Source organism: Thamnophis elegans, chromosome 1, assembly GCF_009769535.1.
Source record: "Thamnophis elegans isolate rThaEle1 chromosome 1, rThaEle1.pri, whole genome shotgun sequence".
Classification (NCBI taxonomy): domain Eukaryota; kingdom Metazoa; phylum Chordata; class Lepidosauria; order Squamata; family Colubridae; genus Thamnophis; species Thamnophis elegans.
The window spans coordinates 176,045,449-176,111,749 of record NC_045541.1 but is presented as its reverse complement, the minus strand read 5'-3'; the positions used below and the strand labels follow the sequence as shown (position 1 = coordinate 176,111,749).

The following is a 66,301-nucleotide window of genomic DNA, read 5'->3' as shown; positions in this document are numbered from 1 at the left end:
TTTCCCTCTACACCTCACTTCGGTGTATTTCTAGTATTAATCGGTCTATTTGTTTTGTACTAAAACAAACGAAAAATAAAAGGGAAAGAACGAAGAAAAGAAAAAAAAAGGGAAAAAAAGCAACAGTATCCAAGTGCATTCATTGTTCTGAAAATTGAGTCTATATTTCCACCCTCCCCCCCCACCCACCCCCTGAACCCCCCTACCTGACCCCCTTCCGACTTCCCAGGTCCCATTCCCGGCATCGTTCTTTATCAAGCAAAGTCTGGAGTATATTGAAACCAAATAGATTAGAAGTTACAAAATAAAAAAAAAATAAAAAAAATAAAGAACAAAAAAGAAAAGAATAATAAAAGGAAAAAAAGGGGGGGGAAACCCCCCCCAAGAAAGAGAAGTCAATATACTCTCTAACATTAACCTCAGCTTCTCATTATTTTTAAAATCTTAAACAATATCTTTACCTGCTTCCGCATATAAATTCTATACCTCCCATCCTGCCTTTACCCGTGTCCACATATATATTTTATCCTCATCCATTGCTCCTCCCATATTTAGTCCACCCTCATGTAGACTCTCCGGATAATCTTTCTTAACCTTGTATTCAAATAACAATTTATACAAAAATCAGCTTACATTCTGGATCAAGGTAATCTAATTGAACTTTCACTACCCTTCCATCTACCCCACGCCACTCGACTCCATTCATCCCAAACCACAATCCAAAAAAAAAACTACGATCTCCGCTCTCCTCGCCCCAAAGAATAGATCATGCACAGTTTAAATTAAGATTCAAACAAGTCTTATATAAGTCCCATACAATATATGTCCAAATTCAGCACCGCTTCTTTCAGTCTCAATATCTCTTCATCGGTATACAGCTTTGTCATTTTATACCAGACAGGAGTCCTGAAATTTTATTCAAATTAAAAATTTAAGAAGTATTTTAAAGGCATAGCTGGATCTTTATTCTTTACTCTTCTGCCCTTCCGGAAGGGGAAAACAACACCCTCCGCCTTGTAGCCACATGTCCCGCTACTTATCTTCTCCTTCTCCTTGTCTTTCTCCAAGTCCGGGTAAGTCAGGAAGTCCCGCCTTCAGAGTTTTGTTGTAAAAATCTCGGGCTTCGCAAACAGAATTGAGACGATATTTTTGGTTCTCAAATGTGACTGTGATACCAGATGGCACTTCCCATTTATATTGTATCTGAGAATCTCTGAGTTTTTCAGTTAAGAAAGTGTAGTCTCTCCTTGCTCTTAATATTTGAGATGGTATTTCTTTAAAAACAATCAAGTCCTGTCCATCGATTCGCAGCCTGTTATTGTAGAACTTCTGTATTATCGCATTTCTGGATTCTCTTGTGGTGAAATATATAATTATGTCCCTCGGAAGCTGTCGTTGTTTTGCTACACACGAGTTCTGGCGATAAATTTTTTGAATCTGCCAATCAAAGTTAAATCCCGGACTTCCCACCGAACGTCTGAAAGCCTCAAAAAAGGTCTGTTTCAAGTTCTCCTGTTCCTTTTCACGCAATCCTCTGACTCTTATTGCAAACGCAGTCTTATTGTAATTTATCATAACGAGTTGTTTTTGAGCATTTTCAACTTCCTGTTGTAACGTTTGAATTTTAGATGTCAAATTAGAATTAGTTTTTTCCAAAAGTTCCAATTTGTCCTCCATTTCAGAAACATAATCTGTCATAACAGTCATAACTCTGATTGTATCTTCCCTTGTTTGAGCAATCTTGGCGTCCAGTTTATCATATAAGTCCGATAAAAGTTGTTTAATTTCCTGTCTGAACTCTTTAAGGGTTTCAAAAAGAAATTCTTGCATTAAGAGATCTCCAGTAGAGGGCGTGGGAGGCAAGGGCAGCGATTTTGTAACAATTTCTTGAGATGTATTATTAGGGAGACGCTTAGACTGCTTCGATTTGGGAGCCATTATAAAAAAACGCACAAACAAACAAAGTCTCTGCTCCCCTCGGTTTTAAATGGGATACTATTTATAGACTTTTAACAGTTAATAAGGAGAAGTCTTCAGGAGAATAGAGCTGATTGAGTGTGTCATATATCAAACGCAGAAGCTATAAAATCGACATCTTGTAACGCAGCTGGATAAGAAAGCCTTTTACAAAATTGAAGCTGGTATTTTGAATAGTAATAAGAAAAAAATTTACAACTTCAAGTTAATATTTGGTTTTAAAGCCATTTCAAAATTTATCTGCCTGCAGTTAATAAAACTCTATTGCCTGAATATGCAGCTTTAAGTAAAGAGGCTTTTATTTTGAAGTTTAAGGCTTGGCAGAACTTTCAGTGAGTAAACATTGTAACAAGACCGTTCAGCAGATTCATCACCATTTAACTTCCAGATAAGCAAAGTTAATGAAGGAGTAGAAATGAAACTAATTAAAAAGCTTCTCCTGGCCTATTGTGAAACCAAAACATATGATAAGCAATCTCTTTTGTTTTGAATTCTTGTGAATTCTTGTGAGGATTAACAAAAAGTGTTCATTATTACCGGAGAAACCAGCCTGCTCGGCGCCATTTTAAAAGCCTCTAAGTAAATAATTTTTCGGAGGAGAAAAAGAAAAGAAGCTAAAATGTTGATAAACAATTATTGTCCACGGAAATGGATTCAGCTCGTGATAAGATTAAATCAAACAAAACTTGGAACTGAGTGGGGGAGACCTACTTTGTCCTGCACAAGGCAGTTTGAAATTCCCAGCACGGACAGCCGTTCTGCCTTGGGCTAGCCCCCCTTTCCCTGCAAGCACAAGCTGCAAAAATCGAAGAGCATTTGCCAGCAAAACAATTTCTTCTTTCCTTCTTGCCTGAAGGATAAGAAAACCTGATAAGACGTCAGATGGAAGATCCTCTAAACAGGTACGTAGCCAGGAATTCGGAGGCAGCTGATTTTTTTGCTGCCACCACCAGCAAGCTCCTCCCAGGAAGTCTGAATCTGAATTGCCTTTTGCAATCGACTGATTTCGTTTATGCCAGTGTTCAAATAATGCTCCAGTTTGGGACTGCACCCAAAGAACCTGGTACTGCCACTGCTTCCATTTGCCACAGGCGTTCTATTATTTTTTCCTCCCATTCTACAAATCCTTTCTAGTCAAAAATTGGGATTCAAGGAAATGGTTGTCCAGAAATACCATTTAGGCTTCGGAAAGGCTGTCCTAAATACCGAACATTTTCTACCGTTACCAGCTAAATGCCACAGCACCGGTAGCCCTTAATTGTCTTTGAAATAGTCCTCAACTTAGGACCACAATCAAGCCCCAAATTTAAATTGCTAAGCGAGACATTTGTGAAGTGAAATCTGGCCCGTTTTACAACTTTTCTTGCCACAATTGTTAAGTGAATTATTGTAATTGTTAAGTCAGTAACAAAATTATTGGCTTCCCCATTGATTTTGCTGAAAAGTCCCAAAAGCTGATCACATGACTCCAGGACACTGCAACCGTTATAAATATGAACCAGCTGCCAATACTAAGTCCCCCCCCCCACAAAACCCTGTGGCACCCTCCCCTTCTGCTTCTTCCACTTTCCACTTAACAATCCACATCTCCTGGGTTACAATGACAACTGGGATTCCCTGGATTGCTGCCACTAAGCAATACAATCACACGACATATGCTTTCGGACTGCATTGCTCAGTGACAGCAATCCAGATCTCAATTGCAATCGTAACTCGAGGACTGTGTATTACATGTCAGCATTTTTGCTCTTTGGCACGGCATTCAACAATTGGAACTGTTTCCTTCAAAAGGGATAGCATAATAGTTGAGCTGGTTTCTTTGCTTATTTATGCATTTACTGAAGCATTTTTTGCTTTCTAGAGTTGCAGGCAGTTTGGCACATTTTGCATACCAGCCATTGCGTAGAAAGACTAGGGGAGACAGGATAGAAGTCTTCCCATATCTCAGGGGTTGCCACAAAGAAGAGGGAGTCCAGCTATTCTCCAAAGCATCTGAGGGTAGAACAAGAAGCAATGGGTGGAAACTAATCAAGGAGAGAAGCAACTTAGAACTGAGGAGAAATTTCAGGGGAACAACTTGCCTCCAGAGGTTGTGAATGCCCCAACACTGGAAGTCTTTAAGAAGATGTTCAATAACCATTTGTCTGAAGTGGTGTAGGGTTTCCTGCCTAAGCAGGGGGTTGGACTAGAAGACCTCCAAGGTCCCTTCCAACTCTGTTATTCTATTCTATTCTGTTCTGTTCTATTCTGTTCTGTTTTGTTAGTCCTGTAAGCCAGGGCTTATACCTTGTGTGAATCCAGCTATTTTGACTGATACAGTAAATCTTGCCACGTACCGTATTTTTCGGAGTATAAGACACACCAGAGTATAAGACACACCAAGATTTTGAAGAGGCAAATTTTTCTTTAAAAGTTTTTGCACTCTGCAAACCTCCCAAAAACGGGAAGTTTTTTGTGAAAAAGGGCCTGTTTTTGTTTTTTTTAAGGCACGAATAGCCCTTAGGAGGCTTGTAGAGTGTCTGGGGGGGGGGGCACAAAACCGAGCAAAAAAGGGCCCGTTTTTTGTCCCAAAAAGGGCATTAGGAAGTTGATAGAGTGCTCCTTGGGGCGGGGGGGGGGCAAAATTGAGCAAAAAACAGCCCATTTTTTCCTCATTTCTGCCCTCCCCAGCCCCCAGAAAGCCACCTACAAGCTACGCATGGCCATTTTGGTGAATGGGGCGGGGTTTCGGGAGGCCAAAAATGCTGGGGCCAGCCAGAGGTGGTTTTTGCCGGTTCTCCGAACTACTCAAAATTTCCACTACCAGTTCTCCAGAGCCTGTTGAATACCACCTCTGGCCGCCACCATCTCCGATGGACTCCTCCTTCCAAACACCCCAAACTTTTCTCTTTTCAGAAGAGAATTAAATTGAATTGGGATATTGTCTGTTTGTTACTCCTGATTTTAATACTATGTTTACTTGTGGTTTGTAAGTAACACATTAAAAATACATGTACTGGCTTAGGATAAAGGATTATATATAATGCAGTAGTGTTGATTTTTCTTTTGGCTTGTGGTCGCTCACCATCATGATGCTAAAAGAGAATAATTTTGTTCCTGGTCCAACAGAAGTTATAAAAAGGAGTTGGGTGGACAATCTGTATTTTGGGGGGAGTGCCGCAGTATGCAACTTTGAATCAGTCTCAACTCCTGGCAATTGACAGCACATCCCTCCAATTTTCTTGGCAAGATTTGAGAACAGGTTTGTGATTGCTTGTTTCTAGGACTGAGAGAAAGGGACTGGCCCAAAATCATCCATTTCAGCGGTCACCAACTGGTGGCCCACGAGAAAATTTTGGTGGTCTGCAGAAAAATGATTTGCATTTTTATACTGCACTAAATCAGGGGTCCTCAAACTACGGCCGATGGGACGGATACATGCAATGAATGTTTGTGTTGCTGCAGAGAGTCTCGCCCTTCGGGGTCTTTTTGTGTGCATCGGAGGGGGGCAAAAATTCCAAGTTGGGGTCTGCTTCAGCCTCCTGGTGGGGGGCTTTTGGCAAAGGCTGGAGGGAAGCACCCTTAGTGGCGAAGAGCCGGTGGTCCTCGTTCCAGTGGGACCGCATCATGGCCTGGAACTGGCTGACCATCTCAGCCCACTGAGCCTCTATAGCAATAGCAATAGCAGTTAGACTTATATACCGCTTCATAGGGCTTTCAGCCCTCTCTAAGCGGTTTACAGAGTCGGCATATCGCCCCCACAGTCTGGGTCCTCATTTCACCCACCTCAGAAGGATGGAAGGCTGAGTCAACCTTGAGCCGGTGAGATTAGAACCGCTGAACTGCAGATAACAGCCAGCTGAAGTGGCCTACAGTACTGCACCCTAACCACTGCACCACCTCGGCTCCTTATGTTGATTCCTGGCAACTGCTTAGAATAGTCTCTGCAGTTTTCCTGCAAGTTTTTCTTTCACAAGTGGTTTGCCATTGCTTGCTTTTTAGGATTGAGAGAAAGTGACTGGCCTTAGGCCGCCCAGTTTGTTTCGTGCCTAAGGCAGGACTAGAATTCACATTCCCATGGCATGGTACAAAAAGCCCTCAACTTACAACCATAACTGAGTCCCAAATTTCTGTTGCTAAGGAAAGCAACAGAAGTGAGTTTTGCCTCATTTTACAACCTTTTTCTTGCCACACTCGTTAAGTGAATCATGGCAGCTACTAAAGATAGTAGCGCAGTTGTTAAGTACATCTGGCTTCTCCATTCAATTTGCTTCTCAGTTGGTTGGAAAAGCGGATCAAGACAGACTGCAACTGTCATAAATATGAGTCAGTTGCCAAGCATCTGAGTTTTGATCATGTGACCATGGGGACGTTCCAATGGTCATAAATGTGAAAAATAGCCATTTTCGGTGCCATTGGAACTTCAAACTGTCATTAAACAAATAGTTGTAAGTCAAGGACTACCACTTCTTTAACCACTATACCAAACTGGCTCTTAACCAGGGGTGAAATGCTACTGGTTTGGACCTGTTCGCCCAAACTGGTAGTAAAAAATGCTACCGAAGCAGTAATATTAAAAAATGCTACCGGTTCGCCCAAAGCAATAGCATAAAAATGCTACTGGTTCGCCCAAAGCAGTAGTAGAAAAAATGCTACCAGTTCGCCCGAAAGCAGTAGTAAAAAAAAATGTTACAAGGTTCGCCCAAAGCAGTTGTATAAAAAATGCTACCAGTTCACCCGAAGTAGTAGTAGAAAAAATGCTACCGGTTCACCCAAAGCAGTAGTTTAAAAATGCTACCGGTTCGCCTGAAGCAATAGTAAAAGATTCTACTGGTTTGCCTGAAGCAGTAGTAAAAAAAAATGCTACTGCTTAGCCCGAAGCAATAGTAAAAAGAATGCTACTGGCAAACCGGTATTTCTGATTATCAGCTGTGACACACAATTAATATTAGCTAGAAAACAGAATTCCCTGCTTGCTAGCTAATCTAAATTGCGTGGCACAGCAGATTCCCCTCCCCCCATTTGCTGTTCTACTTAGCTTTGCAGGCGCACTTGGTATCAGGCTCCACCCACCTACCCAGACGTCTTCATTCCCTGTTTTTGATGTTCTGCGCATGCATGGAAGGTCCTGCGCATGCGCGGAGGCGAATTCTCACATTTGCGGTAGCGAAGGTAAGTAGATTTCATCCCTGCTCTTAACTGTGATTTACAATGTTTAAATGGTTTGTCATGAAAGCAAACTTCTTTGTGGAATTGCTTCCCAAAATTATAATACCCCTTTATTGGTCCCAAGTAGTTTGTTTTTCTAGTGCGTGAGATGTCCTCTGTGGCACTTTCTAACGAGAGGAAGTCTCGGTGGGTTTTTCAAGCTCCAAGACAACTTGACAAACACATCTAGAAGAATCACTTTGTCAGTGTTCCAAATAGCATCCAGAAGTAAATCAGAATCCAAGGCAAAGTATTGCTCAAAGTTCCAATTTATTAAGAGAGCCATGTTGGCACTTCTGGGAAAACCCAAATCTGAAAGCTTCCCGGTTTTCCCCACACAGTTGAAAGCTCAAGATCTTTCCCCCACACCCACAAGTCCATCACATAGTCCAATCTCCCACTGCCATGCTGGCAGGTCCACCCATCCAGTTCTGGTCAGGTGCAAAGACAACAGATGACCTTGGCTTTCTAGAAAGAATGTTGTTATGGCTACATATCATCTAACTCCGTACAATCCCCCCTTCCATTTTCCCACAATAGAAAATGCATGGCAGAATAATAGAAAGTGTGGCAGGCCAAAGACCCAAGAGAAAAGATGGCTGCAGGCCTGACACACTGCTCAGCTCTTCACGCATATGAGAACCAGCGTACCCTGGCAGTGTGTGGAAAGCCCCAAAACCGCAGAGGGCCGGTAGCTTGAACGGATTTCTTTTCAATCAACGTGAACAACTCTTTACTTTTCCAATCGTGCTGAACTTGTTCTTCGGCACGGTGTCCGTGATGAACCAAATGCGGTGGATAAATTGAAAGTTATCTCCAGCTTCCCTTTAAAGCAAAGCTTTCCCCAGGTGATGCACAAAAGGCAATTTGCTTCGTGAACAGAGTGGAATAATTTAGCTTAGAGATACATCAAGTAATCCATGGCCTGCCAGCTGCCCCCAGAGTATCCTGTGGCTTGAGCTGCTGAAATTTGGCAGGGCAGCTTTTATTTCCATTGCTCCCGAGTCAATTAAGAGAGGCCCATATAGTGGAGCTGTTGAGTAATCCTGAATTTTCCCAAGGTCTCGGGGAGGTACAGATCAGGGGTGGGTTTCAACCGGTTCGCGGCGGCCCCTGCGATCCAGTTGGTCGCCGAACCCGGAAGTAAGTAACTTCCGGGAACGGCAAAGGGCCCCCCCTGCGCCCGCGCACCCGCGCGCGCTCCTTACCCGGTTTTGCCGAATTCTGCGCTTCCACGCATGCGCAGGACGCATACAGCACCTGCACGATCCTCCAGGAGCAGCTGGAGCATCGCACAGACGCTAGTACACATGTACACGGCGCGCGTGTGCGAGGGCGCCGCCGGCCCCGTTCCAACCGAACCGGTTGGAATGGGGCGAGAAACCCACCCCTGGTACAGATCATCTGCTGTCGGAGCCGTATATATAAAGGCAGGCTGTAATCTTCTGCGGTCAAACCAACTGGTTAAGTGCTGTCTCCGGTGGTCAGTCGGGTAGAGCCGTTTACCAAATTTTGGCTGCCTCTGAGATGGTTGCTATGGAAGAACTGATGATGTTTCCACCTGAATTGCTCTTGATGCTGTTAGTTGCAAAGTTGTGTCTGACCCATCGCAACCCCATGGAGAACGTTCCTCCAGGCCTTCCCGTCTTCTACTATCCTCCGGAGTCCATTTAAGCTCACGCCTGCTGCTTTGGTGACTCCGTCCAGCCCCCTCATTCTCTGTCGTCCCTTTCTTCTTTTTTTACCCTCCATCATTCCCAGCATGAGGCTCTTCTCCAGGGAGTCCTTCCTTCTCATTAGGCGGCCAAAGTATTTGAGTTTCCTCTTCAGGATCTGGCCTTCTCAAGAGCAGTCAGGGTTGATCTCCTCTAGGACTGACCGGTTGGATGGCCTTGCAGTCCAAGGGACTCGCAGGAGTCTTCTCCAGCACCAGAGTTCAAAGGCCTCCATTCTTTGGTGCTCAGCCTTCCTTATGGTCCAACCTTCACAGCCATCCATTGCAACTGGGATTCACTGTTTTATTCAGAGATTCACTCTTTGTTTCTCTGCCACTATTAAGGCCCAAGGAATGCCCTTGATGCAGAGGCTGTTGATTTATAAGACAGGTGGATTGGCCCAAAAGTAATTTTTCAAGAGGCAACTGGACTTTCTGGTTTTTCTTTGAAGACATTTCGCTTCAAAGGTGAAGAAGCTTCTTGGATGAGAAGCAAAACGTTTTCAAGGAAAAACAAAGAAATCCCAGTTGCCTCTGGAGAAAGCACCTTTGGGACAACTTGTTGTAGCATAAGTGTAGGCATGCATAGCTATGCTGGAACACGTATACAACAGCAGTAATCATTTACCATAAGACCAGAGGTCACAACCTGCTAACTCTCAGCACTAAGTAGGTCAGAGGTCACAACTGGTTAACTCTCAGCATTAACTAAGGGTCAAAAGTTTGCATGCTGACTTTGCAGTATTAACTAGGGGTCAGAAGTTTGCATGCTAGTAAAAGATTTATTTGCTGACTATGGGCATTCTCTAGGTTCAGAGGTCTACATGGAAGTAAATGAGTTACCATATACCATAAACTTGTACAACCATGATTGGTCCACATAGACCATGTGACTCCACCCTTTCTTTGTGTATGCTCAATAAAAGAGTCATCCAGACTATGCTCTGGGTCGTCTCATCCCGAAGGGAACTCATGTCCATGTCTTCCTTCATCATTGGCCTCATGGGCGACCCGCGGAGAAATCGCAACAACTATGACCTGGAAGACTGAGAACCTCCATAGACACGTTAGGTGGGTTGGTTTAATCTAGTTTGAGGGGGTCCTTGGTGCTCTCTGAGCTTGGTTATTTTCTTACAGATGTTTCATTACCCAACTAAGTTAACATCATCATCATCAAACAAATTCGGAGAACACCAAGGACCCCTCATTTCAACCCTGAGCCACATATACAGATTGTCCTTGACTTATAACCATTTGGTTAGTGACCATTCAATGTTGCAACGGTGCTGAAAAAAAACGACTTATGACCATTTTTGCACTGAAAGGCATTGCACCATCCCCCTGATCACGGGATCGAAATTTGGACGCTTGGCAACTGGCATGCATTTATGACGATATTCTGACCCAGGCTTCCGTAGAAAGCAAGAATCAAAGTCTCGGTCCCTACAAAGCCCCTTTTATTTACACGACTGTGAATTCCTTTCATTCACAGTCAGCAAGGCTTAGCAAACAGTCTTTCAGAGGAATGTTTATCCACACGCACCTTATCTCGCTTGGAGAGCTGCCAGATAGCTAGTTTCCAAACGCAGGGCAAGGCACAGAGTCTCTTATAGTCACAAACAGAACTCTTCACTCTTTAACCGACTGAAGGAACGAATTGTTTCCTGCAAAAGCCCCCTCCCCATTCGCTCCTCTTTTGTTTCCTGTGGGAGGGGCCAATCACCTCCAAGGTGTGGCTTTACTCCCAAGCTGACCCTGCTTTCTTAATTGTTCTTGTCTTCTGGGAGCTCTGCGCATGCGCACACTGGGAACAGGCTCCAGCTGTTCCTCTGCCTCACTGCTGTCTAGCTTCCTCTCTGCCTCCGACGCAGAGCCCTCGTCTGAGCTTTCCTCAGCCCCCAGGACTGGCCCATGTTCCTCCCCAACCTCCTCACTGTCTGACTCTGCTGCCAAAACTGCTGGCCGCCAGTGGGCCACAACAGGTAGTCCTCAACTTACAACAGTTTATTTAGTGACCAAAGTTATAATAGCACCGTGGAAAAAACGACCTTTTTCCCCACTTATGAGCCTTGCAGCACCTCCGTGGTCACATGATCAAAATTTAGACACTTGGCAACTGACTCTGGATGGTTGCAGTGTCCTGGGGTTGCATGATCCCATTTTTCAGTCAATGGGGAAGCTGGATTCACTTAACAACCATGTTACTAACTGCAGTGATTTATTTAACAACTTTTGGTAACCTGTGGTAAGACCAAAAAAAAACCCACTTAACAAATGTTTCATTTAGCAACAGAAATGTTGGACTCAATCATGGTCATAAGAGCCGAGGTGGCGCAGTGGTTAGGGTGCAGTACTGCAGGCCACTTCAGCTGACTGTTATCTGCAGTTCAGTGGTTCAAATCTCACCGGCTCAAGGTTGACTCAGCCTTCCATCCTTCCGAGGTGGGTGAAATGAGGACCCAGATTGTGGGGGCGATATGCTGACTCTGTAAACCGCTTAGAGAGGGCTGAAAGCCCTATGAAGCGGTATATAAGTCTAATTGCTATTGCTATAAGTTGAGGATTATCTGTATAATGGAGGAAAAGTGAATGAGAAAAAAAACCTCCAAACCCTGAACTTTAATGTTAATGCCAGACCATGCAAGAAATAAATGGAAACAATAAAAGGACAACAGAAGGAATTTTAAATTAAGAGAAAGAGATTTAATCTTTTTTTTAAAAAAGTATTAAGAAAGAGAGGGGAAATATTGCAAACATTTTAAGAAATGGACAAAAAGCCTTTAACACAAACCATTAAATCTCAAAAAAGCAACTTGGTTTGCAGCATCCAAAGTGTTGGCTCAGCTATATAGCAAGAGATTTCAGAGACCAGCTTCCAACTCAATGCAGAAACCACAAAAAGTCAAGTAAAAGCTCTCATTTTTGCCGGGGAGGGAAATATTCTTTATATGTCCTTTTATCTATAAATGCAGTAGCCCCCCCCCAAAAAAGGAGGGGCTTTTAATAACCACTTTAGAAAATGTAAAATATTGTGAAAAGCAACATCCAAGCTGAGGAAATGAACAATTGATTCCACTGATTTTTGAAAAAGTTTTTTTTTATTTTTTATTTTACATAAGTCCCAGCTGGATTAGTAACAACAAGAGTTGATTTTGGAAGTGGAAGAGTCAGTTATAAGTTGGACTGGGCCATTGTGTGATCCTTCCTAGAGCGGTCTTTGTCTGCACTGCCTCAGGAATGGCGTTCTGTGAAGCTTGGCCTCCTCTTGTTGCCAAATTATGTACAGGTGGTCCTTGAATAGAATAGAATGGAATAGAATGGAATGGAATGAAGAATAGAATAGAATGCAAAGCAATGCAATGCAATGAAGAATAGAATAGAATAGAATGGAATGGAATGGAATGGAATGGAATGCCATGCCATGCCATGCCATGCCATGCCATGCCATGCCATGCCATGCCATGCAATGCAATGCAATGCAATGCAATGAAGAATAGAATGGAATGGAATGGAATGAAGAATAGAATAGAATGGAATGGAATGGAATGGAATGAAGAATAGAATAGAATGGAATGGAATGGAATGGAATGAAGAATAGAATAGAATAGAATGGAATAGAATGGAATGGAATGAAGAATAGAATAGAATGCAAAGCAATGCAATGCAATGAAGAATAGAATAGAATGGAATGGAATGGAATGGAATGGAATGCCATGCCATGCCATGCCATGCCATGCCATGCAATGCAATGCAATGCAATGCAATGCAATGAAGAATAGAATGGAATGGAATGGAATGAAGAATAGAATAGAATGGAATGGAATGGAATGGAATGGAATGAAGAATAGAATAGAATGGAATGGAATGGAATGGAATGAAGAATAGAATAGAATGGAATGGAATAGAATGAAGACTAGACTAGAATGGAATAGAATGAAGAATAGAATAGAATAGAATAGAATATTGGAATGAAGAATAGAATAGAATAGAATAGAATAGAATAGAATAGAATAGAATAGAATAGAATAGAATAGAATAGAATAGAATAGAAGCTGCCACGTAAATATTTTTCAAATGCACTGCTGTGCAAGGAAAGACTGGGCACAGAGTCTCTGAGATTCACGGACAGATATGCACACTCCTGAAGCAAATGAATGAACGAACGAACGAATGAATTGTTGCCTGCAAAAGCCCACTCCTCTTTCGCTCCTCAGGCCATTCACCATCCACCTGTGGCTTTACTCCCAAGTCAACTCTGTTTTCTCAGCTGTTCTTTTCTTCTGGCAGCTCTGCACATGCGCCCACTGGGAACAGGCTCCAATTGTTCCTCTGCCTCACTGCTGTCTAGCTCCGAAGGCAGCTGAGAACTGCCAGATGGTCTTGGCACGCTCTCTGCCTCCAATGCAGAGCCCTCGTTCGAGTCTTCCCCAGGCTCCAGGACTGGCCCATGTTCCTCCTCAACCTCCTCACCGTCCGAATCTGCTGCCAGCTCCACTGGTGGGCCACAACAGTTACCTGACTATTTGGTTTTTTTAGGTGTTTTTTTTATTGTCATTGCACCTCGTACAATGAAATTAAATGCCGTCTTCAGTGTGCATTATACCTAAAAAATAAAATGAAAAGACAAATCCTTCACATTCTGTACAATTGAATTTAAACCCCCTGATATTGCATTAATATTGCACTATACAGTAGAATTCAATATACCGTATTTTTCGGAGTATAAGACGCACCTTTTTCCCTCAAAAAAGAGGGTGAAAATGCTGAATACAGCATTTTTTTTTTGCCTCCCAAAATGCCGTGCATAGCATTTAGAAGACTTATGGAATGCTCCTGGAGGCTGGGGAGGGCAGAAATGAGCAAAAATGGGCCATTTTTTGCCCCCCCCCCAGTCCCCAGGAGCATTCCATAAGCCTCCTAAAGGCTATGCATACCCTTTTTTTGACAAAAAAACCCAGCTGTTTTGGGAATGTTGCAGAGTGCAAAAACCTTTTTTTTTAATTTGCCTCTTCAAAATCTTAGTGTGTCTTATACTCTGAAAAATACTGTAGTTACTGCTCTGGTTTTATCCTTGTTTTTATTGTCCTGTACCGTCTGCCAGATGGTAAAAGTTCAAAAAAAAAGGTGCCCAGGATGAGATGGAATTTTAAGAATGTTTGATGATTTCTGTGCTATCTGCAGGCTGGGCAACCTGATTCCTCTCCTGCTTTTTCTCATCTTTCCTTTTTTACATCTGTTTCTTTCTCTGAGATAGTTCAGAAGCAGTTGTTCTTGTTGTAAATCTCTCCAGACTGCTAACCTTTCCTCTGTTGTCTTTTTCCCCTCCCTCCCTCCCTGTTTTATAATTTGGCCTTTTCACGGGTGAAAGTTTCCTCCTTTTGGTGTCTGAATCATCCTTTATGTGATTAAGATCTTCCATCAGTATTGGACATTGGAAAATACTATTGGAAGAAATGTCCTTCTGGGTTCAGTTCCAAGTGGGGAGAAAGACACGGGAAACATGGTGGCTCTTTGGAAAGATGGTTTTAATGGTGGACAGGACCACATGGTTTGAGATGCTGGGGGAAAAAGGGAAGAGATGCTGAGAGTGCCCTAGTTTTATGCCCTCTCTGGGTCCCACCCAGAGGTGGGTTTCTACCGGTTCGCACCAGTTCAGTAGAACCGGTTCGTCAAATCTACCGAACCAGTTAGAAGAGGTTCCACCAATGGACCCGGAAAGCAAGCCACACCTACAGAAGAGGTTCCAAAAAATTTTAAAACCCACCTGTCAGCCTCTGCTTTGCTGCTGCTTCGGCTGCCATGAAACGGGGAGGGAGGGTATGGTATTTGGGAGGGGTTACTAATTGTGCTGGAGGAAGGTTCTGGAGCATTGAGGCCTGTCGGACTACGCATGCGGAGGAGGTTCCCGCCAAGGCTAACGGCACCGACATTCCATCTTAGTGATGCCTTTTGAAGTTATCTCACACCTGACACTTGGGAGAATTATGATTGGACTGTAACTGTGCTGCCAAGGGGTGGGGAATGGGTTATTCTATATATCAATCGCTTTCGCGCCTAAATAATCAGTCTTCACTTCGTTATGCCTTTAATCATTTATAATTAGTAAAAGTACACTTGATTTCTACCTATGGAATCTCGTGGTTTTCTTTCCTAATTACCCAATGAAGAGGTATTGACACCACCACTGGTTTCACCTCAGTGGTGGGTTCCGGGTGGGTATGGCCCAGTACGGGCATATTAGGAGTAGCCAGGAGTAGCAGCCACCGTACCGGTATGGTGGCTCATTTGGCCCACCTGCCCACACACGTTCTATGGCTGTTTATAACTCAAGCCAATTGTGCAAATGCGCACAGCATGCAATGCCTGCGTGACCACCGCCGAGCAGCTGGGTGTCACAGGGCGGTGGCGTGCACATGCGCGCGCAGCCCGTGTGCCTGACTAGAATGGCCGACCCCATGCGCAGCATACCAGTTGTGACGGGATCCGGAAACCACATTTGAGCTTCCTGTTTCTGTGTAAGAAATGTATTCTGATTGGTGGTCGGACTCCCAGGGGGCGGAGGTCTTAGCTAACTTTGTAGGCTGTCTGTCTCCCAGGCTTGGCTGAGCCTTGCTGGCTGATGTAATGGGTAAGATGGGTAGAAGGCTAATCCTATCATGCCCTGAGGGCCATGTCTTAATCCCATCACCCTGGACCTGAAGGGGGTAGTTCTTTGTAATGTAGAATAGACTGGCTCAGGCCTTAATGGCCGATTGTCAAAGGTGGGGGGATTACTTTCTGCCTCCCTTTTAGGGGAAATATTCTGCCCTTTTAATATTTCCTAAAATATCTCATTTTTCTAGGTGAGAGGTGGGTACTTACATCCTACAGTACAAATTAAAACCCAACTCCTAGAAAACTCCAGCCTATGCAAGTCAATTCTAGATTAGTGTTAATCAACAATTTTCTATTTGGGGAATGCAAAATTAAATTAAAGTGATAAGATTATACTTTAAAAATCCCATGTTGTGTCATTAACTTCTGTGGTTCCTGCATTCCAGCGATTGCTGATTTCTGAATCTTTGTTTATTTATGCAGCCTTGATTCCAATGAAATGTTAATTTTTACTTTAACATTTTTTGATTCATGTGGATGGTTGGATAGAATGTGCTGGGTTATTAAATAAAATTGCATTCTGATTTAGCATGATCCGTGAGCTGAACATCAGGTTATTGCAAACATGTTTTGATTCCTTTGCATCTATATATACCGTATTTTTCAGAGTATAAGACACAGTGGAGTATAAGACGCACCATGGTTTTGAAGAGGCAAATTAAAAAAACAGTTTTTGCAAAAAAATGGGCCCGTATTTTTTCCAAAAAAAGGGCATGAGTAGCCTTTAGGAGGCTTGTAGAATGTTCTGAGAGGTGGAAGGGCCCAAAAATGAGCAAAAACCGGTCCATTTTTCATGAAAACAGGCCTGTTTTTTGTCCAAAAAAGGACATGGATAGCCTTTAGGAAGTTTATAGAGTGCTTCTGGGGGCTGGGGGAGCAAAAAGCGGCCTGTTTTTGCTCATTTCTGCCCTCCCCAGCCCCCAGGAGCACTCTGAAAGCCTCCTAAAAGCTACGCATGGCCATTTTGGGTTTCGGGAGGCAGAAAATGCTGTATTCAATGTACAAGACGCACCCATATTTTCAGCCTCTTTTTTGAGGGAAAAGGGTGCGTCTTATACTCCGAAAAATACGGTACATTAAAACCTCTCACCTTTAACTGAACAAACCTGCACCGAGGTACTTCAAGTGGGATTATAGAACGGATCCAAAATCAGGGACCGTGACAGCTGTGGGGTTGAAATGTGGAAAAGTCGTGGCTGCTTCTATGCGACTGGTGGGCTGCTGCCGATGCTGCGGTCACATAAATCCCTCTTTTCAACATTCCGTGAAGATTTCCCAGGAATTTCCCTTTCAACCCTATGGATTTTTGAGAAGGCTTGGAAAGCTACAAGAGATGCGTAGTTATCTTCTCCCTAGGACAGTGATGGCGAACCTTTTCGGCGCCGAGTGCCCAAACCAGAACGCCTGTGCATGTGTGTGCCCACCAGAGTGCTGGAAACCCGAAGACCAGATGGCCGGTACGTATGGCCAGCCAGCTGATCTTGGGGTACACATCGGCCAGCTGATCTTTGCATGCCAAAAACCCAAACAGCAGCTGGCCGGCATGCATATGCCTGTTTTTGGCCATTTTTCGGGGCGTTTGGGGGAGGGCATTTTCCAGCACTCCAGCGCTTGCGAAGACCAGCTTGCCAGAAACCAGAAGAGTAGCTGGCGAACGACACGCGTGCCCACAGAGAAGGCTCTGCGTGCCACCTCTGGCACGCGTGCCATGGGTTCGCCATCACAGTCCTAAGACAAATTGTCCTAATAGACCACAACTTAAGTGTGAGCCAACACTGCTGTAGCTTCCAGAAAAGCCAGTGCCGTCTTGGGCTGCATCAACAGAGGGCTAGCAATAATCCTGCTTATTATTGCACTGGTGAGAACACACTTAAATACAGCATCCAGTTTTAATCATCACAATACAAAATGGAGAGATCCTAGAAAAAGTGCAGAGAAGAGCAACAAAGAAGATCAGGAACCTGGAGACTAAACTGTGCAATGAGCAATTGAAGAACTAGGTATGTCTAGTCCGGGTATTGGCAACCCACGGCTCCAGAGCCACATGCGGGTCTTTTGTCTCCCTGCTGTGGCTCTCGGTCAGCTGAATCCATCACTGGCTGGCCCTGCCCCTCGCCCTCCCTTCCCAGTCACTCCTCGCCTGGCCAGAAAAGGTAAGGATGATGGCGAGGGATGGAAACTTGCTCCATATTCCAGAGCGGGAGCAAAGCTCCCTTGTACTTGCCTCCTCTCACAGGCACTTCTTCTGGCCCTTGTTGGTGCTGCGCGCACCTCGATCACTCGGGAAGATGCGCGACTTGCTCACCTCCCCGAGACACTGGCCCAGCCCGACTGCGGCTGATGCTCCGCATCGTAATGGGCTCCGGGAGGAGGAGGGGATGCCGTCTCCCCCATTGTGAAGTGTGCTAAATTTAACTGCGGCACAAGGTGCTGCAAGAGCTGCTTTCGTTGCCTCCATGGCTTGCCTGCTACATTACAACACAGAGCATCAGAGATAGCGAGAGATAGACAGACAGACAGACAGAGAGGGGGGGGGGGGAAAGAGAGAGGGAGGGAAAGAGAAAGAGAGGAAGAGAGAGAAAAGGAGAGGGGGGAAGTGAGAGGGAGGGAAAGAGAAAGAGAGGAAGGGAGAGAAAAGGAGAGGGGGAAGAGAGAGGGAGGGAAAGAGAAAGAGAGGAAGGGAGAGAAAAGGAGAGGGGGAAAGAGACAGGGAGGGAAAGAGAAAGAGAGGAAGGGAGAGAAAAGGAGAGGGAAAGAGAGAGGGAGGGAAAGAGAAAGAGAGGAAGAAAGAAAAGGAGAGGGGGAAAGAGAGAGGGAGGGAAAGAGAAAGAGAGGAAGAGAGAGAAAAAGAGAGGGGGGAAAGAGAGAGGGAGGGAAAGAGGAAGAGAGGAAGAAAGAAAAGGAGAGGGGGAAAGAGAGAGGGAGGGAAAGAGAAAGAGAGGAAGAGAGAGAAAAAGAGAGGGGGGAAAGAGAGAGGGAGGGAAAGAGGAAGAGAGAGAAAAGGAGAGAGGGGAAGAGAGAGGGAGGGAAAGAGAAAGAGAGGAAGGGAGAGAAAAGGAGAGGGGGAAGAGAGAGGGAGGGAAAGAGAACAAGAGGAAGAGAGAGAAAAGGAGAGGGGGAAAGAGACAGAGGAAGGGAAAGAGAGACAGAGACAGTGATGTGATTGGATGGGAGTGAGTGGCATCAAGTTGGCCATGGCCGCCCAGGTTTTGTGGCTCCCAGTGTTTTCTTTTCTGTGGGAAACAGGTCCAAATGGACCTTTGAGTGTTTAAGGTTGCAGACTGGTTTATCTAGCCAATCAAAGAGAAGGAGTGGGCAGGGGAGCAACACTGTGATAGCTGTCTTCTAGAGCATGAGTCATTGTTACAGAGAAGAGAGGTTCAATCTATTCTCCAAAGCACCTGAGAGCAGGACAAGAAGAAATCAGCAGAAGCTCATTAAAGAGCCTAGAACGAAGGAGAAGTTTCCTGGCAGAACAATTAACTAGTGGAAGGTCTTGCCTCCAGAAGCTGTGTGTGCTCCAACACTGGAGGTTTTCAAGAAGAAACTGGAGAGACATTTATCCAGAGTGCTATGAGGTCTCCTTCTTGAGCAGAGGATTGAACTAGAAGACCTAACAGCCTTTACACAAGACAAACCAAGGCTTCTCCAAACCACGGAACAGACTCCTTATCCCGACAAAAAACCCTTTTTGTTAAGTTACTGCGAATTCCTCTCGTTCACATTCAGCAAAGCCTTTCAAGGGTGGATTTATGGTCACAGACCTTATCTGGCTTGGAGAGCTGACAGGCCGATGATATCTGCAAAACTTGGCAAGGAGCCTCGGAGAGTCATGAACCAATTAAGAGAACTAATTGTCTCCTGCAAACTCCACTCCCCTTTCGCTCTTCTTTTATTTCCCCTGGGAGGGGCCATTCATCATCCACCTGTGGCCTTACTCCCAAGTCGACCCCTGTTTTTTAGCTCTTCCCTTCGTCTGGCAACTCTGCACATGCGCATACTGTGAATAGGCTCCAGCTGTTCTTCTGCCTCGCTGAACTCTGACTCCGAAGGCAGCTGATAACTGTCGGACGGCCCTAGCCCCCTCTCTGCCTCCCACACAGAGCCCTCATCAGAGCCTTCCCCAGACTCCAGGACTGGCCCAGGTTCCTCCCCAACCTCCTCACTCTTCGAATCTGCCACCAGCTCTGCTGGCCACTGGTGGGCCACAACAGGATGGCTCAGCACAGGAGAAGCAACATCACAGGAACCTTCAATTTTAAAAATCCTGTACCTATTTTTAATGCAGTTCTTGTATCAATTCCCATGAACATCAGGACCACTTCTCAGATTCACCAGGGACGCCACACTTAATGACCCACCTAAGGACTTAGGAATATTTACATAGCAATGACTATCTGCTTATAAATCTATCCAGAAATAAAACCTCCCCCAAGGACATCCATAGGGTCCACCCAGTGGTGGGATTCAATTTTTTTTACTACCGGTTCTGTGGGCGTGGCATTGTGGGCGTGGCATAGATTTGTGGGAGTGTCTTTGTGGGCATGGCAGGGGAAGTTTACTGCAAAATCCCCATCCGCAGTTCTCCTGTTCAGGGCAACAAAAGAAGATCGGCTGGGGGGCAGCAGGGGCGTGGCCAGCCTATTTCCCAGTTCTCTGAACTACTCAAAATTTCCACTACCGGTTCTCCAAAACTGACTGGATACCACCTCTGGGTCCACCCCAACCTGTTCAGACTGAAGAAGCTGCTCGAATAAGCAACGAAACCTTTCGAACCAACAAGAAAAGCAATCCCATCGCCATATCTCAACTTCTAGATCCCAACCCAATTGTTCTGTGTTCTGCAGAATTGCACAGAGTGGAGAGTGTGTCAGGCCTGCAGTTATATCCCTTTTAGGATCTTGGGCCTGCCACGCTCTCTCTTATTTCATTATGCTGTTTCATTAGCGTAGTAGTTGGGAGGGGGGAATAGAAAGGAGTAGAATTGTGGAATGTATTGTTGTCATTGTTTTCTAGAAGCCCAAGGTCATCTTTTGTCTCCGCACCTCTGCATCTGACCCGAACCAGCTGGGTGGAGATGCCAGCGTGTAAGAAGAAGATTGGACCATATGATGGATTTGTGGGTGTGGGGACAAGATCATGAACTTTCAACTGGGTGGGAATCCTCGGTAACTCCCAGAATTGGGATTCCACAGATGTGCTAAGATGTCTGACTTATTAAATTGGAACTTTAAGGATCGTTTTGCCTTGGACTCTGATTTAATTCTGCATGATACTCGGAACGCTGACAGAGTGCTGCAAAGAAAACCATATGGAGAAAAGACATTTGATATGCCCGTTTTTTCCCCCTCAGCCGTCACTGCTTCGGCAAACTATCCCAATTAAAATGGTATCCGCTGCCTTCTCCTGATAATTGCCATGCTTGGGTTTTCATGTACCAGCCATAAAACCTGTGGTGCGCTTGAGAGTCACCTGTTGAGGTGAAGGCTTTCCTTCCACATCATCCCTTGGCTTGGCCCTTTTAGCTCCGCCAGCTAGCAATGAATCATGGGACTGGCCTTGCATCTCATATATGCTGTCCATTGTTGACCGAAGGCTGGGGACCTCTTCACAAGCCTGTCCAGGCTTGGCGAGGAGCGGGGGAAGCAAAATGACAACCCCTTTCCCCTTCCCAAAAGCTCCAGAGCCCTGTGACTCAAATCTCTCCCAATTAGTATTTGTCCTAGCGTTAATGGAAGGGCCTCCAGCTGGGTGATGTTCTTGTCAAGTTTTTTCTCCTCCTCCTCCTCCTCCTAAGCCGTTCATTAAAAGTTATAAAATACCTTGCTGGAGCGAAATGTTTTTTCCCCTGCTCCTCTTGATTTTGGCTTGGGCCTGGAACTGCTGCCAATTTAGCTAATTGGGAGTCTCAAGGCTTGACAGGCATCTTAGATTTCCTAGTGGCATTTTTGAAAACAGCCGGCCTGATGTAGCACTTAAGGCTGTAACTTACTCCTGGTGCTACCGCTGCACATTCTGCTTCTCTTCCCCCGTCTAGATAGATAAATAGATATCCTTCCAAAAAAAGATGGCACATATATCACTGATTTTTTAAAAAATCAGATATGAGTCCAGATCTGCAGGAGGATACTCTGCACTCACACATAGTTATCTGTTGTGGCCCAGCAGGAGCCGTCGGAGCTGCCGATGGACTCCGATAGCGAGGGACCCTATGAGTCGGCTCTGGAAGATGTGGAGGACCCTGGGCAGGGTTCAGACTCCGAGCAGGGACCAGAGAGGCTGGTTGGTGACCAGGAGGCGCCTGAGGCATGGAGCAGTGGTGAAGATCAAAGGGAGTTTGTCCCTGATGCCAGGCAAAGAAGGGCGGAGAAACGGAGGCAGCAGTTACGGAGACAGACTCATAAGAGATAATCAAGCCCAGGTGGTTGTGGCTTGGCTCCTCCCAAGAGAGTATATAAGAAGAGACTTTGGGAGGAGACCTTTTGGAGGACACAACCGTTCATACCACGCTGGAGAAGCTCTTGTGTGTATTGTATCTCTTATCTGTGGGAGTCTGGGTTGCTGTCAACGTCTTGCCTGTGAGTAATTGCTGTGAATAAAGCGTGGCTAACAGTAAACCTGTGTCGGTGTTAATCACCAGACGGAGAGAGGTCAGAACAGTTATCTGTCAAAATAATTCCAATTAAAAACTAATGCCACACTATAAAGCCCTAGTAAGACCACACCTAGAGTACTGCATCCAGTTTTGGTCACCACCCTATAAAAAAAGATGTTGAGACTCTAGAAAAAGTGCAGAGAAGAGCAACCAGGATAATTAGGGGACTGAAACATACAATGAATGGTTGAAGGAACTGGGCATGGCTAGTCTAGTGAAGAGAAGGACCAAGGGAGACAGGAGAGCAGTCTTCCAATATCTGAGAGGCTGCCACAGAGAGGAGGGGGACAACCTATTTTCCAAAGCACCTGAAGGCCAGAGAAGGAATCATAGATGGAAACTGACCAAGGAAAGATTCAGCCTAGAAATAAGGAGGAACTTTCTGACAGTGAAAACAATCAACCGATGGAACCGAACCTTTGGAAGTTTTGGGAGCTTCATCACTTGAGACTTTCAAGAAGAGATTGGACTGCCATTTGTCAGAAATGGGGTACGGTCTCCTGCTTGAGTGGGAGGGTTGGACTAGATGACCTACAAGATCCCTTCCAACTCTGCTAATCTGTTAAAAGGAATATTGAGTGTCCAATTTATGTGATCCATTTCCATCCTCAAAATCTATACACTATTAAAACTCTCATTTCTGAAACCTTTAACTGGGAAAAACAATGCATAATAAGGCAATGGTTTTTGGGCCAAGTGATTCACCCAGGGTCACTTACAGAAGGTCTCCAAAGTCCAGGACCCCTGACTCCCAAGGGGGAAATTGTAGCTGCTTTAGCACTGCCAGGTGTTGCTGTAGTCCTTTGATGCTCATTTTCAACATTCCATGACAGTTTCCCAGCCACTCTCACAATCCCTCACTCCATCCCTCATCCTGCGGCAGCCATTTCCTTGCTTACTGGGAAGGGAAGAGAAGCGAAGGGAAAGGAGGAATAGGAAAGGAGGAAGGAATGGAGGGAGAGGGAGGAAGGAATTCCCATGCATCTTTCTTGGTCCACACTGTCCCACCCACATTTTCCCGACCCAAAGATCACCTCTTGTACACTCACACACACACACCCTTCCCAACCCACACCACCCAGTGTGCTTCCCTGATCTGTGCAGCATTTCTTGTACAACCTCATGCACCCCCATAGACCAGCCCTGGCCCACACAGCACTTCTCCCAAATTGCAGACACTCCGTTGCACCCTTCCTGCCACATGCTGCCCATCTGCGCACTCTCCCCCACCCACATGCCATCTCTCATTCACCCTTTCACATCCTTCCCACACCCAGCCTCCCCCATGTAGCCTGCCACTCAGTTCCCTACGCAGCACCAGCAGCGGCAACTTACCTGCCTGCTGATCTTGGGTTTTCAAATTCCTGATGGCTTTTTCACTGACTTTCTCCCAGCAAGCTTCTTATAAGCAAAATAAATGGGGGAGATGGATGGATGGATGGATGGATGGATGGATGGATGGAAGGAAGGAAGGAGGGAGGAAGGGAGGGAGGGAAGGAAGGAGGGGATGGATGGAAGGAAGGAAGGAAGGAGGGGATGGATGGAAGGATGGAAGGAAGGAGGGAAGGAAGGAAGGAAGGAGGGGATGGATGGATGGATGGATGGATGGAAGGAAGGAAGGAAGGAAGGAAGGAAGGAAGGAAGGAAGGAAAGAGGGGATGGATGGATGGAAGGATGGAAGGATGGAAGGAAGGAGGGAAGGAAAGAAGGATGGAAGGATGGAAGGAAGGAGGTAGGGAAGGAAGGAGGGGATGGATGGATGGAAGGAAGGAAGGACGGAAGGAAGGAAGGAGGGGATGGATGGATGGATGGATGGATGGAAGGAAGGATGGTTGATGGAAGGATGGAAGGAAGGAGGGAGGGAAGGAAGGAGGGGATGGATGGAAGGATGGAAGGATGGATGATGGAAGGAAGATGGATGGAAGGATGGATGATGGAAGGAAGGAAGGAGAGGATGGATGGATGGATGGAAGGAAGGAAGGAAGGGAGGGAGGGAGGGAAGGAAGGAAAGAAGGAAGGAAGGAAGGAAGGAAGGAAGGAAGGAAGGAAGGAAGTGATTCACTTAATAACTGTGGCAAGAAAGATCATAAAATGGGACAAAACTCACTGCACGAGTCAAAAAGAGGGCTGTGAAAATATCTACAGACCCCTCACATCCTAGACATAAATTGTTGCAACTCCTACTCTCAAAATGATGCTATAAAGCACTGCACACCAAGACAACTAGATAGAACAGGTTTTTCCTGGGGTTTTTCATCACTCTGCTAAACAACTAATTCCCTCACCACTGTCAAACTATTTACTAAGTTTGCATTACTATTACTATTAATCTTCTCATCGTTCTTATCACCCATCTCCTCCCACTTATGACTGTATATCTGTAATTTTGTTGCTTGCATCCTTACGATTTATATTGTTTCCTACTATGATTTGATTGCTTATTTGTACCCTATAACTATCATTAAATATTGTATCTTATGATTCGTGACGAATGTATCTTTTCTTTTATATACATTGAGAGCTTATGCACCAAAGGCAAATTCCTTGTGTGTCCAATCACACTTGGCCAATAAAGAATTCTATTCTGTTCTATTTTGTTCTGTTCTGTTCTATTCTATTCTTCTATTCTATTCCATTCCATTCCATTCTATTCTGTAATTCTATTCCATTCCATTCTATTCTATTCTTCTATTCTATTCCATTCCATTCCATTCTATTCTGTAATTCTATTCTATTCCATTCCATTCTGTAATTCTATTCTATTCCATTCCATTCTATTCCATTCCATTCTGTAATTTTATTCTATTCCATTCCATTCCATTCTATTCTGTAATTCTATTCTATTCCATTCCATTTCATTCTATAATTCTATTCCATTCCATTCTATTCTGTAATTCTATTCTATTCCATTCCATTCTGTAATTCTATTCTATTCCATTCTATTCCATTCCATTCCATTCTGTAATTCTATTCTATTCCATTCCATTCTGTAATTCTATTCTATTCCATTCCGTTCCATTCTATTCTGTAATTCTATTCTATTCCATTCCATTTCATTCTGTAATTCTATTCCATTCCATTCTGTAATTCTATTCCATTCCATTCCATTCCATTCTGTAATTCTATTCTATTCTACTCACAGCTGTCTCACTTAGCAATGGAAATTTTGGTCAATTGTGGTCATAAATCGAATACAACCTGCATTTTCTCCCCCATCATCCGGTCATTATGGTCAATCAAAGGTAGAATAAACACAACTTTAAATGGTGCTCTTTACAATATCTTCACTCCAAGGCATGTTTGCGGGCTTTCTACACATTTCAGGAACCGTACCCCATTACGCCTTCCTTCATTGACATCAAAGTTTGGAAATTTAGGGGTTGAACCATGAGCAAATCCTGGGAATTGAGTCATTTCTTGGAAGAAAACAAAACCCCTTATTCTGAAAAGGGAAAGTTTTCTGTTGTAGATGCCAAATAATACGGGAAATCAAATGGCAAATTCACCTTCTTAACCTAATAGATTAGCAACAAGACCGGAATGGTGTAGTTTTTACGTTGGCCAAGACACTCAAGGGACAGGAAAGAGAAAATATTATCCTAAATGGGGGGAAAAGAAAAATTCCCTGGAGCCATCTAAGAATTTAAATTGCTTTGGCCCACCACTACCCTCCGTGTGCGTGGCTCAAGGCCGAATTGTATGCACAGGGCTTCCTGTTCCCATTAGGGAAGGATTCCATAGCTAAATGATCCATAAATCAACTTGGCATTTCCAAAAGGAAAAAATAAGATAGTGTGGCCCCCGTTTCCTCCTCCATGGGAAATTTTATTTCTACCCTGTTCCTTCTGAAGAGGAAGTGAGGAAACCAACGTTGTATTTCGCTTCATTCATTCAAACTCTTGAATTGGAAAAACATCCTTTTTGCTACATTCTGAAGAAACTGGAGAATAGGTGGCTTTTTTTATAGCCCAAACAGAAAGCACCAAAAATAAAGATACATGCTGAGTAATGGCTTTGTCGATGTAGAGCAGTGTTTCTCAACCTTGGCGACTTTAAGTCCTGTGGGAGTTGAAGTCCATAGGACTTAAAGTCGCCAAAGTTGAGAAACACTGATGTAGAGTATCTGACCATTCTGGCTGATGATACCTTGATGGACTTAGAACATAGAATAACAGGGTTCGAAATCTGGATCATAGAGGTCTTCTAGTCCAACCCTCTGCCCATGGTAGTAGACCCTATACAAGGGGTGTCCAAGCTTGGCAACTTTAAGATATTATTATTATGGTGATGTGGTTAATCTTTGGTGAGATTCACAGCCTTTGGGGCTGGTTGGTAGATCAACAGCTCGAGTCCTAACCAAGGACCTAGGAACTGTTAAGGTAACGTCGGAGGATATAAGTTGTTCCAAGTAGGGTGGTTTTTTGTAGAATCAGAATGTTCAAATCCGATAAATTTAGAATTTCCAAATAGCGAGGTAGCCCTTTGGGTATTGCTCCAAGGGCTCCAATTACAATCGGGACAACACACGATTTCTTTTTCCACAGTCGCTCAACTTCAATTTGCAAGTCCCGGTACTTTGTGATTTTTTTTTCTTGCTGTTTATCTTCAATTCGTGCATCTCCAGGTATTGCAATGTCAATGAACCATACTTTTTTCTTTTCAACTATTGTTATGTCGGGTGTGTTGTGGGTCAAGTGCCTGTCAGTCTGGATTCTGAAGTCCCACAAGATCTTGACTTTCTCATTCTCTAAAACCTTCTCAACCTGATGGTCCCAGTACTTTTTGCTATACTCAAATCCAAACTTTTGGCACAATTTCCAGTGAATGATCTTAGCAACGCGGTCATGGCGTTGTAGGCAGTCAATTTGTAAAATTTTGCTGCACCCACTGATCAAGTGGTCAACTGTCTCGTCTTTCTCATTACAGAGGCGACATTTCCTGTTGGTGGTAACATGTTGAATTTTTGCCTTCATGCAGTTTGTGGCTAAGGCTTGTTCTTGAGCTGCTAAAATAAAGCCTTCTGTTTCTTTTTTCAATGCTCCTGATCTTAACCAGTTCCAAGTTAGCTTTTGGTCAGCTTTGCCTTCAATATTTTTCAAGTATTGGCTATGCATAGCTTTGTTTTTCCAATTTTCAGCCTGCTTCTCAATTACTTCTTTCTTATATTCAGCTTTTGACTTAGTTGTCTTTAAAAGGCCTCCTTTATTTACTTCCTTAATCATTGGTTCTTCACTTTTCTGGATGTAATCATTCAAGCTGTGTCTTTCTTCTTCCAGAGTCTGCTTTACTTGTAGGAGTTCTCGACAACCCTCTGTCTTGGTAGATATAATCAGTCAACATCACTTTTAGGGTGCAAAGCATGATTCATTGTCATAAGCTTCCTTGTTTTTCTGTCCAAATTGTCCAACTCCATCTGGGTCCACTCAATTATTCTAATCCAATCCCCTGCTCAAGCAGGAGACCCTACATCAATTCAGATAGGTCGCTGTCCAGTCTTTTCTCAAAAACCTCCAGTGATGGAGCACTCACAATGTCTTAAGGCAGGTCATTCCATTGGTTAATTGTCCTGGCTGTCAGGAAATTTCTCCTTAATTCCAGATTCATTCTCTCCTTGGTTAAAAGGTAACGGTAATGGATCCCCTCGCACATATGTGCTAATCATTCCAGAGTCTAGGGGACAGTGCTCATCTGCATTTCAAAGCCAAAGAGCCAGAGCTGTCTGAAGACATCTCCGTGGTCATGTGTCCGGAATGGCTAAATGCTGAAGGCTCACAGAACACTGTTACCTTCCCACCAGAGGTGGTCCCTATTTTTTCTACTCGCACTTTTACATGCTTTCGTACTGCTAAGTTGGCAGAAGCTGGGACAAGTAATGGGAGCTCACTCCATTACACGGCGCTAGGGATTTGAAGCACTGAACTGCCGACCTTTCTGATCAACTAGCTCAGGGTCTTAGTCACTGAGCCCCTGCATCCCCTTGACTAGTTTCCATCCGTTGTTTCTTGTCCTCCCTTCAGATGGTTTGCGGAATAAGTTGAACTCCTATTCCTTGTGGCAGCCCCTCAAGTACTGGAATACTGCTATCATGTCATCCCTAGTCCTTCTTTTTTGTAGATCGGTCCAGGGGTGGGTTCCTGCCAGTTCTAACCTCTTCTATAGAAGAGGTTCCACAAATCTACAGTGCCGTTTAGAACCGGTTCCAGCTCCCTCCCCCTCGCCTGTCTGCACATCATCAAGATGAAGAGCAAGAGAAGGAATTCTGGGAGTTGAAGTCCACAAGTCTTAAAGCTGTCAAGTTTGAACACCTCTGGGGTTTTTTTCCCTAAAGGGTTAGGGCTGCAAGGGTCTTGTAACTTGACAGCTTTAAGACTTACACACATCAATGCCAGAGTTCCTGAGCCAACATGACTGGAGGAGGAATTCTGGGAGTTGAAGTCCACAAGTCTTAAAGCTGTCAAGTTTGAACACCTCTGCGGGTTTTTTCCCTAAAGGGTTAGGGCTGCAAGGGTCTTGTAACTTGACAGCTTTAAGACTTACACACATCAATGCCAGAGTTCCTGAGCCAACATGACTGGAGGAGGACTTCTGAGTTCTTAAAGCTGTCAAGTGTGAACACCCCTGGGTTTTTTTTTCTAAAGGTTTAGGGGTGCGAGGGTCTTGTAACTTGACAGCTTTAAGACTTGCGTGCTTCAAATGCCAGAGTTTCTGAGCCAACATTTTTCGTTGCTAAGCAAGAGCATTTCACCACATTTTACAAGTTGGCCACGCCCACCCAGTCACATGGCTGGCAAGCCACTCCCACCCGGTCACATGGCCAGCAAGCCACTCCCACAAAGCAGGCCACACCTACAGAAGAGGTTCTGAAAAATTTTGAAACCCACCACTGGACTGGCCATCCCCAATTCCTGCAACCGACATAAAGTTCTTAAGGTTGCTAAGGCTGGACATACCAGCTGTATACTATTACACATGAATAGCTGTCATGTAATGATGTAGCCCCCACTTAATTTTGGAGGAAATCCATTCCACTTAGTAGCCAGTCCAGTCGGCTAATCATACAGAACGGCATCTCCCAAAATATTATCATTTTTAGGTTACAGTTCTGTTTCCACCGAAGCAAACTGTAAGCTTTTTTTTCTCTCTTCTTTGCAAAAGTGGGGAAAACACACTTGGCTCTGGGTTACCGTATTCCTTTTATCAGAAACCTATTCCTTTTATTGGGAGGCAGTGGCTTGGTGGCTAAGACACTGAGCTTGTCGACAGAAAGGGCGGCAAGTTGGCGGTTTGAATCCCTAGTGCCGCGTAATCGAGTGAGCTCCTGTTATTTGTCCCAGCTTCTGCCAACCTAGCAGTTCGAAAGCATGTAAAAATGCAAGGGTCAGGCCTGCAGCCATATTCCCTTTTGGATCTTTGGCCTGCCACACTTTCTATTATTCTACTATGCCGTTTCTATTGTGGGAAAATGGGAGGGGGGAGTTAAATGCTATGTAGCCATAATAAAATTCCTTTCCAGAAACCCAAGGTCATCCTTTGTCTTTGCACCTCTGCACTTGACTGGAACTGGATGTGTGGAAGTGCCAGCATGGCAGTGGGAGATTGGACCATGTGATGGACTTGTGGGTGTGGGGACAGGATCCTGAACTTTCAACTGGGTGAGAAAACCGGGAAGCTTTCAGATTCGGGTTTTCCCAGATGTGCCAACCTGGCTCTCTTAATAAATTGGAACTTTGAGCAATACTTTGCCTTGGACTCTGATTTAATTTTGGATGCTATTTGGAACCCTGACATTAACCCGAATCTGACAGCAAGTAGGAAAATAGGAACTGCCTTTGGTGGGAAGGTAACAGCGTTGTGTGCACCTTTGGCATTTAGTCATAATGGCCACATGGCCACCAAGACGTCTTCGGACAGTGCTGGCTCTTTGGCTTTGAAATGGAGATGAGTACCGCCCCCTAGAGTCGGGAACGACTAGCACACATGTGCATGGGGAATCTTTACCTTTACCTTTATTCCTCTTATTAGAAATTCTCCAACATACAGGGCGGGGCATAACCTTTTCCTAGGGGGTCACAGCAACACTTGTAATAACAACACAAATAATTCATACACCATTCGAAAGCCCATCAAAAACTGAGTTTATTGACACGATTTAATAGTCAGTATGACCACCATTAGCCCTTCGAACAGCATTCAAACGAGGTGGATAAGAACACAACAAATCTTCAAACAGTTCCGTTCGATTTTCCAGATTTTTCAACACAGTTTCCAAATTCATTCTCAAAGTTTCAACCGAATATCGATTTTGACCTTGCTCCTGAATCATCAGAGCTTCCACTTCATCCTTAATTATGGCCCCAATGTTCTCTGCCGGATTGAGATCTGACGAATTGAGATCTGGCTCCAGCATCACGAGCCTCTCGAAAGGCAATGCATTTTATTCTGTCAATGATCCTTAGTTCTTCCGAATCGAATTTTCCAGCCATTCTTAAAGCAAATTTAACATTTAATAGCTCATTCAATTCAGTTTTTTATGGGCTTTAAAATGAGGTGTCGCGGAAGTTGTAAACTGCTGTCGATCTTGCTGTGACCCCCTAGGAAAAGGTTATGCCCCGCCCTGTATAAATTGTAAATTGGGACTTAGGGAAAAAACCTATAAATTTTATTAATAAATTCTTGTCTAGAGCTTGCTATAAAGGTATAATTTCTTTTGGGCCTGATGAGAGGAGAGGTGATATAAATAGTAAATAATTTTCAGTTAATTACAATAATAACAAGGAAATGTTGATGGATAATGTTTAATTATATATGTGTGTGTGTGTGTTGTATTAGCAAAAGCAAATTGGATATAAGCTTTAAATTGTGAGTTGGGGGGGAAAGAGGGGGGAAATGCTTAGATATCTTATTAACTGATTTTGTTTCAGAATATGTTATAAAGGTGTAATGTTATTGGAGGTTTATTGAAACTGCGAATGAATGCCAGTAGGTGGTTGTGTCTTTAAATACAAATGATTTCAGATAAAAACACATTTAAATAATGGTAATTAAATGAGAATTGTGGTACAGTGATAGTAAAATACATTAAAAAAAATTGATTTAAAATGTACGATTCAATTTGAATGAAGTATATGTTGTGATTGTGGAAGAAACACACGAAATGTATTTGTAACCAATCGACACGCTTTCTACAAGATGTAATGAAGGATGATTCTTTTTTGGTGTTTTTGTTTAATTAAAACAATAAAACTTTTTTTTTAAAAAAAAAGAAATTCTCCAACTTTCTCCTTCAGACCAGTATTTGGTCATGAAACATATATTTCACTGTTTCTCAGCCAGTGTTACTTTATTGGGGAGATGGGCAGCATATACATTTAATAAAAAAAGAATAAAACTTAGCAACTTTTAAGATTGAGGAATTCTGGGAGTTGAAGGTCAGACATCTTAAAAGTTTCCCAGATTGAGAAACACTGATGAAGGAAGTCCTTGACTTACTACCATTCGTTTAGTGGGTTATTCAAAGTTGCAATGGCATTGGAACAAATGACTTACTTAACAACAATTACAGCATCCCCATGGCCACACGATCAGAATTCAGGCGCTTGGCAGCTGACATGTGTTGACAACTGCTGAAGTATCGGAGGGTCAGGTGATCACCGCTTGTGTCCTACCCAGCCGGCTTCTAAAAAGCCAAGACAATAGGAGAAGTCAGTTTTGCTCTGTTGTTCTGATTGTCCTGTGGGAAGTTATCATCCAGCCCTCTCCCAGAAAAATGAAATATCCTAGGAAATATTGAAAAGGCAGAATATTTCTCTGGATGTGAAAAGAAACATGTTTTAAAAGACAGAATAGTTGCCTATAGCTTTCTGCCCATCCCCAGCTAATGGGCCATTAAGATGGCCAGGCTAGGCCACTTTACATAATAAAGACTTCTCCTCACTGCAGCTGTAGGGGGAAGGGATATTACTCAACTGACCACAAGGCATCTGAGAACTCATCACAGCCTAGAGAGTAGCCCCCTGAATGGCACCATGGGAGTCTGACAACCAGTCAGAATACATTTCTTACACAGGAACAGGAAACAGAGAGGTGGGACTGAACAGGGTATAAAAAGCCTAGCAAGCCCCTCCCTCAGCCCTTCTCTTCTTCTCCACCAACATTGAAGCATGTGATCACCTTTTCTGTTCAGGGCTCAAGCCATGTGGTCCTGTCCAACAATAAACCATCTTTCCAAGCAGCCTCCATGTCTCCAGTGTCTTTTTCCCCACTTGGAGCCGAACCCAGAAGGACATTTCTTTCAACAGTCCCAAAGGTGCTTTTTTCAGGAGGCAGCTGTACTTTCTTGTTTTTTTCTTTTGAAGACTTTTCGCTTCTCATCCAAGAAGCTTCTTCAGCTCTGACCGGATAAGTGGGGAATGGAAGGATTTATAATCCTTGCAGGCAGCTGGTCATTTGCATCCTTTTACTCCAAGTGCTTCAAGGACCCTCTAAAAGGATGCAAACGACCAGCGGTCTGCAAGGATTATAAATCCCTCCATTCCCCACCATCCAGTCAAGAGCTGAAGAAGCTTCTTGGATGAGAAGCGAAACATCTTCAAAGAACAAACAAGGAAGTCCAGTTGCCTCCTGAAAAAGCACCTTTGGGATAACCCTGTCCCAGAAAACCCACCTTGGACAAATGGTTATCCAATATCTTCTTTAAAAGTTCCAGTGTTGGAGAATTCACAACTTCTGGAGTTGTGGAGGCAAGTGATTCCACTGATTAATTGTTCTCACTGTCAGGAAATTTCTCCTTAGTTCTCAGTTGCTTCTCTCCTTGATTAGTTTCCACCCATTGCTTCTTGTCCTGCCTTCAGGTGCTTTGGAGAATAGCTTGACTCCCTCTTCAACCCCTGAGATATAGGAAGACTGCTATCGTGTCTCCCCTAGTCCTTCTTTTCATTCAACTAGACATGCCCAGTTCCTGCAACCGTTCTTCATATGCTTTACTTAGCAATAGCAATAGCAATAGCAGTTAGACTTATATACCGCTTCATAGGGCTTTCAGCCCTCTCTAAGCGGTTTACAGAGTCAGCATATCGCCCCCAACAATCCGGGTCCTCATTTCACCCACCTCGGAAGGATGGAAGGCTGAGTCAACCCTGAGCCGGTGAGATTAGAACCGCTGAACTGCAGATAACAGTCAGCTGAAGTGGCCTGCAGTACTGCACCCTAACCACTGCGCCACCTCGGCTCTCTAATAAATACTTAAATGGCCCTCCACTAGGATACCTGGATCCCTCTCACAGTTACTACTATCAAGCGAAGTACCAACTATTCCAGTGATGGAGAACCTTTTCGGCACCAAGTACCCAAACTGGAACACATGTGCATGTGTGTGTGTGCCACAGCCCCAGAAACCTGAAGACAAAGCTTGCCGGTGTGTGCATGCCTGTTTGGGGGCGGGGCATTTGGGGGGCCATATTCAGGCTGTTTTTGAACCATTTTCAGGCTATTTTTTGGGTTGTTTTCAGGCCATTTGAGGCCATTTTGGGGCGCACAAAAATCAGGTGGCCAGCAAATTGGAAACCAGAAGAGCAGTGGACAACGGTGTGTGCCAACAGAGAGGGCTCTGCGTGCCACCTCTGGCACTCATGCCATAGGTTTGCCATCACGGCCCTATTCTATAGTTATGCACTTGATTTTTCTTGCCTAAGTGCAAAACCCACGCTGCATTCAACTACCCACAAAAGAACTACATCCCTTTGTGCATCCTACAGTTTTCCTCACCGCGTGGAAGCACCTTCTTCCAGCGCAGCGGCTCAGCTCTTGGTGAAAAGTCAGCTTTTCTGGGGAAATCTCTCCCTCTGACACACCGGTAGAAATCGTCCATCGGCACCGCACCGAAGGATGTGAGTCATAATGAGATTTTTGTTCTTTGTTTATTTAGCGTGCCCTCGATGGTGCCTCGTTTCTGATTCTGAAGAAGTTGAGGTCAGGGGGTTCCTCTCCTTTCCTTTCCAGGGGACGGCGAGTGCCGGAGCCGAACGTCGGCGATCCTCTTAATGGTGCTGTTTTTGGCATTCTGCAACCTTCATCTCCGGCTCTGAAATAGCTCATCCTTCTCACTCTTGCCAGATGGCTATTGTTTGCACAAGTGGGTCTCAGATGCTCTTCCCTGGGACAGAAGTTGCCTTCCCTTCCTGTGGGGTGAGGAGAGGGTGCCACATAAGCATTTTCTCCCCCCAAAAAAAGAGCTTAATCCAGACATAGAGGCAGTCCTCAACTTAATGACCACAACCGAGCCCAGTTAACCCTAAGCGAGACAGTTGTTAAGTGAGTTTTGCCCCATTTTAGAACCTTGAACTTAAGACCACAATTGAGCCCCAAATCTTCATGGCTAAGCAAGACAGTTGTTACTATGTCTTTCCCGTCTTACAACCTTTCATGGCACAGTTGTTAAGTGAATTGCTGCAGTTGTTAAGTCAGTAACACGGTTGTTAAGTGACTCTGTTTTTCTCATTGACTTCTGCTTGTTGGGAGGTTGTAAAAGATGATCACATGACGCTGGGACACTGCAACCGTCATAAATACGAGTCAGTTGCCAAGCATCTGAATTTGGAACACATGGCCGTGGAGCTGCTGCAATGGTCGTAAGTGTGAAAAGCAGCCATGAGTCCCTTTTTTGAGAGCAGTTGTGACTCCGAACGGTCACTAAATGAACTCTTGTAAGTCGAGGACAACCTGTATTCTGTTTTTACCTTTTCTGAAATGAATTGTCTCGGGGCAGTGAGGGTGAACCTATCCCCATGATGGTAAACCTATGGCAGGCGTGCCACAGTTGGCATGCAGAGCCATATTTCCTGGCACATGAGCCATCAGCTCCAGCAGGCATGTGCACCCCAGTCAGCTGGTTTTCCCCCGCACTCCCAAAGGTTCGTTCCCGAACTTCCGGTTGGCCCGTTGGATCCGTTTTTCGCCCTCCCCAGGCTTTAGGAAAGCCTCTGGAGCCAGGGGAAGGTGAAAACCTACCCCGCAGGTGCATGAGTGGGTGTCTTGCGCACATGCACAGGGTCTAATGTGCATGTACGGGGGTCTCGGGCATGTGCACAGGGTCTCGTGCACATGGGCAGGTCTCATGTGCATGCATGAGGTCTTGTGCATGTGTGGGGGATCTTGTGCACATGCATGGGGTCTAGTGAGCATGCGTGGGGTCTTGTGCGTGGAGTCTTGTGCGCGTGCGTTGGGTCTCATGCTCATGTGTGGGGTCTCATGTGCGTGCACGGGGTCTCATGCACGTGCACAGGGACTCATGTGCATGGGTGGAGTCTCGTGCACATGGGTGGGTCTCATGTGCATGCATGGGGTCCTGTGTGCATGTGTGGGGTCTTGTGAGCATGCATGGGGTCTCATGCACATGTGCAGTGGTCTCGTGCACATGGGTGGGGTCTCGTGCGCATGGGTGGGGTCTCGTGTGCATGGGTGGGGTCTCATGCACATGCATGTGGTCCTGTGTGCATGCTTGGGGTATTGTGAGCATGTGTGGAGTCTAATGCGCATGCATGGAGTCTCATGCACATGCGTGTGGTCCTGTGCACATGCGTGGGGTCTTGTGTGCATGCGTGGGGTCTTGTGCGCATGCATGGGGTCTCATGCACATGCACAGTGATCTCATGCGCATGCATGAGGTCTCATGCATGTGTGTGGGGTCTTGTCCGTATGCATGGGGTCTCATGCACATGCATGGGGTCTCATGTGCCTGTGTGGGGTCTCGTGCACATGTGTGGGGTCTTGGGTGCATGCACGGGGTCTCATGTACGTGCTCATGGGTCTTACATGCATGCACAGGAGTCTTGCATGCATGCACAGGGAGGTGATCGCACCTCCATGCACAAGTGGGCAGGGCACATTGAATTGTGGGTGTGGGCACACACATAATTTTGGCACCTCTTTACAAAAAGGTTCGCCATCACCGACCTATGCCATGGGTGTCACAAGTGGTACGCCATATAATTTTGGGTGACATGCCTAGAAGACTCACGAGAATGTGGTTCTCAGGTAGTCCTCAATCAGGGGTGGGATTCAGCCGGTTCAGACCGGTTCGGGCAAACTGGTAGCTCCGGTGAGCAGTTGGCCCCACCCATCTCCCCCTTTGCCTATATTTTCCTGGTTTTTAGCTCAGCTGATTGCTGTGCGCCAGCTGTTTTACTCACCGGCGCTGACATAGAAGGTAAGTTTCTAAGCTTCAAATGGGTAGTCTTTGAATGTGCTCCCCCAAACCAGTTGTTAAACCGGTTACATCCCACCACTGTCCTCAACGTATGACCACGGTTGAGCCCAGCAGTTCTGTTGTTAAATGAGCTTTGTCCCATTTTACCGCCATCATTGCCACAGTTGTTAAGTGAATCGCTGCAGCTGTTAAGTGAATCCTGCAGCTGTTAACAGCTGTGGTGGCGCAGGGGTTAGAATGCGGTATTGCAGGCTAATTCTGCCCACTGCCAGGAGTTCGATCCTCACAGGCTCAAAGTTGACTCAGCTTTCCATCCTTCTGAGATTGATAAATGAGGACTTAATGTCTTAATAGCCCTCCAAAAAGCTTGTTCCAAATGATCACACTTTGTTTTCAACTGTGACGCCCAAAACTGGGAACAGCAGCCAAATAGGATCCATCCAGAACGGAGCAGAATGGCACAATGACTTCCCACGTTCTGGATTCCGCGTACCTGTTAACGCATTCCTAGGTACACCATAAGCTGTGTGTTCAAATGAAAGAAAGATGTGCCTGTCTGTTTAGATAGGAAGGGACACTTCGAGAAGTCGTAATTACTTCATTATTAATCTCCTCCTTTCCGCTGCCAGGACGGGAGGTCACACGGCACCCCCACTTTCTGAATGTCAATTCCATTATCCAGCCACTCTTCCTCTTCTCTTTAGGAATTGTTTCCCTAATATTCGTATTCCTGTAATTTAGCTCTGTTCTTCTGCATCCTTCAACCTGGAACAGGTGAAATAGGGTCAGCTCTTCCCTGGTGGTGGAGAAGGCAGCCTTTATCTCCACCCTCCTCGCCCTAATCTTCCCATCTCAAGCTTCCTTCACAGGGCTTAGTTTACAGGGCCTTGTTCATCCACAATTGTTCATCACTGCACGTATACCTAAGGTTTTTTTTTTAATGTAATGTGTGGTTTCGAGTCAGTTTTTTGTTTTTTGTTTTTTAATCCTGGTGTCTACCTGGAAAAGTCCCTGAATTGTTCTTGGAGAGATTTCAGAAGTCGTTTGCCATTTCTTTCTTCCTAGGGCTGAGAGAAAGTGGCTGGCAAAGGTCAGTCAGCTGGCTTCATGAGGGGGGAGAGGGGAGAACGAAAGTTTCTGCATGAGCAGGAGGCGAGCGTGCAGTTCCCTTTGTGCAGAAGGCAGGTACAAATGCCCACCAGTGGTGGGATTCAAAAAAATTTAGTACAGGTTCTGTGGGTGTGGCTTTGTGGACGTGGCTTTGTGACAATGATGGAATTCAATTTTTTTACTACCGGTTCTGTGGGCGTAGCAGGGGAAGGATACTGCAAAATCCCCATTCCCACCCCATTCTGGGTGGCCAGGCAGAAGTGGCATTTGTCAGCTCTTCGGACTACTCAAAATTTCCGCTACCGGTTCTCTGTCAGAACCGGTTGAATTTCACCCCTGCTTTGTGGACATGGCAGGGGAAGGTTACCGCAAAATCCCCATTCCCTCCCCACCTCACTAACCTGCTTTCCAGCTCCGTTCTCCTGTGCAGGGCAACAAAAGAAGATCAGCTGGGAGGCTGGGAGGCTGGGAGGCAGCAGGGGCATGGCCAGCCTATTTGCCAATTCTCCGGATTACTCAAAATTTCCGCTACCAGTTCTCCAGAACCTGTCAGAACTGGTTGAATTTCACCCCTGCTTTGTGGACATGGCAGAGGAAGGTTACTGCAAAATCCCCATTCCCTCCCCACCCCACTAACCTGCTTTCCAGCTCCATTCTCCTGTGCAGGGCAACAAAAGAAGATCAGCTGGGAGGCTGGGAGGCAGTAGGGGCGTGGCCAGCCTATTTGCCAGTTCTCCAGACTACTCAAAATTTCTGCTACCAGTTCTCCAGAACCTGTCAAAACTGGTTGAATTTCACCCCTGCTTTGTGGGCATGGCAGAGGAAGGTTACTGCAAAATCCCCATTCCCTCCCCACCCCACTAACCTGCTTTCCACCTCCGTTCTCCTGTGCAGGGCAACAAAAGAAGATCAGCTGGGAGGCTGGGAGGCAGCAGGGGCGTGGCCAGCCTATTTGCCAGTTCTCCAGACTACTCAAAATTTCCGCTACCGGTTCTCCAGAACCTGTCAGAATTGGCTGAATACCACCTCTGGTGCCGACCACTCACACAAATGGAACTCTGTGTGTGTGTGTGTGTGTGCCATTTCCATGGCCCAGAGGTTGGGGACCCCTAATCTACACAACATCTACACCTCATTTACAATCACATGAACAAAATTCAGGTACTTGGCAACTGACGTATATTTATGATGGATTGCAGCATTCCAGAGTCATTTGATCCTCAGTTGCGGCTTCCTGATAAGCAAAGCCAATGGGGGGGGGGGGGGTGTTTAACGATTGCATGATTCACTTAATGACTCCAGTGATTTGTTTAACAACTGCGGCAGAAAGGTTGCAGAATTGGGCGTGACTCCCTTAACAACCTTGCTTGGTAATGGAAACGCTGATCCAGATTGTGGTTGTAAGTCCATGACTCTCCTATAATATGAAAATTATATTAGTTATTTCTGAATGCCATCACTCTGCTTAACAATTAATTCCCACAACACTGTCAAATAATTTACTAAGACTGTATTAGTATTATTCTTCTCTTCCTTCCTAGTACCTATCTGTCCCCACTTATGACTATAACTATGTTGCTTTTATCTTTAAAACTTATATTGTTTTATTTGTTTCCTAGTACGATTTGATAGCTTATTAAGTAACCTTGACTATCACTAAGTCTGACATCTTTTTATTCTTATGTATTTTATTCTCCTTATGTACACTGAGAGCATCTGCACCAAAGATAAATTCCTTGTGTGTCCAATCACACTTGGCCAATAAAGAATTCTATTCTAAATTCTAATTCTATATGAAAATCATATTTGTAACCTGCCATAACCTTCCAGGTAGAGCCAATTCAGCGTGACATTCTTGGAACATGTTGCCGCTTGAGAAAATTGTATTATTAATTGTACTATTAATTGTACTATGAATAGTACAATTATTGCACTATCCTAATTGTACTATTAACAAAACATGGATGAAATGGATCCTCCTTATTAGCATAATCCTTTTCCCCCCTCTTCCAATGTGCTGCCTGATTAAAATAGTGAACAAATGGATAAAATCCATTTTTAAGCATTCCAACAGGAATCAAGATTGCAATTCTGGCTTCGGATGCCTGAGAAAGGCTAAAGGTCTGGGTGTAAAAAAACTTTCTGCCAGAAAAGCAGGGCTGCCCGCCAAATTAGGGGATTTCCCCCCCCCCTCACTGTTGAAAAATGTAACTGCTGGGAGCCTAGACAATAGCAGGGAATTTTGTGACATTTCTCTAATTCTATTTGTGGTTGGCTATTAAGCCTTTTCGCTTGAAATGGGCATGGAATCTTTTCGGAATCAAAACGGAGCATCCGGGAATTTGAAGTAAGGAATACTTTCAAATAACGCTTCTAAGGAAACCCCCGCAAAAGAGAAATTCAAATATTTAGCCTGGGCAACTTTCATAGCTAATATCTGTGAATTGGTGTGCCCCCTGCTGGTGAGCTTTGGGCATGACACTCAAGAGTTCAAGATGGGACAATTTTAGCCAGCGTTTGTAGAGATTCTCCATCATCCAGGTCAGTGGTCACCAACAGGTGGTCCGTAAACCACTGGTGGTGCATGAGAAAATGTTGGGGATCCGCAGAAAAATCTTTGCATTTCTGCATTTTTTTATATTGCACTAAATCAGGGATCCTCAAACTATGGCCCCTGGGCCGGATACGGCCAGCCGAAGCAATGAATCCCGCTCGCTGATGCGGTGGGGTCCTTCAGGCACTTGTTTAGTCACTTCAGCCCCTCCCTCCCTGGGAGTCCAGGCGCTTCAGCGAGCAGAGTGGGAAACTTTGGCCGGGCTCCTCAAAAGACATAGTTTGCAGGGGGCCAATCTGGCTACAAGACAAACATTCATTCTTGGCCATATTTGAGATTCCTAGCTGCAATGGACAACACACCTAGTGTTGTCTCTCCGGGCGCTTCTCTCCGCTAACAGGCAGCCAAGCTAAGTGCCTGAAGGACCCCGTCCCATCACTAATTCATATTAGTGGTCCACGGGATTTAAAATTATGAATTTAGTGTAAGGTGGCCAGATTTTAACATTGGTAAAGCCGGACACCATTGACCGGGGGGGGGGGTGTCTTGATTTTTAAAAAGAATCAGGACTTTTTAAAAACGCCGCGGGATGCTGGACAAATTGTTAAAAATCGGGACTGTCCCGCCAAAAGCGGGACGTTTGGTCACCTTGATTTAGTGGTTCCTGAGCTCTGAAAGGTTGGTGACCCCTGCTCCAGATCATAGTTATCTCCAAAATGTTTTTTCAAAAGTCAACTGGACTGTTTTGTTTTCCTTGAGGAAGAAAATAAGTTTTTTTTTTCCTGAAGGGAGAGGGGGAAAAACAGTCCAGTTGTCTTTTGAAAAAGCACCTTTGAGGATTTTAGCCAGTGTTTCTCATCCCTGGCCTCTTGAAGATGGATGGACATCAGCCAGCATGGGGAATTCTGGGAGTTGACATCCACCCATCTTCAAATTGAGAAATGCTGAGTTATATGTTATACACCCCTGTTGCGTCTGCACAGGTGATTCTCCCAGCGTCTTAAGGAAATTGAAGATACTGCAATGCAAGATCCATGTTAAGTCTCCATATCCTTGAATAAAACTAATAAAGAGACCTCCAGAATTCCAAAATGGTTCTATTTGGTGCCTGCCGTTTTCCCAAGGGGCAGAAGGCAATGCAGACTAAGAGTTCTTTCCTTAATCTTTCCCACCCTCTTCCTTCCCCGTCTCATTTTTTATCTGCACATCAACCTTGTGAGGGAGCTTGGGATGAGGGAGGGAATCAGATCAAGGAGGAGAAGGAATTGAAATGTCCTCAGTTTAGCTGCTATACATATCAATGGAAAACATTTTTATTTTCAGCGTATAGCTTCCACCAAGCCCAACCAATTGTCCTGAGCCCCCAAACATTACACCAGGCTAAAATGGGATTGGTAGCTTGGGATTCACATGTTGTGGGAATTTATACATAATTTTAACCTTAAACGGTCTGCTGTTGACCTCGCCCCATTCCTAAGAGGTCAGTAGGGGCGTGCATAAGTACACCAGCGTGCCTACTATCCCTATTCTACTGTCCCCATTTATCTGTTCCCATTTCCTGTGTTTTATTCATGTTTATTCCTGTTCCTGTAATTTTGTATATGAGTGACAAACTAAATAAATAAATTTGGCTATGTATTAAGCTGCGTAGGTAGTCCTTGACTTATGACAGGTTGTTTAGCTTAGAAAGTGTGCAGAGAAAACGGCAGCAAGACTGTTGGTGGCGCAATACTGGAAGAAGGAAGATTTGGAAGAAGGAAGAATGGACATTGAAAGTAACAAACCTAGCAGAGATGGCTAAAATATCAGCATATCTCAAGGATCACTCAAACGAGAGATATAAACTGGAATGGAGAAAATGGATTGACTATACTCAAAATAAATATGGGACTAAGAAATTCCAGATAGTTTATGACTGAAGAAACATGGAATGATATAATCTGTTTAGACTTAGCCTAGCTAAGAGGAGTTAAAGCTCAAATGAAAGATGATACCAACTTTTTTAAAGTTTATTTTAGAACATCTTTGTTAAAGATTTATACCCTGTATTGGTTCTGGGAAGTCGGAGGGGGGCAGAAGGTTGGGGGGCTGGGGGGTTGTGGGGGAGGGGGGGAGGTAAACATTTGTAAAAGTTTTTTTTTCCCTAAACTTTTTCAATAAAAAAAAAAGAGAATGTGCAGAGAAGAGCAACAAAGACAATAAAAGGATCTGGAGGCTAAAATCGCATGACGAAAGATTGAAGGAGCTAGGTATATCTGGCCTTTCAAAGAGAAGACTTAGGGAGTGACATGAGGACTGTTTTCCAATACTTGAGGGTCTTCCACAGGGAAGAGGGGATTGACTTGTTCTCCAAAGCAACAGGTAGCAGGACAAGAAGTACTGGTAATGGGTGGAAGCTTATTAAGGAGACATCCAAGCTAGAACTAAGGAGAAATTTCATGACAGTGAGAACAATGAATCAATGGAACAGCTTGCCTCTCGAAGTTGTAAGTGCTCAATCACTAGAGGTTTTCAAAAATAGACTGAACTATCACTTGACCAGGATGGTGAAAGGTCTTGAGCAAAGAGTTGGACAGGAAGACCTCTGAGCTCACTATGGTTTTGTTCAGGGATGAAATCCATCAGGTTCTGACGGGTTCTGGAGAACAGGTAGCGGAAATTATGAGTAGTTCGGAAAACTGGCAAATGCCACCTCTGGCTGGCCCCAGATTGGGGTGGGAATGGAGATTTTGCAATATCCTTCCCATGCCACGCCCACCATGCCACACCGCGCCCACGAAGCCACGCCCACAGAACCGGTAGGGGGGGGAAATTGAATTTCACCACTGGTTTTGTTGCCGAAAACCAAAAGGAAAGGACAGTGTTTGGCAAATCTACCATGCCATAATGCCTTGGTAAGGCCATACTTGGAATACGCCATCCAGATTTGGTCACCACGGTGTAAAAAAGACGTTGAGATTCTAGAAAGAGTGCAGAGAACAGCAACAAAGAGGATTAGGGGATTGAAGTCTAAAACATAGGAAGAACAGTTGCAGGAACTGGGTATGTTTAGTTTGATGAAAAGGAGGACTAGGGGAGACATGATAGCAGTGTTCCGATATCTCAGGGGCTGCCACAAAGAAGAGGGAGTCAAGCTATTCTCCAAGGCACCTGGGGGGTAGAAAAAGAAGCAATGGGTGGAAACTAATCAAGGAGAGAAGCAACTTAGAACTGAGGAGAAATTTCCTGACAGTGAGAACAATGAATCAGTGGAACAGCTTGCCTCCAGAAGCTGTGAATGCTCCAACACTGGAAGTCTTTAAGAAGATGTTGGCTAGCCATTTATTTGGAACAGTATAGGGTTTCCTGCCTAGGCAGGTGGTTGGACTAGAAGACCTTCAAGGTCCCTTCCAACTTCTGTTCTGTTCCTATTCCATTCTATTCTATTCTATCCTATCCCATTCCATCATAAAGCACAGTCTCGTGACCGCAGGGCACTGCAAATGGCATGAATGCAGGATGATTGCTGAGCACCTCCTAAGCATGTGTGAAGGGTGGGACCTGTGTGTAAAAAGGTAAAAGTTCCCCTTGCACATATATGTTAGTCGTTCTTGACTCTAGGGGACGGTGATCATCTCCGTTTCAAAGCCGAAGAGCCAGCGCTGTCCGAAGACGTCTCTGTGATCATGTGGCCGGCATGACTAAACACCGAAGGCGCACGGAACGCTGTTCCCTTCCCACCAAAGGTGGTCCCTATTTTTCTACTTGCATTTTTTTACGTGCTTTCGAACTGCTAAGTTGGCAGAAGCTGGGACAAGTCACGGGAGCTCCCTCCGTTACGCGGCGCTAGGGATTCGAACTGCTGACCTTTCTGATCGACAAGCTCAGCGTCTTAGCCACTGAGCCACCCTGTCCTCTATATGTACTTATTTATTTAACCGCTGGCACTGCCAGCAACCTACGGGGCATGTTGTTACTTCGGCAGTATGTTTTTTACATCAGGTTAATCGACAGAAGAAGAAGAAAATGGATGGCAGAACAAGCAGCAGATTGCAGCCACAAAATTAATGATGACAGTAATTAGGGAGAAAAGTAATAAATGGGGAAAAAACAAAGAGGGGGGAAACTTGGAAAGTGTTGTTAAACAGCTCCCCCCCAAAAAATGTAACCGTGTCGATTTCCTCGCCTTTTGTCAAAATAAGAATATTTTTCTTCAACGGGTGACAACCAACACATATTGCCGCAGATCAAATGTAGATTTTTTTTCCCCTTCCAAAATTGGATAACAATTAGTTTAACCTGCACTCCTTCATTCACCCTAAAGCTGAATGTGGGTGATTGACACATTGGAAGCTGAAATGAGCAGCATTAGCAGCGCGAGTTTGCAGTCTGTTCCTACAGGGGAATGAGGCATACGTTCTTGGCTAAATCCCTCGTACAGGCAGTCCTCGACTTACAGCAGTTCGGTTAGTGACCTGTTGTGACTCAGCAGAAACCTGTGAGTTGTTTCAGGATGCAGGATAATGAGCAGCTGTTGCTCGTTGGGTTCTTCTCTTGCAGATAAAAGACTGATGGTGCCACGCCTGAGTGGCAGAAGTCAACGTCCTTCGTTTGTTTGCGAGTTCAGTTCCATTCCTGTTCGAGTTAGTGATTCAAAGAGGCACTTGGATAAGTGATTTGCTTTCTGTAAACCTGGTTGGCTGTAAGAGTTTTGTTTTTGCATTGGCTGTGTAGCTTTTTGCCAGAGACTTTATCTATGTTTATCTTGGGCTCGCCGCCAGCTTGAGCCGGGTCTGATAAAGATATTTCCTTTGAAGTTCTGTCTGGCTATCGTTGTGAACAAGCAAGGAGGGGGGGTCAGAACAGTGACCATTCAAATTACAACAGCGCTGAAAATGACTGTTTTTCACACTTTAAGACCGTTGTGGCATCCTCATGGTCACATGATCAAAATCCAGACAATGGGCCACCCCGCCACCCCATACTACCCCCACCCACCCCCGTGCATGCACACAACACCACCACCACCACCACTGTGCTTTGTTTTGGGCCTAGCAGGTATGGAAAATTATCACCCAGCCCTCTCCCAGAAAAATGAAATACCCTAGGAAATATTGAAAAGGCAGAATATTACATTTCCCTGGATGTGAAAAGGAAGAAACATGTTTTAAAGAGAGAGTAGCTCCCTACAGCTTCCTGCCCCCACCCCCTTTGTCAATGGGCCATTATGATGGCCAAGCCAGTCCCTTTACATAATAAAGAGTTCTCCCCTTCAGCTCCACAGTGATGGGATTAAGGCATGATAATATTGGCCTTCTACCCAACTGACCACATGGCATTTGAGAACTCAACCAAGCCTGGTTTCAAAACGCAGCCTAGAGAGTTGCCCCTGCATGGGCCCATGGGAGTCTGACAACCAATCAGAATACAAGCTCAAGATCAAAGGCCAGATGGGGATAAAACCAGGGACTTTCAGCATCTCAATCCTTTTTCTCTTTTCTCCACCAACATTGAAACATGCAATCACCTTTTCTGTTCAGGGCTCAAGCCATGTGGTCCTGTCCACCATTAAAATCATCTTTCCAAGCAGCCTCCATGTCTCCAGTGTCTTTTTCCACACTTGGAGCCGAACCCAGAAGGACATTTCTTTCAACACAGGCCTCCCTGATGCCCCCCTTGCATGCGTACATGATTCCCCCCCCCCGCATGCGTGTGTACCTCCCGCATGTGCAACAGGGACCCGAAAATCAGCTGGCCGGCATGCGTGTTGGAACCGAGCTGGGCCAGCGGGCTACAGGTTTGCCATCCCGGTTATATATGATTGTTAAGATGACCATACTCAATACAATATTATGCTTTCATTAGAAGATACGTTAAGAGGGAGAAATGCATAGAATTACAATGCTGATTGTTAATATTGTGAGGCTAGAGAATTATCGTGAATGCAATGAATGATGTAAATCTTGATGGTAATTGTACCCAGACAACACATTGTTTAAAGAAAGATGATATGTTCCAAGTTTAAAAAATAATAATCAAAATAAAAAAGAATTGACTCTTGGGGGCACGGGAGAGGGGTTACCTTTAACACACACACCCCCTTCAGTTTGAAAATGAAGCAAAATACCTAAGCAAATGCTATACTGTGTGGTTTAAAAAGTTTTATTATAAGGGAGGAGACTAAAGGACGAGAAGGAAGTTGCTTCCCCTATGAGCAGGGTGGGCTGTCACACCCCTTTTAGATTTAAGCTGTTGTTGGTGTGAGAGTTTTGGAACAGATGAAGAATTAGCCTCACAGCTGGAAGGAAGGAAGGAAAGAATTAACTCAGAGCAGGATTGGCTTCTGTGAATAGAGATAATCCAGGAGGGAAAGAAATGGCTGTGATTTCTTTGGTATTCCTGTTCAGTTTGGTCTCCTACGGCTGCAGTAAGTCAGTGTGTGTGTGTGTGTGTGTGTGTGTGTCTGTGTGTGTGTTTATAGCCAGATATAATGTTTATAAATCTCTTCCAAAAATTCAATTCGTAAATGCATCCATGCCTGTGTATAGCTAATCTGAGTTTAGTTATGGGGAGATGTGGGGTAGGAGACTTTAAAAAAAAACCCCAGAATTGCCCAGATAGGGAACTGGGGGGGGGGGGGGGATCAATTGCCATTGGATATGCAAGCTTTTTTTTTATCCTTCTAGATACATTTTTGAAAACTGGAGCGAAAAAGTGGTAAAGGGATGGTACTTGCTGCCTTGACCGTGCCGTTTTATTCTCTCCATCCTTTCTTTTTTTTGCTTCAAGTTTGGAAACAGAATCAGAAAGTTTTAGATTGGTTTTGCACAATATGCTGAACTTGACTATGTCTGTGGAGATTCGCAGTCAACCAGGTCTTGGTTGCCCCAAAGGTTCTTTTTCAAGACCCAAATGGACTTTCTTGTTGTTGTTTTTCTTTGAAGCAAAATATCTTCAAAGAAATACCAGAAAGTCGAAAAGGCGCCTTTGAAAAAGCGCCTTTGGGTTAACTTGATTATAGAATAAATCCATCTTCTGTGTCTGCGTAGTTCGTTAAAGTATTGATTCATTCTTCCCAGGACCTATTCCGCTGTGATTTCATCCCCAGGTCTGTCCTTGGGAACAATGGAGAATCGGTCTTTGTTTTTATTTTATTTAGGTGGTTAGTTTGTCAAGAGTGTACGAGATAAGAGGTATAAGTGTGAACATGGCCATGGAGAAAGGAAATGAGTACAAAGAAATGGGGACAGTAGGACAGAAACGATAGGCACGCTGGTGGGCTTATGCACGCCCCCTTTACGGACCTCTTAGGAATGGGGTGAGATCCATGGTGGACAGCTTGAGGTTGAAGCTTGTGGGGGTTTAAGGATGTAATAACGGAGTCAGGTAGAGCATTCCAGGCGTTGACCACTCGGTTGCTAAAGTCGTATTTTCTGCAATCGAGTTTGGAGCGGTTTATCTTGAATTTGCATCTATTGTTTGCCCGTGCGGTTGAAGATTTGGCATAGTAGATAACAGAGTTGGAGGAGACCTTGGAGGTCTTCTAGTCCAACCCCCTGCTCAAGCAGGAGACTGTCTACCATTTCGGACAAGCGGTTGTCCTATCTCTTCTTGAAAACCAAAAATGTAAGTAGAAAAATAGGGACCACCTTCGGTGGGAAGGTAACAGCGTTCCATGCGCCGGCCACATGACCACGGAGATGTCTGGCTCTTCGGCTTTGAAACAGAGATGAGCACTGTCTCCTAGAGTCGGGAACGACTAGCACATATGTGCGAGGGGAACATTTACCTTTACTAGTCCTTGTTTTGATTAGGCTAAAGTACCCCAATTATTGCAACAGTTCTTCATATATCTTCATGGAAAGCCTTGACTCCAGAAATTGTGAATGCATCCAACACTGGAAATTTTTAAGAAGAGATTGGACAGCTATTTGTCTGAAGTGGTGTAGGGTCTCCAGCCTGAGCAGGGATTGGACTAGAAGACCTCCAAGGTCCCTTCCAAATCTGTTATTCTGTGCGCATATTTCAAGACAGGAAGGCAGGATGTAAGGAAAAAAGAACAAGGAAATGCTGATAGGTTTATTTTATTTTATTTTAATTTATTTTATTTCTACGATTTATAGGCCGCCCAATCCCGAAGGACTCCGGGCGGCTTACAACGAAGAAGAAAAAAGTAATAAAAAATGAAAATAAAAACAGGTTAAAATCAACACACATACATTCGTTATGTTTGGGGCTGGACCTCAACAATGAGGTCAACAGCCCCAGGCCTGCTGGAATAGCCAGGTTTTAACAGCTTTTCTGAAGGCCATGAGAGTGGGTAAGGTCCGGATTTCTGGGGGTAGCTCATTCCAAAGAGTCGGAGCAGCCATAGAGAAGGCTCTCCTCCGGGGAGCCGCCAGCCGACATTGTCTGGCTGATGGCATCTGAAGGAGGCCCATCCTGTGGGATCTCACCAGCCGTTGGGAGAAATTTGGCAGTAGGCAGTCTCGCAGGTATGCTGGCCCTAAGCCATGTAGGGCTTTAAAGGTAATAACCAACACCTTGAATTGCATCCGGAGACCAATAGGTTCACCCAGGATCTCTCCTGTACTGTAAAACAGGACTCTCCAACCTTGGCAACTTTAAGCCTGGAGAACTTCAACTCCCAGAATTCCCCAGCCAGCAGGCTGGGGAATTCTGGGAGTTGAAGTTCTCCAGGCTTAAAGTTGCCAAGGTTGGAGACTCCTGCTGTAAAGGATCCTTCTTGTAATAGAAGGCAGATTGGAGATACAGTTGTTGGTCCTTGATTTACAAACGCCACTGGGACCAGAATTTCTGTTGCTAAGCAAGGCAGTTGTTAAGGGAGCCACAGCCAATTTTACAACCTTTCTGACCACAGATGTTAAGCCAATTGATGCAGTTGTTAAGTGAATCATGCTGCTGTTAAGCAAATCCAACTTCCCCCCTTCGGATTTCCTTGTTGGAAGCTGGCGATCGCACGATCCCAGGATGCCGCAACTGGGATTAAAACCTACTGGCTGGCAAGCACTCAGATTGTAATCGTGTAACTGTGGGGATGCTGCAGTGGTTGTAAATGTGAGGACCAGTCACGAGTCACTTTTTTCAGTACTATTTTTCACTTGGATTGCTTGTATATGTTACTCTGTACAATTTTGTGTGACCACTGTGAGGATGCAGCAAGGGTTTTAAGTGCGAGGAGCAGTCCTAAGCGACTTTTACCAGTGCTGTTGTAACCTCAAATGGTCACTGAATGAATGGTTGTAAATCAAAGACTATTTGTAATTTTGGGCAGTGGGGGGGGAGAGAGAATTCAGGAAGAATCTGTGTTGAAACCTTGTAATAGACTTAAAAATCTGAGCACCTTTTACATTGAACTGGATGGAAGATGATGGGATGGAATGGAATAAGGAATAAGACTAGAATAGGAATAGGAATAGGAATAAGAACAGAATAGAATAAGAATGGAATGGAATAGAATAAGGAATAAGGAATAAGGAATAAGGAATAAGGAATAAGGAATAAGGAATAAGGAATAAGGAATAAGGAATAAGGAATAAGGAATAAGGAATAAGGAATAAGGAATAAGGAATAAGGAATAAGGAATAAGGAATAAGGAATAACTAATAAGACTAGAATAGAACAGAAATAGGAATAGGAATAAGAACAGAATAGAATTAGCATAGAATAAGAATGGAATGGAATAGAATAAGGAATAAGACTAGAATAGGAATAGGAATAGGAATAGGAATAGGAAAAGAACAGAACGGAATGGAACGGAATGGAATGGAATAAGGAATAAGAAATAAGACTAGAATAGGAATAGGAATAGGAACAGAATAGAATGGAGTGGAATAGAACGGAATAAGGAATAAGACTAGAATAGAACAGAAATAGGAATAGGAATAAGAACAGAATAGAATTAGCATAGAATAAGAATGGAATGGAATAGAATAAGGAATAAGACTAGAATAGGAATAGGAATAGGAATAGGAAAAGGAAAAGAACAGAACGGAATGGAACGGAATGGAATGGAATAAGGAATAAGAAATAAGACTAGAATAGGAATAGGAATAGGAACAGAATAGAATGGAGTGGAATAGAACGGAATAAGGAATAAGACTAGAATAGAACAGAAATAGGAATAGGAATAAGAACAGAATAGAATTAGCATAGAATAAGAATGGAATGGAATGGAATAGAATAAGGAATAAGACTAGAATAGGAATAGGAATAGGAATAGGAATAGGAAAAGAACAGAACGGAATGGAACGGAATGGAATGGAATAAGGAATAAGGAATAAGACTAGAATAGGAATAGGAATAGGAATAGGAATAGGAATAGGAATAGGAATAGGAATAGGAATAGGAATAGGAATAGGAATAGGAATAGGAATAGGAATAGGAATAGGAACAGAATGGAACGGAACGGAATGGAATGGAATAAGGAATAAGAAATAAGAAATAAGACTAGAATAGGAATAGGAATAAGAACAGACTAGAATTAGAATAGAATAGAATGGAATAGAATGGAATAAGGAATAAGACTGGAATAGGAATAGGAATAGGAACAGAATAGAATGGAGTGGAATGGAACGGAATAAGACCAGGATAGGATAGGATAGGATAGGATAGGATATGGAATAGGGAATAAGGAATAAGGAATAAGACTAGAATAGGAATAGGAATAGGAACAGGAACAGGAACAGGAACAGGAACAGGAATAGGAATAGGAACAGAATAGAATAAAATAGAATTCTTTATTGGCCAAGTATAATTGGACATACAAGAAATTTGTCTGTGGTGCATATGCTCTCAGTGTGCATAAAAGATATTATAAGTGATAAATCATGATCATAGTCATCACAAATACATTCATCATGAACCATAAGATACCACACTTAGCGATAATCATAGGACACTAAACAAGCAATCAACAAAAACCATACTAGGAAACTAAATAAAACACTATAAATCATAAGGATACTGGCAACCAAGTTATAGTCACAAGTAGAACAGGAGGTAGGTAATAGGAAGGATGAGAAGAATAATAGTAAGACAGTATTTGACAGTGTTGTGGGAATCAGTTGTTTAGTAGAGTGATGGCATTCAGGGAAAAACTGTTCTTGTGTCTAGCTGTTCTGGTATGCAGTGCCCTATAGCGTCGCTTGGAGGGTATAAATTGAAACAATTTATGTCCAGGTTGTGAGGGGTGTGTAGATATTTTCACAGCCCTCTTTTTGACTCGTGCAGTATACAGGAAGGCAGGTGGGAAAGCAACTGTTTTTTCTGCAGTTGCATTCATGTTGCAGCACAGCCGGGGAAGACGCCTTGGTGCCTAGAGCTGAGGAAGTTGTCCATTTGCCCCAAACAGGTGCTCCAACTGCTAAGCCCATCATCCATCCTCTGAAGCCACTGGTGGAACGTGGAGGCACTATTCAGCTGACCTGTTCCATGCAGTGCCCTGATGCTGAAGTGCAGTGGGAAGGCCTGGACACCGACTTGGGGAACATCATTTCAAACCACACGCAGAGCATCCTAACGCTGAGCAATGCGACCGTCAACACGGAAGGGACGAAGATGTGCTCAGGACGGTGCCAAGGGAAGTCTCAGGCCGAGATGGCCATGGTGAAGCTGAATGTATATTGTAAGTTCAAAAAGCATCTGCTCAGTTGGTTCTCTTCAATCTATTCGCGGGGGAGGAAGGGAGAGGGGGAAGGGAGTAATTTAAGACAGAAAAGAGAGTTAGAAGAAGGGAAGGGAAGGGAAGAGAGGGGAAGGGGAGGGGAGGAGAGGAAAGGAAGAGGGAAAGGGGAAAGGAAGAAGAGAAAGAGAAGAGGAGGAAGAGAAGGAAGAGGGAAAGGAAAGGAAAAAGAAGGAAAGGAAGAGGAAAGAAGATAAAGGAAAGGAAAGGAAGAGGGAAAGGGGAAAGGAAGAAGAGAAAGAGAAGGGAAGGAAGAGGGAAAGGGGAAAAGGGAAAGGAAGAAGAGAAAGAGAAGAGGAGGAAGACAAGGAAGAGGGAAAGGAAAGGAAAAAGAAAGGAAGAGGAAAAGAAAGGAAAGGGAAAGGGAAGGAAAAGAAGAAAGGAAAGGGAGGAAGAGGGAAAGGAAAGGAAAAAGAAGGGAAGGAAGAGGGAAAGGGGAAAGGAAGAAGAGAAAGAGAAGGGAAGGAAGAGGGAAAGGGGAAAAGGGAAAAGAAGAAGAGAAGAGGAGGAAGAGAAGGAAGAGGGAAAGGAAATGAAAAAGAAGGAAAGGAAGAGGAAAAGAAGGGAAAGGGAAGGAAAAGAAAAGGAAGGAAGGAAGAGGGAAAGGAAAGGAAAAAGAAGGAAAGGAAGAGGGAAAGGGGAAAGGAAGAAGGGGAAGGGAGGGAAGAGGGAAAAGAAAGGAAGAGGAGAAGGAAAGGAAGAAGGAGGAAGGAAAGGAAAAGAAGGGGAAAGGAGAAAGGAAGAGGGAAAGGAAAGAAAAGGAAGTGGGAAAGGAAGGGAAAGGAAGGGAAGAAGGAAAGGAAGGGGAAAGGAAAGGAAAGGAAGGAGAAAGGGAAAGAGGGGGAGGGGAGGGAAGAGAGGGAGGGGAAAAAGGCAAAAAGGAGGAAGGAAAAGAAAAAGAAGAAAAAAAGGAAGGAAATCACTTTTGTATACTTGTGTTTGTAGTCACGGAGACTCAACCTTGTCTGAAGGGCATCTCTAACATTTTGGGGATAGACAGTGATCGAGTGAATCTCTTTGGGAGCTTGTTGCTATTGTTCTTCATAACGGGAGCTATAATTACAGGCCTAATCCAATAATGCCAGTCCTCTGGGTAGATTCCAATATTTCCTGAAACAATCAGAAGAATGAACGGTCCGAGAATATTGTTACAATTAACACAACGCACTGCAATTAATCAATGGCCCAGAAAGGGACCCTCTTCCCCCGCCCCACATCCCCCACTCCAGGGTGAAGCTGCCACGTAACTACCAAAAACAAAGTTAACCTGTTTCCTTGAAAATAAGCCCACCCTGGATAATAAGCTCAATTGGGCTTTTGAGTGCATGCGTTAAAATAAGCTCTCCCCCAAAAATAAGCCGTCCCTGATAATATTGCAACAGAGCAGCATCCATGAGGTGACCACACTCTCCGCCTCCTGCACCTCAAAAATAATAAGACCTCCCCCAAAATAAGGCCAAGCGCTTATTTCACGGGATCAAAAGAAAATAAGACCCTGTCTTATGTCAGGCCTGCAGCCATCTTTTCTTTGGGGTCTTTGGCCTGCCACACTTTCTATTATTCTGCTATGCATCTTCTATTGTGGGAAAACACGAGCGGCGTTAGAGGATATGTAGCCATAACAACATTCTTCCTAGAAAGCCAAGGTCATCTTTTGTCTTTGCACCTCTGCACCTGACCGGATCTGGATGGGTGGAAGCTGCCAGCATGGCAATAGCAGTAATAGCAATAGCAGTAGACTTATATACCGCTTCATAGGCCTTTCAGGCCTCTCTAAGCGGTTTACAGAGAGTCAGCATATTGCCCCCAACAATCTGGGTCCTCATTTTACCCACCTCGGAAGGATGGAAGGCTGAGTCAACCCTGAGCCGGTGAGATTTGAACCGCTGACCTGCTGATCTAGCAGTAGCCTGCAGTGCTGCATTTAACCACTGCGCCACCTTGGCTCATGGCAGTGAAAGATTGGACCATGGGATGGACTTGTGGGTGTGGGGGCAAGATTTTGAACTTTCAACTGGTTGGAGAAAACCGGGAAGCTTTCAGATTCGGGTTTTCCCAGATGTGCCAACATGTCTCTCTTAATCAATTGGACCTTTGAGCAATACTTTGCCTTGGACTCTGATTTACTTTTGGATGCTATTTGTAACCCCGACATCTTATTTTCGGGGAAACACGGTACAAAAATATGCACCAGGTCTTCACCCGCATATCCTTTTTCTCAGCTTTTCCAGATACTCTGCAGCTGGACTCCCAGCCCAAGATGCTGACCGTTGGGCAGCCAGCTCACTTGCTATGTTCCATGAGTCACATCTATCCTCACAGTGCCCTTACGTTGAGCTGGTTCCAGGGAGAGGAACAACTGGAGGCTTCCAAGGAGACAGAAGAGGAAGAAATGGAAGACTCAGAAGACCAGATGTTTGTCTACCACTCTGAACTGGAGCTCCCCAGGGTGGCAGAAGACGTAACTTACAAATGCAAAGCAACTTTGGAGGTCGAAGGAGAGATCTTTGCCAAGGAGAGGACTGCTATCGCCATCACCAGCACCACAAGTAAGTTTCACGGGGAGCCAGTGGTGGGATTCAAATTTGTTTACTAATAGTTCTGTCGGTGTGGTGTGGCTTGGTGGGCGTGGTTTGGTGGACAGGGCTTGATGGGCGTGATAGGGGAAGTATATACTGCAAAATCTCCACTCCAGGGTAAGGATAGTGTAAAATCTCCATTCCCTCCAGGGCAAGGATACTGCAAAATCCCCATTCCCACCCCACTCCAGGGCAAGGATAGTATAAAATCCCCATTCCCTCCAGGGCAAGGATACTGCAAAATCTCCATTCCTACCCCACCCCAGGGCAAGGATAGTGTAAAATCCTCATTCCCTCCAGGGCAAGGATACTGCAAAATCCCCATTCCCACCCCACTCCAGGGCAAGGATAGTGTAAAATCCCCATTCCCTCCAGGGCAAGGATACTGCAAAATCCCCATTCCCACCCCACTCCAGGGCAAGGCTAGTGTAAAATCTCCATTCCCTCCAGGGCAAGGATACTGCAAAATCCCCATTCCCACCCCACTCCAGGGCAAGGATAGTGTAAAATCCCCATTCCCTCCAGGGCAAGGATACTGCAAAATCCCCATTCCCACCCCACTCCAGGGCAAGGATAGTGTAAAATCCCCATTCCCTCCAGGGCAAGGATACTGCAAAATCCCCATTCCCACCCCACTCCAGGGCAAGGATAGTGTAAAATCCCCATTCCCTCCAGGGCAAGGATACTGAAAAATCCCCATTCCCACCCCACTCCAGGGCAAGGATAGTGTAAAATCCTCATTCCCTCCAGGGCAAGGATACTGAAAAATCTCCATTCCCACCCCACTCCAGGGCAAGGATAGTGTAAAATCCCCATTCCCTCCAGGGCAAGGATACTGCAAAATCCCCATTCCCACCCCACTCCAGGGCAAGGATAGTGTAAAATCCCCATTCCCTCCAGGGCAAGGATACTGAAAAATCCCCATTCCCATCCCACTCCAGGGCAAGGATAGTATAAAATCCCCATTCCCTCCAGGGCAAGGATACTGCAAAATCTCCATTCCCACCCCACTCCAGGGCAAGGAAAGTGTAAAATCCCCATTCCCTCCAGGGCAAGGATACTGCAAAATCCCCATTCCCTCCAGGGCAAGGATACTGCAAAATCTCCATTCCCTCCAGGGCAAGGATAGTATAAAATCCCCATTCCCTCCAGGGGCAAGGATAGTGTAAAATCCCCATTCCCACCCCACTCCAGGGCAAGGACAGTGTAAAATCCCCATTCCCTCCAGGGCAAGGATACTGAAAAATCTCCATTCTCACCCCACTCCAGGGCAAGGATAGTATAAAATCCCCATTCCCTCCAGGGCAAGGATACTGAAAAATCTCCATTCCCACCCCACTCCAGGGCAAGGATAGTATAAAATCCCCATTCCCTCCAGGGCAAGGATACTGCAAAATCCCCATTCCCTCCAGGGCAAGGATACTGCAAAATCCCCATTCCCTCTAGGGCAAGGATAGTATAAAATCCCCATTCCCTCCAGGGGCAAGGATAGTGTAAAATCCCCATTCCCTCCCGATTAGCTTGGACTTGGGAGGCAGAGAATAGATGGGGGTGGAGCCAACCATAGGTGGTATTTGCCAGTTCTCCGAACAACTCAAAATTTCTGCTACCGGTTGGCTAGAACCGGTCAGAACTGGCTGAATACCACCCCTGCAGCCAACCCAGACTTTGAAATAGGGCCTGTGCCATATCAGGATTACGGGTGAATCTTTTCTTTGATAATCATTTTTTTTAATTCATTTTCATTTTAAAATAAAAATAAAAAACTAAGAAAAATGGCAGAGGGGAGGAAAGGGAAGATTTTAAAGCTTTTTATTCAGTGCAGTAAAATACAAAAAAAGGACACACAACTTAATCTTTGGCTTTAGATTTCTAGACTAACAAAATCATTCTAAATAAAGTAGAATAAAATATGAATTAAAAATATAAGAATGAAGGCGTGGCATAAAAAGGATAGTTAGAAGCTTGCTTAAAGGAAATGTCATCAGCCTCTAAACCATAAGATGTTTTAGCCAACGTCCCTATGTCAAAAGTCCAAACCACAAGATTCAGATAAAGTTCATTAGTGACACGTCGTCCATACCTGTAACAAAAGGAGAAGTTAAGAAGTTACTTATAAGGCTTTTTCCCCAAAATAACCAATAAGAAATGAGTTAAGTATTTCTGTGTTGCAATGCTTTTGAGAATGTATAAGAATGCGTGCTTCAATAATGAAGGTTGTTTAGAACTTGCAATGCTAAGCCATGGGCTAGCTTTCTGAACCTGGCTGCCAAATAAACTTTTCCTGTATCCTGAGAAGTCTAAAGCCTGTCATTTTCTGCAACACAATCATCAAATTTTCATTATTTTTTTTTTCACTTGCGAGCAAAAAGCCAAGAAGCGGTTTCCAAAGGGAACCAGAAGCTAGATAAATACTTATCTTATCTTACTTATCTTATCTTAATTAAAACAGTTCGGCTATCTCCATAATTACAGACAAATCTTATACTTGGAGAATTTTATTTTAAATATTTTCGTTTGCATCCCGATTTCATTAGTCAGTAACTTTGAAAGTAAAATATTATTAATGTACAATTCTGGTTTTTTTCTTTAAAAATAAAAGGCAGCCAAAAATGAACTATATAAATCTACTTCAGTTCTACTTTTGAAGAGCTGACAATATCTTTGGCCTTCAGCCCCATTTTTGGCGTCTTGGCTTGGGCGCGGGGAGTGAAACAGGACCAATGATGTTTTGACTTCATTGGTAATGGGTGAGGCCAATCTTTCAGGTCTGTTTTGTGCCAAGAGCAGAGGTCTCCAAACTTGGCAACTTTTAAGATTTGTGGACTTCAACTCCCAGAAATCCTCAAACGGCCATGCTGGTTGGAGAGTTCTGGGAGTTGAAGTCCACAAGTCTTAAAGTTACCAAGTTTGGAGACTTCTGTGTTAGCCAGGTGGGAAAAACAAAACTGTCTCAAGTTTTACTGGTTTGTGGACGCCTTAATTTTATGGAGATCATTTTGCCAATTAAAAATTCCCTTTCCTGTTGTTCTGGAGGTTTTTGGAGGTTGCCAATTGACTCCCACCCCTCATCTAACAAAGGAGACCTAAAGTCTTGAAACAGTTTCTCTTAACAATTCTAAATACTTGGTTTACAGCTACGCAGGAGATTCTCGGTGCTACTGCTACTGATGCCCTTACTCCCACGTCTACTGCTACTGACGCCCTTACTCCCACGTCTACTGCTACTAATGCCCTTACTCCCACGTCTACTGCTACTGACGCCCTTACTCTCACATCTGGAAGGACAAGTCAAACATCTGCTTTGGAGTTACTCACCATGGCTGATTGGAAGTCCTCAGGTGTGACAACCACTAGCCTTCTCCGCCTTGTTTCCACCAAGCATACCAGCTCTGGGACATCTGTGGTTACACCAACAGCTGCCCCCACGCTGGAATCCCTAACGGAAGATCACAACTCCATCACGGTGGTCAACAACTCCACTGAAACTTCTTATCCAACAGGTAACCCTCAAGCAGAGCTGGGGACCACTTCTCCAAAATTTGAGACATGGTCCGTCACCGTTGTTAGGTAAGCTCCCCTTTGGGAGAGCGAGTACGTTCAGAGAAGCGTTGTGAGAGTTGTGTTGGAGAACATACAAACCAGCATACAGAGACACTGCAGTTTAAATAGGCTTTTACTTTCGTGGAAATAGAGGTATCAGAGTCCATCAAACAGTCCAAGTCATACACGGATAAGACAGTCAATGTCTTTCAGTTAAGGGATAATCCAAATAACATAGTCCATAAACATACAAACAGTCCGGTACTCAAAGTTTGCTAGCAGTTGCAAAACTTACAATAGCTCACAGCACTTTCTAACAGTCAGCTTCCAAAACACTCAGATCAGATCAGGCCAGCATCTAACAAACAGAGAGCTAGCAGTCATTCTGGCTCCCTCTTATGGCCGATTGAGGAAAACAGCAACCAATCACATTTTACGGTATGATTTAAAGAAACAGGTACAGCTTGCTATACGATTTATATATTGCCAACTCAACCGTTAGATTATATTCCTAACAACCATGCACAATTCCATCTTGAGATGTCACTAGGTTTAGGTCAGGGGTCAGCAACCTGCAGCTCTGGAGCCACAGGTGGCTCTTTCATCCCTCTGCTGCGGCTCCCTCTCGCCTGTCGGCTCCCCAATTGATTGGGCTTTCGGTTAGGACAGGTAGAGGAAAAAGGATGCTGCTCTAGGAGGAGACTCTATGGTGGGGGGAACCAGACTTCCGGTCGGCTCCAGAATTGAACGGGGGGCTTCCAGGTTAGGACCTTTGTGGCTCCTGGTGTTTTCTTTTCTGTGGGAAGGGAAGGAGAGAGGGTAGGAAGGGGAAGAGGAAGAGAGGAGTAGGGGAGAGATAAGGGAAGAAGGAAAGGGAAAGGAGAGGAGGAAGGAAGTAGAGAAGGGAGGGAGGGAGAGAAAGGAAGAGAGGAGAGAAGATGAGAGGAAGAGGAAGAGGAGGGAAGGAAGAAAGAGGAAAGGAGAGGAAGCCTGGAAGGGAAGGGAAGAGACGGAGAGAGGGTAGGAAGGGGAAGAGGAAGAGAGGAGTAGGGGAGAGGTAAGGGAAGAGGAAAGGGAAAGGAGAGGAGAGGAGGAAGGAAGGAAGTAGAGAAGGGGGGAGGGAGAAAAGGAAAGGAAAAATAAGGTGGTGTTAATTTTATTTAGGTGTATGGGATGATAAACAAAGCAACTCAGAAGGTATATTCTAACCTTTTATATGAAATAATAAATGTATAAGAATGACAAATGTAAAGAAGAACAAGTAGGTGAATGTATACCTATAATTGTATATAAGAGAATAAAAAATAAAAAATAAACTTTAAAAAAAAAAAGAAATATAGAGAAATTAGGAGAACAATGAAAGGTAGGGGTAATTATCATTCCTGGGCATTAAACTGAACACATTCCATTCATGCAGTTCATCCCTAACAAAGCCATAAATTGCAAATGATACATGAGTTGCAGTGGTGGGTTTCAAAAATTGTTCGAACCTACTCTGTGGGTGTGGCCTCCTTTGTGGGAGTGGCTTTCTGCCCATGTGACCGGATGGGAGTGGCTTGCCGCCCATGTGACCGGATATGAAGATGCCGACGACACTTGTTAGAACCACCTTAAATTACCTCACACACAGCACTGGCATGCATAAGAATAGGATGTAAACTTGTTTTTTAAAAGGCATCTTTGGTTTGCGTTAAAACAACTTCAACACACGCAATGTTCTGATTGCACCACAAACGCAGTAGTCATCCTTACCTTTCACAGAGGCACTGAGTTTTATAAATAGGAGCATGATAGTGAAGAATAATCATATCCAAGGACCAGTGGTGGGTTTCAAAAAAGTTTGGAACCTCTTCTGTAGGTGTGGCCTGCTTTCCGGGTCCACTGGTGGAACCTCTTCTAACCGGTTCGGTAGATTTGACGAACCGGTTCTACCGAATAGGTATGAACTGGTAGGAACCCACCTCTGGTGAGTTGCTACAAAGAAGAGGGAGTCAAGCTATTCTCCAAGGCCCCTGTGGACAGAACAAGAAGCAATGGGTGGAAACTAATCAAGGAGAGAAGCAACTTAGAACTGAGGAGAAATTTCCTGACAGTGAGAACAATTAATCAGTGGTACAGAAGTTGCCTCCAGAAGTTGTGAATGCCCCAACACTGAAAGTCTTTAAGAAGATGTTGGATAGCCATCTGTCTGAAACGGTATAAGGTTTCCTGCCTAGGCAGGGGGTTGGACTAGAAGATCTCCAAAGTGCCTTCCAACTCTGCTATTGTATTGTATTGTATTGTATTAGGACATTTTTGGCTCTTTGAGTGCATAAGGTTGCCGACCGCTGGTGTAGGTCTTTCAACCAAACTCAGGTTTTATCTTGTCCCTTTCTTAACAGACCAAGAATTAACTGCAAAGCCTCTTTCCACGACAGAAGGACCAACTACCAAGCCGGTTTCCCCGACTGGCGATTTCTCGACAGAAGGGACCACAGGAAAACCAAAGGACCACTGCCGACCCACGATCGTGCCTGTGCCCACCCAAGGGACCCTGGGAGGCACCCTTCGCATCACCTGCCAGGCTGCCAAGTGCAGCCGAGATGTCCGAATCCAGTGGGTGGAAACCCCAGTGGCCCAATCGCGGTACCGTCTGGAGGAAGCCGAGGGCCGGTCGACCCTGATGGTAGAGGATCTCAGCTTGGAGCACCAGGGGGTCTATCGATGCGTTGCGATCGCCAACCAACCCCGAATAGCCACCTTGCACGTCGTGGTGTCTGCTGGTGAGTGAGACGAAGTTGTGCGTTCAAAATAACAATAGCAATAGCAGTTAGCAGTTTTTGGGAAGTCTGCAGAGTGAACTTTTTTTTTTAATTTGCCTCTTCAAAACTTTGGTGTGTCTTATACTCTGGTGCGTCTTATACTCTGAAAAATACGGTACACGAGTAGATGAAAAATGTGTAAAATTAGACATATATAGATATAGATATATAAAGGTATAAAAGGAGTATAACCGATGTTTAATAATGTAGAAATGTTGCAAAGATGATATCTATGTTTAAAAGAATGGGGGGAAAACCCTAATAAAAATTTTTTTTTAAAAAAAGGAGGTGGCTGCACCACTCTGTTTACAGCACTAAATACATGGTTTGCGCCCCTTTCCTTTTGCAGACGTGGTCAACACAGATGCCCTTTTCACCATCGGAGTCACTGGATCCCTCTTCGGACTGATCCTCACAGGCTACATCACCCATCGATGGCGGCAACGGCAGCGATGGTGAACAAGCAAAAGGCCTAAAAAACGTCCGTCCATCTCCTTGGCTATGCCCCCTTCTGGCTTCTGGACTTCTGGCCAGACTGTGAAAACTATTCTCTGGCTTTTTAAGGGCTATCAGGCAACCCAGGGAGACTTCACCGGACACATCGCCAGGATTTTCTGCCCTGGTCAGGATCATAAGCGGTGGAAATGAAGAGGCCGTTTCCAAGGTCATTCCCGCTATCGACGGGGCAGTGAGCATTCGCTGCAGAACTAGTGGCCAGATCCTTCTTCAGTTTTGATGTGAAGTCGGTGGAACTGTAAGTTTGAGTGCCACTGTTTATGTCAGGCACAGAGAACCAGAGCCCCTCGTGAAAAGTCTAAGCCAGTAACTCTATTGACTTCTTCCTATACTACGAGAATCTCCCAGAGAAGGTTCCATGTGACTAAGGGGGAGTCAAGCTTATGCAACTCGTGACTGCAAGGATTCCAGGCTGGGTCCCCGCTTGATCCTTCCTCCCGGCCTGGCTGGGAGTTTCCCAACAGTTTAGGATGGACCTATAACCGTGATGGCGAACATATGGCACACGTGCCAGAGGTGGCATGCAGAGCTCTCTCTGTGGACACGCACGCCACCGCCTGCTGCTCTTCTGGTTTTCGGCACGCATGCTGATCTTTGTGGGTGACGGAACACTCGGAAATGGCCCGAGAAATGGCCAAAAAATAGGACGTTCTTTGGGCCGTTTTCCAAGCTATTTTCAGGCTGTTTTTAAGTGGTTTTCAGGCCATTTTAGGTCATTTTCAGGCTGGTTTTTTGGGCCATTTTATGCCCGAAAAACAGCGAAAAAACAGGCCATTTTTCGGGCTGTTTTGGGCCGTTTGGGGGTCATTTTCGGGCCAAAAAACAGACATGCGCACACCAACCAGCTGATTTTCGGGTTTCCGGCACTCCGCCATGCCACAAGCATGAGTGTTCCAATTTGGGCACTCAGTGCTGAAAAGGTTCGCCATCACTGACCTATAAGGATGCCAGCCAGATCAGCTGCTACGGTTTTGAACATTGCAGGGAGAGTAAATCAAAAGATCTTTTTCTCTCTTTCTTTTTTCTGCACATCCCGAACCTACAAGGGCCGGTTCTCAAATATGCACTTTCTGAAAGTTTCAGGGATTTCTTTTATTCACATCCCAGCCAGCAGGAAGTTTATTTTATTACCTTTGGGGCTGGTGAGTATACTGGGGATTTGGAGAGCACGATATGGGTGCTCTGGCCAAATGGCTTTAACAGAATAACAGAGTTGGAAGGGAGTTTGTTGCAGCAATCAAATCCAGAAAGCACACACAGATAACTGATGCAGCAGGATTCATTAACATCTCTTTATATGCATAATAACACATAAGCCATATATACAATATCAAGAGAGGTTCTTCCAACGTGATAGAGAGAAGAGGTTGGTTTCAGTTCCAGCAGCAGGCTAGTTTCAGTTTCAGTTCTCAGAGCTTAGCACAGCTAAACCACACCCAGGCTCCTTACTGTCTCAGCTCCCATTGGCTGAGACAGTAAGCCCTATTCATTGGCAGACCTTGTTACCAAGTCTCTGCCAGTCATGAATTCTCTTGACAGGCTTCTAGTCCAACCCACTGCTCCAACAGGAGACCCTATACCATTTCAGACAAGTGGATGTCCAACATCTTCTTAAAGACTTCCAGTGTTGGAGCATTCACAACTTCTGGAGGCAAATTGTTCCACTGATTAATTGTTCTAATTGTCAGGAAATTCCTCCTTAGTTCTAGGTTGCTTCTCCCCTTGAATGGTTTCCATCTATTGTTTCTTGTCCTGCCTTCAGGCGCCTTGGAGAATGGGTGGACCACCTCTTCTTTGTTGCAGCTCCTCAAATACTGCATTACTGCTATCATGTCGTCCCAGTCCTTCTTTTCATCAAACTAGACCCATGATGGCAAACCTATGGCATGTTTTGGCTAGTTTTTGTGGGTGCCAGAGCACCGGGAAACAGCCTGAAAGTGGCCCCAAAACAGCCCCAAAATATACCATTTTTCAAGCTGAGGTGGCGCAGTGGTTAGAGTGCAGTACTGCAGGCTACTTCAGCTGACTGCTAGTTCAGCAGTTCGGCTGTTCAAATCTCACCGGCTCAGGGTTGACTCAGCCTTCCATCCTTCTGAGGTAGGTAAAATGAGGACCCGGATTGTTGGGGGCAATATGCTGACTCTGTAAACCGCTTAGAGAGGGCTGAAAGCCCTATGAAGCGGTATATAAGTCTAACTGCTATTGCTATTGCTAAGCTGTTTTCAGGCTCCGCTTCCTGCTTGTTAAGAGAGCCTGGGTCAGAACACTCTGCTTAGCCATCCTTGCAGGGATGTGTTTGTGAGAGTATAAAAACAACACAAAGGACCCGCAACACTGAGCAACGTTCATCCAGTATTTTATGCTGGGCTAGCTGGAGAGACACAAAAGGGATCTCTGCATAGCCTCCTGCCTCAATAAATCTCGCTAGAGACCTGGAATTTTTTTTTAACTACTTTCCATTTAAGGAGGCTGCCAAGGAGCCTGACGTACCATGTAGAATCTTAAACGCGTGGCATAACAACTCATCCCCCCCTTCATCTTTTTCCTCATGCAGTAGATAATTGATTGGGTGTTGTTGACTCCCAGCAACCACATAGATAGATTTTCTCCATGACAATCTCTTCCTAACCTGTTTTTTCAGGTCCTCCAGGGTTGTTCCCAGTGATGGGATTCAAATAATTCAACAACAGGTCCTCTGCCCCAATGACCAGCTGGGTAGGCGTGGCTCAGTGGTCATGTGACCGGGTGGGCATGGCCAACTCAACATCGCTCAGGTCGATGGGCGCTTCATCTTAGCTGTTACAACGTCATAAGGGTAACCGGAGAGGCAGTTTCTGTAAGCAGGGCAATAAAGATTAGGCTAGAAACAACACCAGAATGTTTCCTTCCTGCCTTCCTTACAGGATTAGCCCTGTAAAGTGGAAAAAAACAAAATGAGATTTCTTCCAACAACCGGTTCTCCGAACTGCTCAGAAACTTAACAACTGGTTCTCGTGAATAGGTGCGAACCGGCTGAATCCCACCACTGGTTGTCCCCATTGCCACTGTTACTCATCCCCTCCGGCGGCGGCTGATCCTTCTCTTTTTCTCTTTTCCTTCCCCCTTTCCCAACCTCGAGCCTTCTCCGGGAGAGTTGGGTCTTCCCATAATGTGTTTGGTTAATTTAAGCCTGATCGTTGGTGCCTTGAATGACAATTTTGGATTGATTTGTTCTTTTGATCTATTTATTTGTTTTCTTGGCTGTCTGTGGTATTCTTTAGCACAGTCAGTAAAAATATAATAAAAATCTTGATTTTCAGTTCGTTTCCATTTCAGTCTCTAGGTATGCATTTTAATCACTGCCTCTTTCTCCTCTTACGTTAACTTACTTGTACTTGTACTTGACGCCTCTTCACCCATCGTGGGTATAGGCGACTTCCATGGAAATTTGACGCCACTGTGATATGGCGATCCATGGAAGCTGTTTCGGCTGGATATACCCAAGGGGACGCCAGTCCCAAGGGTCGACAGAGCCCGATTGGTGGGAACGGGGGGCACCACGTGAAGGAGGGGTTGTCGTTTGATAGTTGAGAGGCTTTGCAATAAGCGTTGCAATGTATGTTTTGCGCATCAACTATCCTTGCCCGCCCCTTACGTTAACAATTGTGTATATATATATACATATTTAATAGAATAGAATTCTTTATTGGCCAAGTGTGATTGGACACACAAGGAATTTGTCTTTGGTGCATAAGCAGTGTACATAAAAAGACAAGATACATTCCTCAAGAATCCTAGGGTACAGTACTTAATGATAGTCAAAGATTACTAATAAGCAATCAAATTATACTAGGAAACAAATAAAACAATATAAATGTTAAAGATACAAGGTATAAGATACAAGGTTATAGTCATAAGTGGAAAGAGTTACTAGGAAGGAAGAGAATAATAGTAGTAATACAGCCTTAGTAAATAGTTTGACAATGTTGAGGGAATTAGTTGTTTAGCAGAGTGAGGGCATTCGGGGAAAAAAATCTCATTGTCTCTGGTTGTTCTGGTGTGCAGTGCCCTATAGCATCGTTTTCAGGGTAGAAATTGAAACAATATATGTCCAGGATGTGAGGGGTCTGTGATCATTGCCAAGTTAACCAAGGAAATTTGGTGCTTAAGAGATTAAATTAGGATATTGTGAGTTTGGTTTCAGGTCCACCTTGAGCCATGATACCCTCCCTGGGCAATTTTGGGCCCTTCTCTCTCTCTCTCTCTTCCTTGGCCTGACCTACTTTTCAGGATTGTTGTTCAAGGAAAAAATGGAAGGACAAAATGCTAGATATATAGGTAGTCCTCTACTTATGGCCGGAATTGAACCCTGAATTATGGTCGTAAGTCAAAGCATCATGTGACTGGATTCAAAGTTACAATTGGCTTTTTTTTACAATGGTCATTAACGGAATGCTCCAGTGTTACACGAATGCCACAGTTGCTAAACAAATCCATTTTTCCCAAAAGATATTTTTTTACTGGGAAAATAGGAAATCACCTTCAGAAACCAGCAAAAAATTTCCCAAGCCACAGTCATGCGATTGCATAAGACTGAAAAAAGCCAAAAAGATGAATTAGTTGCCAAGCACCCAAAATACAATCACATGATTGTTGTGTAGATGATAGATAGATAGATAGATAGATGATAAATAGATAGATAGATAGATAGATAGATAGATAGATAGATAGATAGATAGATAGATAGATAGATGATAGAGTTTGGTTTAACAGCATATGTATATATGCTGTTAATAGATAGATGATAGATAGATAGATGATAGATAGATAGATAGATAGATAGATAGATAGATAGATAGATAGATAGATAGATAGATAGATAGATAGATGATATAGATAGATGATAGATAGATAGATAGATAGATAGATAGATAGATAGATAGATAGATAGATAGATAGATGATAGATAGATGATAGATAGATAGATAGATAGATAGATAGATAGATAGATAATAGATAGATAGTTTGGTTTAACAGCATAGGTATATATGCTGTTAATAGATGGATGGATGGATGGATGGATGGATGGATGGATGATAGATAGATGATAGATAGATAGATAGATAGATAGATAGATAGATAGATA

At 44.5% G+C, this 66,301-nt stretch overlaps 2 protein-coding genes across 2 annotated transcripts in view; one reads left to right on the top strand and one right to left on the bottom strand.

The window, feature by feature from the left end:
• The window catches only part of SHC2 (SHC adaptor protein 2), a 72,364-nt gene extending 51,249 nt beyond the window's left edge, over window positions 1-21,115 (bottom strand). Inside the window, exons 1-2 of the mRNA XM_032214433.1 lie at window positions 20,971-21,115; window positions 17,838-18,000 (exon numbers count right to left, since the gene is read on the bottom strand). Coding sequence (XP_032070324.1) covers window positions 17,838-18,000; window positions 20,971-21,115 — 308 coding nt within the window. The remainder of the gene's footprint in view (window positions 1-17,837; window positions 18,001-20,970) is intronic.
• A 25,189-nt stretch (window positions 21,116-46,304) lies between these two features.
• On the top strand, window positions 46,305-62,430 carry MADCAM1 (mucosal vascular addressin cell adhesion molecule 1). Its single transcript, XM_032209726.1, has 6 exons — window positions 46,305-46,460; window positions 51,408-51,680; window positions 53,960-54,286; window positions 57,454-57,819; window positions 60,241-60,621; window positions 61,010-62,430. Exons 1-6 carry the CDS (start codon window positions 46,409-46,411, stop codon window positions 61,117-61,119), a joined length of 1,509 nt encoding a protein of 502 aa, XP_032065617.1. The 5' UTR covers window positions 46,305-46,408; the 3' UTR covers window positions 61,120-62,430.
• Window positions 62,431-66,301: the final 3,871 nt, after the last annotated feature.

Excerpts from the sequence above, each read along its gene's own strand:
- MADCAM1 (XM_032209726.1), top strand. The coding sequence starts at position 46,409 with ATGGCTGTGATTTCTTTGGTATTCCTGTTCAGTTTGGTCTCCTACGGC. Across the intron at positions 46,461-51,407 it reads TTTGGTCTCCTACGGCTGCA|GTGCTCCAACTGCTAAGCCC; the intron begins GTAAGTCAGTGT and ends TGCCCCAAACAG. Across the intron at positions 54,287-57,453 it reads CGCCATCACCAGCACCACAA|CTACGCAGGAGATTCTCGGT; the intron begins GTAAGTTTCACG and ends CTTGGTTTACAG.